Source organism: Lygodium microphyllum, chromosome 15 (assembly GCF_053477565.2).
Source record: "Lygodium microphyllum isolate KBCC chromosome 15, Lygodium_microphyllum_v1.1.10, whole genome shotgun sequence".
NCBI lineage: Eukaryota > Viridiplantae > Streptophyta > Polypodiopsida > Schizaeales > Lygodiaceae > Lygodium > Lygodium microphyllum.
The window spans coordinates 150,288,427-150,360,515 of NC_141149.1; the positions used below are offsets into that span (position 1 = coordinate 150,288,427).

General features: G+C 39.6%; 1 protein-coding gene across 1 annotated transcript; it reads right to left on the minus strand.

The window, feature by feature from the left end:
• Positions 1-32,829: 32,829 nt before the first annotated feature.
• Positions 32,830-36,220, minus strand: LOC148025217 (uncharacterized). Its single transcript, XM_087693664.1, has 8 exons — positions 35,996-36,220; positions 35,832-35,891; positions 35,538-35,713; positions 35,353-35,434; positions 35,141-35,248; positions 34,357-35,088; positions 34,214-34,268; positions 32,830-34,065 (listed from the first exon to the last, which is right to left on the minus strand). Exons 1-8 carry the CDS (start codon positions 36,052-36,054, stop codon positions 33,877-33,879), a joined length of 1,461 nt encoding a protein of 486 aa, XP_087549790.1. The 5' UTR covers positions 36,055-36,220; the 3' UTR covers positions 32,830-33,876.
• Between the last annotated feature and the right edge of the window lie 35,869 nt (positions 36,221-72,089).

Sequence of the window (72,089 nt, forward strand, 5' to 3'; positions counted from 1 at the left end):
CCTCTGAGCTGAAATATTCCACTTATGACAAAGAACTATTAGCAGTTGTACAAGCATTAAAACAGTGGAAGCACTATTTAATGGGTTCGGAATTCATGATAAAGACCGACCAGCAAAGCATTAGACATCTACTTAGCCAACCCCAAATTTCTGATCGTCATATCAAATGGGCTTCCTTCATTCAAAGTTTTCATCTTATCATTCAATACCAACCTGGAAAAGAAAATGTAGTTGCTGATGCATTGAGTAGAAGACCTGCAATTCATAATATTTCTGTCATATCTTTTGATTCTTTGATTGCTATGAAAAATACATATCACCAGGATATTACTTTTCATTCTGATTGGCAAAAATTAGTTCAAAATAATTTCATTCATGTTGATTCATTGTCATATAATGATGGATTTATGTTTTTTGAAAAGAGACTGTGTGTTACTATTCCATTCCGATCTTTTGTTTTGAATGAAATTCATTGTCCCCCATATCAAGGTCATAGAGGTATCATATCTACATTACGCATGTTAACTGAAGATTTTTATTGGCCGCATATGGATGCAGATGTATCTAATTTCATTTCTGAATGTTTGATTTGTCAAAGAATAAAAAGACATCATGGTAAACAGTATGGATTACTAATGCCTTTGTCTATTCCATCTAAACCTTGGGAACATATTTCTATGGATTTCATTACTGGTTTACCAAATACTAAATCTAATCATGACATGATTTGGACAATTGTAGATAGATTTAGTAAGCAAGCATATTTCATTCCATGTAAGAAAACTTTAACAGCATCACAAGAAGCACAGTTATTTTTGAAAACTGTTTTTACTAACCATGGATTGCCAAAAGTGATTATTTCAGATCGTGATTCTAGATTCTATAACAATTTTTGGATTACACTGTTTGCAAATCTAGGCACAAAGATTGATTTCTCATCTGTATTTCATCCAGAAACAAATGGACAAACAGAAGCCACAAATAGCACCATTCTAGATCTTTTACATGCATATACTATCTCTAAACCTCAGACATGGGACACTCATTTGCATTTATTACAGTTTACATATAACAATACCCCGCACACATCTACAAAGAAAGCACCTTTTGAAGTCATTTATGGATATAGATTATCTACCCCTGTTGCATCTTTGTCTAATAGAATTCAGAGTGCTGATGATATTGCTAGTATGCATAACAATATTTTTTATGAGGTTAAGGATATGATTGCTAAAGCCCAACAATCATATACCAAACAAGCCAACAAGAAAAGACAAGCTATGAATTTCAAAGTTGATGATTATGTTTGGCTTAGAATAGAAAAGCGTAGACTGCAAAGTGTAGATAGACATCCAGTTATCAAATTAGCTCCTAGATTCTATGGACCATTTAGAATCATTCATAAGATTAATGATAATGCATTCAAATTAGAATTACCATCTCATTGGAAAATTGACAATACATTTCACATTAGTTTATTGAGACCATTTAGAGGCCAATTACCTATCCACCCTGTTTATGAAAATCCACCTTTATTAGAGGAAGAGACTGAAATACTTGAACCAGAAGCCATCATAGACACTGACTACATGACCACTAGAACTGGCCGAAGGTATTCTAGATATCTAGTAAAATTTAAGAACCATCCTGTAGAGGAAGCACAATGGATGCATGCTAGAGACTTAAATGCTTTCCCCACTCTGTTAGTATAGCAATTGAGGTCAATTGCTATCCCACCCCGGGGGTATGATGCCAGGAGGCATATTCCACGGTGGATTCCGTGCCACGGTGGATTCCGTGAGGTTTTATGGTGGATTCCGTAAACTTAGATGACCGGGGCTCATACACAAAGAGGATTCTTTGTGCGAGAAGTTGATGGGGACGCCTGTCCTTTTCGGGCGTTTCATTAATTTAGTGTGTACGTGGGTGATTCCATAGCGGGTGATTCCGTAAAATGCATATTAAATTAATAAACGTTTATGAGTTTAGAGTGCGCACTCGTAATAAATTAAGGTTAGGATTTATTTCTAACCAGTTGATTTATTTATGTAGCTGAAGACTGCTAGGTATTCACTTTTGTCGTTTAATTGTATTATTTTACTAACGATTGTGAATGCTTCAGTTGATGTGTAGAGATAGCAGCAGTGGCGGAGGAAAGCATTGGAGTCTAGCGAGTATTCGACCTTTGGATTATATTTTGATAGGCGCCACACCTATATTTTGTTATGACTATTGAGACATCGATTATTGATTATTATTTTGTATGCGCCTATGCGCACGGATATGTTATTTCTATTTTGGACATTGAGATTGGGCGTGCCAGACTCTATGGGCACCGTCCATTAGCTTTATTTTCCTATTTTTGTAGAAAGCAAACTCAAAAGCTAAAAGCTTGTCATATTTTTGTAAATTGGGCTATTATTGAGCATGAAGATGGAAATATACATAAAATACATGCTTTGTGAAGCGCTCACACAAGGCATGGGGGGAGATTGAACCCAATTGGTCTCTTGCTTCTTGTCGTTCATACTTTTACATTGTTTTTTGTGCAAAAAGGTAGAGTTCATTGTTCTTGGGGACCTTCCGAGATTCACTACGTGAGCATTCTGTGTCCGATCTGTGCACCAGTTTAAGTAGGATAGACACTCAGTAAAGTAACTCAATGTGTTTCCATTCAATCTCAATAAATGTTTTGGATTTTTTGAATAATTTGGTTGCTCTTCTCCTTTGTTGGTCACCAAAAATTGAACATGCATGTCGTGACAAAACACTAGCACAATTTTAAAAAATAAAGTGAGAAAATTTATTAATTAAGTGCCTAGATAAGCTAATTTTTCTCTAAATTGAGAAAGAAAATGCAAAAAATAAAAAGACGCTAAGAGACTTAAGTACCCCAAATTCACTATGGTACATGTACTACTAGGACAATAAACATATAGTGGCGATAAGATGTCTGGGGCCTCCTAGGCCTTTCTTTTTTAACATTTTTCTTATTTGAAAGTAAAGCTAGCTCATCTAAGTACTCAAACAATAAAATTTTTCACTTCATTTTTAAAATGTATCTTCTTCATTGTTGCCATTAATATCATTACTATGCTTAATGTGTAACTTTGGTTTATAAAAAACATTAATGTTATGCTTATCTAGACATTAGAAAATACAAACATTTGATTTTTGGGCAACACTAGAAAATGTATTTCATCTTTAGCCACTTTATTCTTTCATAAGCATATTTGCATCACTTTTTGGCCTCAGCCATCCTAGCACTCTACTCCATGCCCCCCTTTGCTAATTCCTATGGATCTTTTGACATGGCAAATTGCACCCTCGAATATGTGCTTTACCAGCACTTACTTCACAACTATTATCTCATGCACATTCAAAGTGATGGTGGAAGCAATATCACCTTTGAAAGGGCCTTCAAAATGGAGAGTTGGATCCGTGCATCCAAAACGAAGGAGGAATGTGTGATGCCAATATCTCTAGTTGGGATCCAACCAATATAGTGTGCTATTGAGGCATCCTTCCTAAATGCTCCTAGGTCTCTTTAGATAATTAGTTTAACCCAAAAGTGTACTCTGAGTCTCAACTCAATGAAGGTTCGTTACTCCCTATTGTGGCATTGGCCTCACTTGTTATCTTTGCAATAATGTATGCTACTTTAGTTTGTATAAGGTAGAGTGAGTTTGAGGCATAAATGGTTTCCATATCCATAAGAGCCACAATTGTGCCCTGGATGTCTACAAGCTATGGATTGCTATACTCAACGACCAAGTCCTCTAATACTAGGGGGAATTCACAGGTAGTTGCTAATATTGATAATGCCCTATCCTTCCTCACTTCAAAAGACTTCTCCATATCATGGAGAAAAACAAATTCATTATTATCAATGAAGACCTCACTGATGCTATCAATACAATAGTCTATATTGATCATGGTTGGATTGTCCTCTTATTTACTCAAGCTACTCCCCATGTGTAAGAAGTTGGGAATAGTTAGGATGTTAATAATATGCCATGTCATACAGACATTGGTATATAAGGAGAGAAGTTGTAATTTTTCACATCTTTTGACAAATCAATACATTTACAATCTTTCTCTCCCTTCTTGCTCTAAGCTTCCATGGCTTCTTCATCTTTCCTGTCTTTCTCTCTCCAATTCTAGTCTTTCTCTCTCCTCGTCACTCTTATTCTCTCTCTCTGTAGTCTTTCTCTCTCCTCTACAATCTTTCTCTCTCCTCTTTCTCTCTCCCTGGTTCTCTCTCTAACAAGTGGTATCAGAGCTTCAGTCTTTGATCCATTATTTTCTTCCATTTTCACTCCTATTTTCCTATTTCAAAACCAATTTCAGACAAAAATGGTACAAGACAGTGACTAGTGGAGTGCTGCAGGACAACTACAGTTAGCAAATGACTACATCTGGAGATATCCAAGGTCAGATATGGCGGGTAAAGGCTTAAATGGCTGGACATCATCAAATTTCATGCAAAAATGGAGGTAACTAGGGTAAAGGATGGTTAACCGGGCTTAGTTAGAGACTAAACTACATTTACTTTTCAAAAGAGGTCTTCCTTTCCTCTTTCTTCAAGCTTTGCCCAAGCTTTCATGGAGTTTACTGGCTGAGATCTCTTCTTTTCTCACTGATCTTTGCTCTCCATCAACAATGGCCTGCATAATGGCACTCTAGACATCAAATGCAACAAGTAGAGCACCATTTCATGCCCTGTTGAAGCTGCCACGTGGCCTGGACAACAGCCCAAAATTTGCCCTGATTTTTTCAGCCTTGTTCTCCTTCAGTTCTCAGCCAATCTTCAGCTATGGTGCTTCTAATTCATCATTGGCAGTGATTCCTTCAAGGTTCTGGTGTGTTTACTCCAAAATAGAGCTATATTTTTCAGCTTTTCACTCTCTTGAAACCCTACATGAACAGTCCATGGGCAGCCATGAAAGCTTCAGCCCAAGCTTCCATTTCTTGACAATTTCTTGAAGATTATTCATCCTTTTGGCCCGTGGAATCATTTCAGCAAGGATTCTTCAACAAATTGCAAGGATTAAGCACGGGATGGCTAAAGATTGAGGATCAAGAGCTTCTATGGAGCAAAAATTTGGGGGAAACGGGTTTAATGCTTCAATTTCAAGCATTTGAAGCTTCAAGATTGGTCTCAACCATCAGATAAGCAAGCCTTATGGATTATTTTACTAACATTGGACAACCGGGAGCCCTATCAAGCATTTGGCAAGTCATTTTCAGCCATATCAATGTATTTCTCTTCAATTTTTAATCTCTCTCTTTAATACAATTGCTGAGCTTAAGCCATTTGACTGAGAGATTAAAGAATTGAACATTTTCATCAAATTCTCAGTCACCTGTTGGAAGATTTCAGTCTCAATTTGGAGGTTCTGTACTTGGAAATCCTGATCAGCCAGTTTTGGGACAGCAACCCTTTCATGATAGAGAATTCAAGGACAAAATTGTTTTATCCAAATTCAATGGCCAGTCATCTTCACCATCAGAATTAGAGGAATGGACCTCTAAGATGGAGTCCTAATTTGAGATATTTCCTAAAACTGATGATATGAAGATACACTTTGCCTCCTTGCACTTAGAAGGATTTGCCCACACTTGGTGGAGGTATATAAAAAAAGAGAATGTACTTCTTGAGAATTGGGAAGCTTTCAATGCACTTATGGCTGAAGTCTTTGTTTCGCCTCTTGAAAAAGAGAAGCTAGCACGAAGATGGTATGGTTTGGAACAAAGGGGCCTAAGTGTAAGAGAATATACAAACCAATTCCTCAACTTGACCATGTATGTGGAAAGCATCAGTGATGAGGCCAAGTTACATAAGTTTATGTATGGTTTAGAACCATCCTTGTCAGCTGATGTTATGGCACAGAATCCTACTTCACTTTTCAAGGCTATTGAGCTTGCAGAGCGCTATGGAAGAAAGTATAGGAAAGAGTCTTCATTTCAGCCAAGTTATGGATAGCCAAGGACTGTTTTAAAGCAAGGGCAAGTTGGTAACATTTATGGCAGCAATCATATGCCTAGTGGGAGCTTACGAGTACCAACTTATCCTCCATTTAATGCTTCTAGGCTTCAAAGCAATTTCAGGATAGCAAACAGTCCAAAGGTTGAATTTAAGCAGGGTGACAACAAGCCTAAGTCCACTTCAGCCAATATAAACTCCAAAAATATTCCCATGGATCTTTACAAGGAAAGAAAGGACAAAGGCTTATGCTTCAAGTGTGGAGAAAAGTATACTCCTGACCATGCTTCAAAGTGTGTATATAAAAATGCCAAGCCAAAGTTTCAGAGTATACTAGTTCTTGAGGACTTTGAAAATGACATAGATGAAGCTAATGCAGTCACAATCAATGCTGAAAATGAAGATTTCGAGGATGAGGCAGTGATATTCCATTTGATCCTGGTGGATTTTGTAATGAGTTGCCTGTTGCCACTAATTGTTCTATCTCTATGGATGCTTGGATGGGATCTAAGAGCCCTAATACACTTCGTATGAAGGGAAGCATATGTGGAAAGCCAGTCTTCATCTTGATAGATAGTGGCAGTACTCACAGTTTTGTCAATAAATCTATTATGTACAAGTTGAATTGTGTTCCCATCGACTTACAGCAGCCCATTCGAGTACAAGTGGCTAATGGTGAAGAGGAAACAAGCACACAGATTTGCCCACGGGTTTCTTTGCAGATGGCTGAAAATTTTGAAGTCAAAGTAAACCTGATCACTTTGGAAATGGGGCCCATAGATATTGTACTTGGATGTGATTGGTTGATGACCTTAGGCAGGATTACTATGGATTTATCACAGTTATATATGGAGTTTTTCTCCAACGGACAGCTCATCCGTTTACAGGGAATCCCTAGTAGATCTGATTTTCAGCTTATCACCATTCAACAACTCAAGAAAGAGTACAAAAAGTGCTCACAGATATTTGTATTGCATTTGAACAAAGAAACACAAGATCAGCCCAATAATTCAGCAAACCATCCAGCCTTGACAGCTCTTCTTGAGGAGTATAGAGATTTATTTGAAGTACCTACTTCATTGCCTCCTAAGAGAGCGGTGGATCACCCCATTGATTTGGAACCCAACTCAAAGACAATCAATAAGCCACCTTACAGACTATCAAAATGTGAACGAGAGGAAGTAGCCAAGCAAATCAAAGAGCTTCTTGAAATGGGATTCATTGAACCAAGTTCTTCACCTTATGCATCCCCAGTCCTGTTAGTCAAAAAGAAAGATGGATCTTTCAGAATGTGCATTGACTACATGGATCTCAATAAGATAACAGTGAAGAACAGGTATCCTATACCCAGGATAGATGATTTGCTTGATGAGCTTAAGGGGGCTCCATTCTTCACGAAGATTGATTTGAGATCAGGATATCATCAGATTCGCATGAGAGAGGGTGATGAAGTCAAGACTGCTTTTAGGACTGATCGTGGGCTCTACCATTTCTTGGTGATGCCATTCGGCCTTACAAACGCTCCAGCTACCTTTCAAAGCCTGATGAATAAGATTCTGCAACCTTTCCTCTTTCAGTTTGTCCTGGTGTTCTTTGACGACATTTTGATCTATAGCAAGACTTTACAGGATCATTTGTCGCATATGAGGAAGGTTTTTGATGTGTTGAGACATCATAGCCTTTTTGTAAGGAGAAGAAGTGTTCTTTCATGCAGACTGAAGTGGAATACTTGGGACATATAGTCACTGAAAAAGGAATACAGGCTGATCCCAAGAAGGTGCAATGCATAAAAGATTGGCCAACGCCTACTACTACTACCTCTCTTAGAGGATTTCTTAGTCTATCTTCATTCTATCGCAGATTTATTAAGCATTATGCGGCAATTGCAGCCCCTTTAACTGACAGGTTGAAGAAAGAGGCTTTCTTTTGGGATGCTCTTGCAGATAGCAGCTTCAACTAGTTAAAGGAATTACTTACTTCTGCTCCTATTCTTGTATGCCCGGATTTCTCTAAAGAGTTTACTATACAGTGTGATGCTAGTGGCCGTGGCATTGGGGCTGTTTTGCTTCAGGAGCATGGAGTAATTGCATTTGAAAGCCGTAAGCTTACAGATAAGGAGATGGCCATGAATGTTTATGATCAGGAAATGTTGGCTATCCTGCATGCAATCAAGAAATGGCACCATTACTTATATGGCAGCCGATTCAGAGTACATAGTGATCATCGGGTACTCAAGTATTTCCTTACTCAGTCAAATCTCACTCCAAAGCAACGACGATGGGTAGCAACATTACAAAATTATGACTTTGACATCACTCATACAAGGGGCAAAGATAACATAGTGGCTGATTCTCTTTCTCGTATGTGGGCCTGCAAAGTGTCAGCCATGACAGAATTACATAGTGATTGGATTGAAGAGCTACAAGAGGCATATCTCTTAGATGAGGAATTCAGCCAAATCTTTCAGAAATTACAGCAAAGTCTTATGGAAGAAAACTCGCATTACCAGCTTAAAAATGGTCTTATTTGGTGGAAGGGCAAGATTGTTATTCCCTCTACTTCTTCTTTCAAGCGGAAAATTGTGGAGGAGTTACATTCTTCCCCTTTAGCTGGACATTTGGGAGTTTTCAAGACTTATGACAGGATCAGCAAGAGCTTTTATTGGAAAGGACTGTGGAAAGATGTCAAGGACTTCGTTATGAAGTGTATACCTTGTCAGCAAAATAAGGATAGCACCCATAAGCTAGGAGGTTTGTTGCAGCCATTGCCTATTCCTACGGGTAAATGGACTCATATTACTATGGACTTTATCACTGGCTTACCTACTACCAAGAAGAGGTGGAATAGTATTTATGTGGTGGTTGACAGACTCACGAAAGCGGCTCATTTTATCCCAACAAAAATTCAGTTTACTGCTTCTCAAGTGGCCAACCAGTTTATGGAGCATATTTTCAGATTACATGGATTACCGCAGGTGATTGTCCATGATAGGGACTCAAAGTTTATGAGTAACTTTTGGCAAGCGGTATTTACATCTATGGATACTAAGTTGGCTCCATCTACGGCTTATCATCCCCAAACTGATGGACAGACAGAGAGAGTTAATAAATGGTTGGAGACTTATCTTCGCCATTTTTGCTATGATGTCCAAACCTCATGGGATTCTTGGTTACACCTGGCTGAGTTTGCTTATAACAATTCCACTCATGCGAGCATAGGAGTTTCACCCTTTGAGGCTTTGTATGGTTACAAGGTGCCCTTACCCACAGTCATTTTTAATGAAAAGATCAACCCTCATGGGAAGGAAGAGTTGGAAAGAATGCAGACCCTTCTTCAGCAATGCAAGGTGAATCTAAGGAAGGCTCAAGATCAGATGAAGATGTATGCTGATGAGAAGAGGAGGCCTTTAGAGTTCCAGAAAGGAGAGCTGGTTTTGTTGAAGGTGCCCAAATCTAAGTACTCTACATTGAAAGATGGATCCAGTAATAAGCTTGCCCACAGATTTTATGGCCCTTACAGGATCCTTAAGCGGATTGGAGATTTGGCATACAGACTAGAGCTTCCCTCTTCTACAAAGATTCATAACGTCTTCCATGTTAGTTAGCTCAAGCCCTATTATGGTGATCCAGTGGATATAGTTGATGAGCTGCCACCTATTGATGAAGATGGTCTTGTTCAGTACATCCCAGAGGCTGTTATAGATCAGTGTGAAAAGAAGCTTCGATCACGTTCTATTGTGGAATATTTGATTAAATGGAGAGGTTTACCCTCTGTAGAGTCTTCTTAGAGACCTGATTCAATATTGGATGAGTATCCATACTTGAGGGACACATTGGTGGCTGAAGCCTATTGCTTATGGAGCTAGTATTGATGCAGACTGGGTCAGGACAGCACGCTGTTTTAGAACAGTTTTTATCGTACTTCATTTTCAGAATTAAGCTATCTACATGAGCTTAAAGTACTCTTCAAGAGCTTTGTTTTGATATGTGGTACATCTCATTTGGACACTTCTATCAAAAGTTATGGCAGATTTGGTCCAGCAGGGACTTTATTCAGCAAGCTGTCTGCTTTCTTCTGGAATTATTTGTTGAAGATTCTATGGCTCCATTTACTTCTGAAGTTCTTCAAATCATGTATATAGTTGGGTCCTCTTTCCGTTCTTCAAATTTAGCCCTTGTAATGATAATTCTTCATTCATTTCCCATTTGTAAAGCTGTAAAACAGAGTAGTACTCTATTCTATCCATCTCTTCTTTAGCTCTTTCTAGGATTGTTTTTTAGGACAAAATTTTTTGGGAAGGGATGGATTGTAAGAAGTTGGGAATAGTTAGGATGTTAATAATATGCCATGTCATACAAACATTGGTATATAAGGAGAGAAGTTGTAATTTTTCACATCTTTTGACAAATCAATACATTTACAATCTTTCTCTCCCTTCTTGCTCTAAGCTTCCATGGCTTCTTCATCTTTCATGTCTTTCTCTCTCCAATTCTAGTCTTTCTCTCTCCTCGTCGCTCTTATTCTCTCTCTCTGCAGTCTTTCTCTCTCCTCTACAATCTTTCTCTCTCCTCTTTCTCTCTCCCTGGTTCTCTCTCTGACAAGTGGTATCAAAGCTTCAAACTTTGATCCATTATTTTCTTCCATTTTCACTCCTATTTTCCTATTTCAAAACCAATTTCAGACAAAAATGGTACAAGACAGTGACTAGTGGAGTGCTGCAGGACAACTACAGTTAGCAAATGACTACATCTGGAGATATCCAAGGTCAGATATGGCGGGTAAAGGCTTAAATGGCTGGACGTCATCAAATTTCATGCAAAAATGGAGGTAACTAGGGTAAAGGATGGTTAACCGGGTTTAGTTAGAGACTAAACTACATTTACTTTTCAAAAGAGGTCTTCCTTTCCTCTTTCTTCAAGCTTTGCCCAAGCTTTCATGGAGTTTGCTGGCTGAGATCTCTTCTTTTCTCACTGATCTTTGCTCTCCATCAACAATGGCCTGCATAATGGCACTCTAACATCAAATGCAACAAGTAGAGCACCATTTCATGCCCTGTTGAAGCTGCCACGTGGCCTGGACAGCAGCCTGAAATTTGCGCTGATTTTTCCAGCCTTGTTCTCCTTCAGTTCTCAGCCAATCTTCAGCTATGGTGCTTCTAATTTATCATTGGCAGTGATTCCTTCAAGGTTCTGGTGTGTTTACTCCAAAATAGAGCTATATTTTTCAGCTTTTCACTCTCTTGAAACCCTACATGAACAGTCCATGGGCAGCCATGAAAGCTTCAGCCCAAGCTTCCATTTCTTGACAATTTCTTGAAGATTCTTCATCCTTTTGGCCCGTGGAATCATTTCAGCAAGGATTCTTCAACAAATTGCAAGGATTAAGCACGGGATGGCTAAAGATTGAGGATCAAGAGCTTCTATGGAGCAAAAATTTGGGGGAAACGGGTTTAATGCTTCAATTTCAAGCATTTGAAGCTTCAAGATTGGTCTCAACCATCAGATAAGCAAGCCTTATGGATTATTTTACTAACATTGGACAACCGGGAGCCCTATCAAGCATTTGGCAAGTCATTTTCAGCCATGTCAAGGTATTTCTCTTCAATTTTTAATCTCTCTCTTTAATACAATTGCTGAGCTTAAGCCATTTGACTGAGAGATTAAAGAATTGAACATTTTCATCAAATTCTCAGCCACCTGTTGGAAGATTTCAGTCTCAATTTGGAGGTTCTGTACTTGGAAATCCTGATCAGCCAGTTTTGGGACAGCAACACTTTCATGATAGAGAATTCAAGGACAAAATTGTTTTATCCAAATTCAATGGCCAGTCATCTTCACCATCAGAATTAGAGGAATGGACATCTAAGATGGAGTCCTATTTTGACATATTTCCTAAAACTAATGATATGAAGATACACTTTGCCTCCTTGCACTTAGAAGGATTTGCCCACACTTGGTGGAGTTATATAAAAAAAGAGAATGTACTTATTGAGAATTGGGAAGCTTTCAATGCACTTATGGCTGAAGTCTTTGTTTCGCCTCTTGAAAAAGAGAACCTAGCACGAAGATGGTATGGTTTGGAACAAAGGGGCCTAAGTGTAAGAGAATATACAAACCAATTCCTCAACTTGACCATGTATGTGGAAAGCATCAGTGATGAGGCCAAGTTACACAAGTTTATGTATGGTTTAGAACCATCCTTGTCAGCTGATGTTATGGCACAGAATCCTACTTCACTTTTCAAGGCTATTGAGCTTGCAGAGCGCTATGGAAGAAAGTATAGGAAAGAGTCTTCATTTCAGCCAAGTTATGGATAGCCAAGGACTGTTTTAAAGCAAGGGCAAGTTGGTAACATTTATGGCAGCAATCATATGCCTAGTGGGAGCTTACGAGCACCAACTTATCCTCCATTTAATGCTTCTAGGCTTCAAAGCAATTTCAGGACAGCAAATAGTCCAAAGGTTGAATTTAAGCAGGGTGACAACAAGCCTAAGTCCACTTCAGCCAATACAAATTCCAAAAATATTCCCATGGATCTTTACAAGGAAAGAAAGGACAAAGGCTTATGCTTCAAGTGTGGAGAAAAGTATACTCCTGACCATGCTTCAAAGTGTGTATATAAAAATGCCAAGCCAAAGTTTCAGAGTATGCTAGTTCTTGAGGACTTTGAAAATGACATAGATGAAGGTAATGCAGTCACAATCAATGTTGAAAATGAAGATTTTGAGGATGATGGTGGACAGGAGTACTTTTATGATCCATCTGACTCTTTTCCTTTTGATCCAGGCGGTGATATTCCATTTGATCCTGGTGGATTTTGTAATGAGTTGCCTGTTGCCACTAATTGTTCTATCTCTATGGATGCTTGGACGGGATCTAAGAGCCCTAATACACTTCGTATGAAGGGAAGCATATGTGGAAAGCCAGTCTTCATCTTGATAGATAGTGGCAGTACTCACAGTTTTGTCAATAAATCTATTATGTACAAGTTGAATTGTGTTCCCACCGACTTACAGCAGCCCATTCGAGTACAAGTGGCTAATGGTGAAGAGGAAACAAGCACACAGATTTGCCCACAGGTTTCTTTGCAGATGGCTGAAAATTTTGAAGTCAAAGTAAACCTGATCACTTTGGAAATGGGGCCCATAGATATTGTACTTGGTTGTGATTGGTTGATGACCTTAGGCAGGATTACTATGGATTTCTCACAGTTATATATGGAGTTTTTCTCCAACGGACAGCTCATCCGTTTACAGGGAATCCCTAGTAGATCTGATTTTCAGCTTATCACCATTCAACAACTCAAGAAAGAGTACAAAAAGCACTCACAGATATTTGTATTGCATTTGGACAAAGAAATACAAGATCAGCCCAATAATTCAGCAAACCATCCAGCCTTGACAGCTCTTCTTGAGGAGTATAGAGATTTATTTGAAGTACCTACTTCATTGCCTCCTAAGAGAGCGGTGGATCACCCCATTGATTTGGAACCCAACTCAAAGACAATCAATAAGCCACCTTACAGACTATCAAAATGTGAACGAGAGGAAGTAGCCAAGCAAATCAAAGAGCTTCTTGAAATGGAATTCATTGAACCAAGTTCTTCACCTTATGCATCCCTAGTCCTGTTAGTCAAAAAGAAAGATGGATCTTTCAGAATGTGCATTGACTACAGGGATCTCAATAAGATAACATTGAAGAACAGGTATCCTATACCCAGGATAGATGATTTGCTTGATGAGCTTAAGGGGGCTCCATTCTTCACGAAGATTGATTTGAGATCAGGATATCATCAGATTCGCATGAGAGAGGGTGATGAAGTCAAGACTGCTTTTAGGACTGATCGTGGGCTCTACCATTTCTTGGTGATGCCATTCGGCCTTACAAACGCTCCAGCTACCTTTCAAAGCCTGATGAATAAGATTCTGCAACCTTTCCTCTTTCAGTTTGTCCTGGTGTTCTTTGACGACATTTTGATCTATAGCAAGACTTTACAGGATCATTTGTCGCATATGAGGAAGGTTTTTGATGTGTTGAGACATCATAGCCTTTTTGTAAGGAGAAGAAGTGTTCTTTCATGCAGACTGAAGTGGAATACTTGGGACATATAGTCACTGAAAAAGGAATACAGGCTGATCCCAAGAAGGTGCAATGCATAAAAGATTGGCCAACGCCTACTACTACTACCTCTCTTAGAGGATTTCTTAGTCTATCTTCATTCTATCGCAGATTTATTAAGCATTATGCGGCAATTGCAGCCCCTTTAACTGACAGGTTGAAGAAAGAGGCTTTCTTTTGGGATGCTCTTGCAGATAGCAGCTTCAACTAGTTAAAGGAATTACTTACTTCTGCTCCTATTCTTGTATGCCCGGATTTCTCTAAAGAGTTTACTATACAGTGTGATGCTAGTGGCCGTGGCATTGGGGCTGTTTTGCTTCAGGAGCATGGAGTAATTGCATTTGAAAGCCGTAAGCTTACAGATAAGGAGATGGCCATGAATGTTTATGATCAGGAAATGTTGGCTATCCTGCATGCAATCAAGAAATGGCACCATTACTTATATGGCAGCCGATTCAGAGTACATAGTGATCATCGGGTACTCAAGTATTTCCTTACTCAGTCAAATCTCACTCCAAAGCAACGACGATGGGTAGCAACATTACAAAATTATGACTTTGACATCACTCATACAAGGGGCAAAGATAACATAGTGGCTGATTCTCTTTCTCGTATGTGGGCCTGCAAAGTGTCAGCCATGACAGAATTACATAGTGATTGGATTGAAGAGCTACAAGAGGCATATCTCTTAGATGAGGAATTCAGCCAAATCTTTCAGAAATTACAGCAAAGTCTTATGGAAGAAAACTCGCATTACCAGCTTAAAAATGGTCTTATTTGGTGGAAGGGCAAGATTGTTATTCCCTCTACTTCTTCTTTCAAGCGGAAAATTGTGGAGGAGTTACATTCTTCCCCTTTAGCTGGACATTTGGGAGTTTTCAAGACTTATGACAGGATCAGCAAGAGCTTTTATTGGAAAGGACTGTGGAAAGATGTCAAGGACTTCGTTATGAAGTGTATACCTTGTCAGCAAAATAAGGATAGCACCCATAAGCTAGGAGGTTTGTTGCAGCCATTGCCTATTCCTACGGGTAAATGGACTCATATTACTATGGACTTTATCACTGGCTTACCTACTACCAAGAAGAGGTGGAATAGTATTTATGTGGTGGTTGACAGACTCACGAAAGCGGCTCATTTTATCCCAACAAAAATTCAGTTTACTGCTTCTCAAGTGGCCAACCAGTTTATGGAGCATATTTTCAGATTACATGGATTACCGCAGGTGATTGTCCATGATAGGGACTCAAAGTTTATGAGTAACTTTTGGCAAGCGGTATTTACATCTATGGATACTAAGTTGGCTCCATCTACGGCTTATCATCCCCAAACTGATGGACAGACAGAGAGAGTTAATAAATGGTTGGAGACTTATCTTCGCCATTTTTGCTATGATGTCCAAACCTCATGGGATTCTTGGTTACACCTGGCTGAGTTTGCTTATAACAATTCCACTCATGCGAGCATAGGAGTTTCACCCTTTGAGGCTTTGTATGGTTACAAGGTGCCCTTACCCACAGTCATTTTTAATGAAAAGATCAACCCTCATGGGAAGGAAGAGTTGGAAAGAATGCAGACCCTTCTTCAGCAATGCAAGGTGAATCTAAGGAATGAAAATGTATGCTAATGAGAAGAGGAGGCCTTTAGAGTTCCAGAAAGGAGAGCTGGTTTTGTTGAAGGTGCCCAAATCTAAGTACTCTACATTGAAAGATGGATCCAGTAATAAGCTTGCCCACAGATTTTATGGCCCTTACAGGATCCTTAAGCGGATTGGAGATTTGGCATACAGACTAGAGCTTCCCTCTTCTACAAAGATTCATAACGTCTTCCATGTTAGTCAGCTCAAGCCCTATTATGGTGATCCAGTGGATATAGTTGATGAGCTGCCACCTATTGATGAAGATGGTCTTGTTCAGTACATCCCAGAGGCTGTTATAGGTCAGCGTGAAAAGAAGCTTCGATCACTTTCTATTGTGGAATATTTGATTAAATGGAGATGTTTACCCTCTGAAGAGGCTTCTTGGAGACCTGATTCAATATTGGATGAGTATCCATACTTGAGGGACACATTGGTGGCTGAAGCCTATTGCTTATGGAGCTAGTATTGATGCAAACTGGGTCAGGACAACACGCTGTTTTAGAACAGTTTTTATCGTACTTCATTTTCAGAATTAAGCTATCTACATGAGCTTAAAGTACTCTTCAAGAGCTTTGTTTTGATATGTGGTACATCTCATTTGGACACTTCTATCAAAAGTTATGGCAAATTTGGTCCAGCAGGGACTTTATTCAGCAAGAGCTCTACTTTCTTACGGAATTATTTGTTGAAGATTCTATGGCTCCATTTACTTCTAAAGTTCTTCAAATCATGTATATAGTTGAGTCCTCTCTCCGTACTTCAAATTTAGCCCTTGTAATGATAATTCTTCATTCATTTCCCATTTGTAAAGCTGTAAAACAGAGTAGTACTCTGTTCTATCCATCTCTTCTTTAGCTCTTTCTAGGATTGTTTTTGAGGACAAAAACTTTTGGGAAGGGATGGATTGTAAGAAGTTGGGAATAGTTAGGATGTTAATAATATGCCATGTCATACAGACATTGGTATATAAGGAGAGAAGTTGTAATTTTTCACATCTTTTGACAAATCAATACATTTACAATCTTTCTCTCCCTTCTTGCTCTAAGCTTCCATGGCTTCTTCATCTTTCTTGTCTTTCTCTCTCCAATTCTAGTCTTTCTCTCTCCTCGTCGCTCTTATTCTCTCTCTCTGCAGTCTTTCTCTCTCCTCTACAATCTTTCTCTCTCCTCTTTCTCTCTCCCTGGTTCTCTCTCTGACACCATGCTAGTGTCCACTACCACTATAGTTCTATTGACCATCATGTCTAGAGCTTTTTTTTCTTCTGTAGCGTCAACTTCTTCTTTTGTCTTAATCCAATAGTAAAGGCTTTAGGTTAGGGGCATCTTTCATAAAAACTCCCACATGATCTTCAATACTCATAGTAACTAGATGGGAGTCTTCACCTTCATTGATCAACAAGATAAAGGTGGCTATCTAAGAGAGAAATTAGTGCCATGCTAATCATATCTCTATTCCCTAACCTCCCAAGGGACAGGCCTCTTGAAAAGGGTAGGTACAAGATTTACAAAAACAACTGAGTTGTTTGCAAAAATCTCAGTTAATGTTGGTGTACTTAAGGACATCACAAGAGCATAATTGAGATCCTAAAAGATCACATCAAACTCTTAAAGATGGTCATTCATGTAAATGTGAGGGTATTTCGTGCTTGGAGATGCCATGATCATTAATGTTGGGAGAAAAGACTTGTTGGTAGTACTACAGATCTGATCTCCCTTCTTCAAACTCTATGGTATTGAAAAATTGCATGAATTAGCAAAAGCACAATCCATTGAGAGAGGAGGTACACGAGGCAAGTGCAAGGAGTGTTGTAGAGAGGAGTGGTTGGAGAGTCAAAAAGTGAAAATGAAGACTAGTTATTGATTTATATAGCCATTGTATGTAATTAAAATGTTCAAAGTTTTATAATTAAAAAATTATAAAGTATATAAATCAAATTATAAAGTAAAATAAATTATACAATGTTAGAAAATAAAAATTACATATTTAAAGTATAAAAACAAAAATACACAATCTATTCATCATAATTTTTTTAATACATTGCCTATCTTCACATAAATTTTGACTTGTTACAAAGTACTTGATACCATTTAAATCTTCTCCATTCTTTTGACCATCTAAAAAAGAAAAAGTATTTAATAAGTTGCAAAATATAATTGTCTATGAAAGATACTCTCCCAATTTTAGAAGACTCCAACAATTATTGACTCTACTGACTTAAGTGTTTCACCCGATATATGAATTTGAATATCAAAATTTTGTCATATGTCTTTAGTGGACTCCAAGGAAATCCATTAGCCTACCTTCTTCATCCATCATGGGTAATAGAAGTTCATGTATAATGATGAACATGCAATCAAGTAATGAAAGGTAACACTAGAGCCCACTATTCTACACACAAAAAATGCCGCCTTTGTGTACCCCATCTATCTCATCCCATCCTTATTCAAAGTTGAAATTAAAGGAATCCTCAATTATATCCTTATGAATGAATATGGAGGGACAATGATGCATATTGGTGGTTTTGAAGGTATAAACAAAAATATTAATCAACACAAACTATGAAAGGCCAATTAGTCTTGTAGCTTTTCCAATTTTCAACAAACTATAAATGTCATGGCACGATCTTCAACTTCAATGTCTAAAGTGACCACTCATATGGAATGGACCATTCTAAAGAATTGATACATAGACAAGGAAGTAATTCAACAAATTAATTGAAATAGGCACTATATAGTAGAATTTATAGAAGAAAATCTTCTAATCTAAAAGATATTGTGATGGCTTTTCAATCATCATTATCTCACCCACATGAACACGTAGAGCTTTGTATATATCCTAGTCAAGCTTCATAAAGGTTGATTCTTAATAAGATTCAAAGGGAAAATATTGATAGGAGAGAAAAATTAAAACTCTCAAAATAATAGTTAAGAACATAAAAGAGCGACCTATAATTTGACATGAAGACTTATTGAGTAGTCCTAGGAGATAGTTTCAAGTCCTTTACACCATATATATATTAAAATGATATAGCAATACCATCATCAAATGATAGTTTCAAGTCCTTTACACCATATATATATTAAAATGATATAGCAATACCATCATCTTGAGCCTCAAGCACTCTATCCTTCCAATGATTTTGTAGTGTACCACAATGACAAGCTTAATTAGACCCAATTGTTGAAGGCTACATATAAACCCATGAATCATTCTCAAACTTTGTTCCTTTCCATCTACCGTGTTTATCCTTCATATTGTGAATACAAATAATAGAGATGGAATCATGAGGTCGCCCTTCCTAATATTTCGATGTCATTTAAATGGATTGCTACTTGAAGGAGAGAAATGCAAGTGAAAATACTTTTAAATAGTGGTAGAAATGAATATGCAAGAAAGGGAGAAATTGGGGACTATGTAAATATGGGTGATTGTATGGCTATGGCTATGTGAACATAAAAGGAGGGAGGATTAGGTAAGAACATTTGTGGAGCGGAGGTAAGACAATGGCCAAACTAGAAGTATTTCTTATAGAAAGACACCAAATAATGATTTTCTTGATTATATGTAACATAAAAAGAGATTCTACTAAGAGAAAAGCCATCTCTAGAGATGGAGAAATTTTCAACTTTTGGACACTCTTTTTTCGATGCCTGATAGAATCCACTTAGCATGGGGGTGATAAAAGGGAAGAGGGGGGGAGGGGATAAAGGGGAATAGTGGAACAAGCCTATAAGTGATAAACCCAAGGGAAAAAAGGTAGTGGATAAATTATGCACACTAGCATCTCTCCTATTGGTCCACCTCAATAACTTGCAATAAGGAAAGTCGTTAACTCCTAAGTTAAAAGGCTCTTTTTGAGTCCATATTTTTCTTAATGCTCTTTGCACCCTCCCTCTCTCTATCTCTCTCCTCTCTCTAATCTATTTTTCATTTTCTCTCCCTACTCTCTACTCTAGCGTCCCTCTCTTTCTTTTATCTACTCTTTCTTATTCTAAATTGTAAAATACTCTCAAATACAACATAATAATCTAAAACTCTAAATTTTCCATGAGTTTATCTTAGAGTGTGAGAAAGTCTCTAGCATAATAAAATGAACTCTTAATTAATAGGTGCAAATAGGTTAACATTTACCAAATAGCATGTCCATAGTAGTGCTAAGTTGCATAAATTTGGTATGTCTCACTAGACCTAAAGATGATATAGAATATAATATTTTCTATCATATTATATATCATTGGAAAGCTCCTAAATCTTGATATATAATCTCCAATAAATTATGAGGTGAGTTTCAAAATTGTACCTTCTACCTACTTTTTATTTTTGCTAATAAGCATAAGAAGAGATAAAATTTATTGTGCTTTCAACATATTACAATCATTCTAGAATGTGAAATTTCTCTAGTAGAATGAAATGATCAAATATCAAATTTATTTATGTATGCTTACTTTTATATATCAATTTTTATCTAAAAACTCTAAACTAGTTTAATTAATTGAATCATATATGCAAATAATTTAATTATTAAATTAATTTATCTAATTATTCTAACTAATTGTATTATTAAAATAACTTACCTAAATATTTTAATTAATTTAACTAATTTAATTATGTTACCTAATTTAACTCTTTAACTTTTATCCTAAAGTGTTGTATAACCTCTCACACAATCCAAAAAATACTAAATGTCCATTTTGAGTTTTTCGATTTCAATGAATCTTGCAAGCTTCATGCTCATTCAAACTAGATACTCAAAGAAGCTTGTAAAACTATGAGATTTCTTGCATATATAAACATAGTTTTTCAATAGAAAGATTTTCAATCAAAGTAATTTCAATCGAAAAACTTTTTTATCAAAACTTTGTTCAATCAAATTGTAAGCATTATTGGGCTGATCTTTGAAACATTAATGTGTCACCAAATAATACGCACAAATTTCAATGGCTAATATAAAATTCAACAATTATATTCATGCAAAAAGTGCTTAGTATGGCCCATGAGGGTGCTTAGAGAAGGAGAAGGAAAGATAAAGCAATAGAAGTGTGCAATAAAGAATGAACTAAAGAAAAAGCTATATTTATATGAAACTTAATATAAATAATAAAAGGGAGATTTGCATGTGGCTTTACATACGTATCTATTTTGACCCTTCCCTTCACCTTATCATACACTATGCTACATATGCATTCATTGCATATGTATTGTGCCACCTTTCTTTATTACGTGCTTAAATTTCTTACTTGAAAGATTTAGCTAATGTGTTCAACTACCATGTTTGGACCATGGTAGAATTTTAGAAACATTGTGCTCCTTCACATGTATTATTGTAGTGCAAAAGAATAAAAACAACCACTAATTGTTAGGCTTAAAAAGAGCACGAGAATTAGCTTTAAAATGGTGGAAAAGGGAGCCTTGGTAGAGGGTTTGGCGGGGAGTGGCATCTCACTTGATGTACTTAGCATATATAAGAGGCATCTTATGAATTAAAACATACACACTTTTTTTATCTCTATCATTGTACTACTCTCTCTTTCACATCATCTTGTTGCCTCTCTTAATTCTTGGTAAGCACATACTAGCACAATGAGCATATATATATTCCATCCATCTTGAGTGCTAGTATCTTTTTTTACCTCCAATGATTGTAGTTCTAATATCAAGCCACTTGTAAATAGCGTTAATGAAACAAGTTGTGGAGAGTATCCACCAAAGCAAGAGTGATATTTGAAAGAGTAACCAACATTAAAAAGATAACTTTTAGATATATTAAGACCTATTACCATCAAAGATTATCAGATCCAACTAATGACAAGAGCCTTCAATTAGCTAATGGACCCAAAAATGATACTTGACAAATAGCTTGTGTGGGGGCCACTGTAATAAGGAGGAACGATCCAAGGATCTCTTAAAGGCTTATAATAGAGTAAGATTGGAAAATTGACAATCAAATAGAAGTATAAATCATTTTCATAATCGTTTACTTAGAGCCTGAATTGGACATATTCATTGAGCATAGTAAGACAAGGTTGGCCATCCAATAGAAGAAATCACTAACATGTTGATCATATCCATATTTCCTAGCCTCTCGAGGGGTGAGCCTCTTGAAGAAGGTAGGTGTGAGATTTTCACAAAAACAACTTAGTTGTTTGGGAAAGGCCCAAGTATTATTGATGTACTTAAGGAGGTCACACAAGTCTCATTGAAATCCAAAAAGACCACATCAAACTCTCCAAGGTGATCATTCATGTGCTTGAGAGAGTATTCCATGCTTAGAGCATACCATGAGATGGTATCATAACAATTGATGTTGAGAGAAAAATCCTAGTGCATATCTAATCTCCCTATGGACTCTTATGGTTTGGAAATCACATGAAATCAGCAAAAACACAATCCATCGAGAGAGGGGGAACAAGAGGTAAGTGCAAGGAATGTTATAGAGAGGAGTTGTTAGAGAGTTAGAAAGTAAAAATGAGGGCTGGTTATTAATTTATACAAGCAATAGATTTAATTAAAAAGTTTTAAAATATTATAATATAAAAATAGATTTTTGTAAAGTAAACAAGCTAAATTACAAAACAATCCAAAATTTATATTGTTATCACAACAAATATATATCAAGAAAATTTAAGGGAATCCATTGGCCCACCTTCTTCATCCATCATCAATAATAAAAGCACTTATATAATGATGGATGTGTAATCAAGTAACAAAATGTAATACTAGACACCACTACTCTGCATTAAAATATGTCTCGTTTATGCATCCCACCATTTCATCCCATCCTTCTTTAAAGTTGGAATTAAAAAAGTCCTCCCATATATTCTTACAAATGAATATGGAGAGACAATTGGTGGTTTTGAATATATTAGCAAAAACATTAATTGGCACAAATCATAAAAGACCCATTGATGTTGAAGCTTTTCCAAATTTCAATGAACTATGAATGTCATGTATGATCTTCAACTTCAATATCTAAAACGACCACTCATCTAAAATGGGCCATTCCAAAGAATTAAGTGATAGACAATGAAGTAATTCAAGATAACCATACAAGCTAACCAAGGCAGACACTATATACATGAAATTTTAGAAAAAATTGTTGTAATTTAAAAGATATTGCAATGACTTTTTTATCATCATTATCTCACCTACATCTATATGTACATCTTTGTATAGCCTAGGCAAGCTACACAAAGGATGATCCTCAATAAGATTCAAAGAGATAATATTTGGTAGGATTTTTTTAAAAAAACTGAACAACAAACTAAAAATTAAGAATATGAGAGCAATGACTCATAATTTGAGGGGAAGACTTATTTAGTTCCAAGAGATAGTTTTAAGTCCTATAAATCATATATATGTTAAACTACCATATTAAGACGAACATATCAAGCCCATGAGTTTATAGTACACCACAACAATGAACTTGATGAGATCCCATTGTTGAAGGATGCATGTGAATCCATGAATCTTTCTCGAACTTTGATCATTCCCATTTTCCATACTTATCCTTTGTATTGTGAACGTAGATAGTAGAGATGGAATCATGAGGTCACCTTTGCTAATATCTAGATGCCATTGAAATGGATTTAAGAATAACGCTACTTAGAAGAAAAGGAATACAAGTAAGAATACTTCAAAATAGTAGTAGAAATGGAGATGGCAAAAAGAAAAAAGTTGGGAACTATGTAGAAGATGTAGGTAGTTATGTGGTTATGGCTATGTGAGCATAAAAGGGAGGATAAGATGAGAAGATTTATGGAATAGGGGTAAGAGAATGAACAAACTAGAAGCATTATGATAAAAGATTTCAAAAATGTCATGAAGAGGACAGGAAAGAGAGATTAGGAAGAGAGAGAGAGAGTGCAAAAGAGAGAGAAAGACTACACGAAGAGAGAGAAAGAGAGTGATGAGGAGAGAGAAATACTAGAAAAGGATAGAGAAAGACAGGAAGAGAGAGGAAGAAGCCATGAAAGCTTGGAGAGAGAGGTGAAGATGAAAAAAGACTTGTATTATAATCTGATGGTCAAAAATTAAGTCCCTAACACCTTATATACCAACCAGTGTAGCTAGTATTTCCCCATTATTAAATCCCCCTTCTCTTACATTCCATCCTTACCCGAAGGTTTTTACCCTAAAAAACAATTTGGGCACTTATGATAACTTGGCAAGAGCAAATCAAAGTACTACTCTACTACATTATTACAAGGGTATACAAATGAATGAAGAGGTATTATTGCATAGGATGGGTCATTGGGGTATGTACGATACATGGGCCTTATTGGGGAACTATAAAAATGAGTTTTGACCCAAGTATCTTGAGTAAATGTGAGCTGCAGAGAATGGATAGCAAACTATTTACTACAGGACCTTGATGTAGTAAATCTGTCATAACTTTTTGTAGGAGACTCCGATCGAGGTGTGCCATATATCAAAACAGAGCTCTCGAGGAGTACTTTCAGCCCATGTATCATGTCCATTGTTGTCCATAATACAGAATAAAATCTACTTTGAAACATAGAGCTGTCTGCATGCAACAGTCTGAAAGAAAACATGGCCATAGTTAGCTAGATTTCAGTCAAATATGCTTCTAATAGGTATGAAAACTCTTCCAAAACTGAAGCTAGCCTCCAAGAAGCCTCTTCAAGTGGTCAACCTCACCAATTAATCAAGTATTCCATGATGGAGCAAGAGTGAAGCTTCGTTTCCCTTTGTTCTATGACTTGCCCAGGTATGCATTGAATGATGTCTTCTTCATTTATCGGTGGTAGCTCCTCAACATAATCCACTGATGATCCAATGAAGGGCTTCAATTGACTCACATGGAAGACATTATGAATCTTCGTGGATGGGGGCAGTGCCAACCAATATGCCAAGTCTCCCACTCTTTTGACAATCTGGTATGGCCCATAAAACCTGTGAGCTAACTTATTGTTGGACCCATTGTTAAGGGTAGCATATTTGAACTTGGGCACCTTCAAAAGCACCAAATCCCCTTCTTGGAACTCAATGTCCCTTCTTTTGTCATCAGCATAAAGCTTCATTTGATCTTGAACTTTCTTCAAGTTGACTTTACACTGCTGAAGGAAGGCCTACATTCTACCCAACTCCTCCTTACTTTGTGGGTTTATTTTATCATTGAAGATAACCGTGGAAAGGGGCACCTTATAGCCATACAATGCCTCAAAAGGTGAAACTCCAATGCTAGAGTGTGTAGAGTTATTATAGGCAAACTCAGCCAAATGCAACCATGAGTCCCAAGCATGCTGCACATCATAACAGAAATGCCTCAAGTAAGTTTCCAGCCACTTGTTAACCCTCTTTGTCTGGCCATCAGTCTATGGATGGTAAGCAGTGGAAGGGGCTAACTGAGTGCCCATAGAGCTGAAAACTGCCTACCAAAAGTTACTCATGAACTTAGTATCCCAATCATGCACAATGACCTGTGGTAGGCCATGTAATCTGAAAACATGTTCCATGAATTGGCTAGCTACTTGAGAAGCATTATATTGAGTCTTTGTAGAAATGAAATGGGCTGGCTTGGTGAGTCTATCCACAACTACATAGATATTGTTCCATCCCTTTTTGGTTATCGATAGACCAGTAATGAAATCCATAGTAATGTGTGTCCATTTTCCTTCAGGCATAAGCAATGCTACAGTAAACCAACTGGTTTTAAGGTATTGTCCTTGTTTTGCTGACATGGCACCTAGCTCAAGACAAAATCTTTTACATCCTTCCATAGGCCCTTCCAATGAAAGCTTTTAGCAATCTTGTCATAGGTTTTAAATATGCCCAAATGATCAGCTATAGGTGAGGAATGCATCTCTTCCATGATCTTTTGCTTGAATGGAGAAGTGTATGGGATGGCAATCCTACCCTGAAACCATAAGAGACTGTTCTTAAGCTGATATGGAGAGTTTTCTTCCATATGCCCTTGCTGTAATTTCTGAAAAATGTGGCTGAAATCAACATCTAACAAATAGGCCTCGTGAAGCTCTTCTATCCAATCATTGTGAAGTTCCATGATGGCCGAAACTTTACAAGCCCACATTCTAGATAAAGAATCAGCCACTACATTGTCTTTTCCCCACGTATGTGTAATGTCAAAGTCATAGTTCTGCAATGTAGCTACCCATCTCGTTGTTTGGGGGTAAAATTAGACTGAGAGAGGAAATACTTGAGGACCCTATGGTCACTCTTGACCCTAAATCTGGTGCCATACAAGTAGTGGTGCCATTTCTTAATGGCATGAAGGATGGCCAGCATCTCTTGGTCATATACATTCATGGTCATCTCATTTTCAGCAAGTTTGCGACTCTCAAATGTTATAACCCCATGCTCCTATAACAATACATCCCCTATGCCTCTGCCACTGGCATCACACTGAATGGTAAATTCTTTCAAAAAATCTAGGCAAACTAAGATGGGAGGCGAGGTAAGCTATGCCTTGAGCTGATTAAAGCTCTTATCAGCTATGGCATCCCAAAAAAAGGCTTCTTTCTTAAGCCTATCTATCAAGGGAGCTACAATAGTGGCATAATGCCTAATGAATCTGCGATAGAATGATGAGAGACCAAGAAATCCTCTAAGTGAAGTGGTATTTACAGGTGTGGGCCAGTATTTTATACACTGCACTTTCTTAGGATCAGTCTTAATTCCCTCTTCACTAACAGTGTACCCCAAGTATTCCACTTCTGTCTGCATGAAAGAACATTTTGTCTCCTTGGCAAAGAGTCTATGCTACCTCAATACATCAAACACATGTCTCATATGCCAAAGGTAATCCTTCAATAATCTATTATAGATGAGGATGTCATCAAAGAAAACCAATACAAATCTGAAAAGAAAGGGTTGAAGTATTTTGTTCATTAAGCTCTGAAAGGTGGCCGATGCATTAGTTAACCCGAAAGGCATAACCAAGAAATGATAAAGCCCTCGATCAGTTTGAAATATTGTTTTGACCTCATCCCTTGCCCTCATGCAGATGTGGTGATAGCCTAACCTCAAACCTATCTTTGTAAAGTACTTAGCCCCCTTGAGCTCATCTAGCAAGTCATCTATGCGTGGAATGACATACATATTCTTCACGGTGATCTTATTAAGATCCCTGTAGTCTATCCACATCCTGAAAGATCTATCCTTCTTTTTGACCAATAACATAGGGGAAGCATATGGTGAAGAACTAGGCTCAATAAATCCCATGTCCACTAATTCTTTGACCTATTTGGCAACTTCTTCTCTTTCACACCTAGATAATCTGTAAGGTAGCTTGTTCACAAACTTGACTGAGGCTCCAGATCTATGGGATGATCAACCACCCTATTAGAAGGTAGTGTTTTAGGTACTTGGAAGAGGTCCTTGTAGTCTTCTAAAAGAGCTCTCAATGTTGAATTCTTTACTGTTTCAGTGGACTGATTTGAATTTTCTTTATTTAACTGCATTACAAAGATTTGGGACCGTTTCTTGAACTCTTTCTTGAGTTGTTTGCTGGTAATGAGTTGAAATTCACTGTTATTTTGAATTCCCTGCAAGTGGATGAGTTGTCCCGTACTGATGAACTCCATATACAGCAAGGAAAAATCCATGGTTATAGTGCCCAAAGTTTTCAGCCAATCACAACCCAAGACAACATCTATAGGCCCCATTTCCAATGCAATTAAATCCATTTACTATCCAAAATATTCAGCAAGCTGAATACGAATAGCAAGACATACTTGCATGCTAATTTCTTCATCCCCATTGGCAACGTGCACCTTCAATGGCTGCTGTAAATCAGTGGGAAAACACTTCAACCTGTCCATAACTTCTCTATTAATGAAACTATGAGTGCTACCACTGTCTACAAGTATAAACACATCCTTCCCATGAATTTTGCCCTTAATACGCAATGTATTAGGCCTTCTGGATCCTGTCCAAGCATCCATAGATATGGTATAGACAGTGGTAGTATGTATTTCAACATGTGGTTTATTCTTTCCATCCATATCCCATTATGCATGACCACCGGGGTCAAAAGAAACAGAGTTAGCAGGGTCAAAGAACTCTTTTTGACCAAACTATTCATCAACATCATCCATTTCAACAGTCATCATAAAAGCATGTGCATCCTCAAGATCCTCCTCTGAGTCCTCAAATACCAACATGCTGTGAACCCGTGCCTTAGCATTTCTAAAAGCACATTTTGAGGCATGGTCAGTTGTATACTTCTCGCCACACTTGAAACAAAGCCTTTTTTCCTTTCTTTCTTTATACAAATCCATGGGAATGGACTTTGGACTGCCAAAGGATGAAGCATTTTTATTTTTGTTGTCCCCTTGTCTATTATCCATTCTCGGGTTGTTTGTTGTCCTTAAATTACTTTGTGGTAAACTGTCCCGGCCTTACAGCACATCTTTGCTACCCAAGATATGACTGCACAGATCCTCTTTGTTGCCCAAACACTGGCTAAGATGCCCCTCTTTGCTGTCCATGTCGAAATGAAGCATCCCGACAATACTTACAAGAGTACCTCTCAACCAATTCAATAGCTTTGAACAAATCCGATGAATTTTGAGCTGAAACATCAGCTTAGAGTTGGGGATCCAACCCATACACATACTTGTGTAACTTGGCATCATCACTAATCGACTCAACATACATGGTAAGGTTGAGGAACTGATTTGTGTATTCTCTAACAACAAAACCACATTGTTCAAGGCCATGCCATTGGCGAGCAAGCTTTTCTTTTTCCACCTGCAAGACAAATACTTGCACCATGAGTGCCTGGAACGCTTCCCACGAGTTTACTTGTTGATTTTCTCTTTTAATGTACCTCCACCATGTATGAGCAAATCCTTCCAAGTGGATTGTTGAAAAATGGATCTTTTGGTCATCACTACGGGGCAAGATGTCAAAATAATCATCAAGCTTAGAGAGCCACTCTTTGAGTTCAACTAGAGATGACAATTGACCATTGAATTTTGAGAAAATAATCTTGTCTCTCAGCTCTTGTTCATGATTAGGTGGTTGTCCCATATATCCAAACTGAGGCTGATCCATGTGGCTACCCAAAAATAAACCATTGCTATAATTTCTGCTAAAAGATGGCTGAACTCGCATAGATGGTATGGGCCCTTGTGATGGCTGGAAATTACCCCTCATTGCATTGTTCATGGGCTCCTCTTGCCTATGTGAGAGCTCTCCCTGTTCAAAAGTGCTTTAGAGATGCCCACTCTCCCCAAAATTCCTTGGGAGTTCATGTTTGCTACATTCATTGATGGGCCAATCACTCTTTCAACGTGCATACCCAATCTATCTTCATGTTCCTTCCCTTTCATTTGGAATTCCATCCACTTAGTGAGCTGGTAGCAAGGGTGTCCATAGTGGTCTTCATTTGGCCAATGCCTTCCATCAATCCTCTATGCCTCTTAGCATGCCTTGTCTCATGCGAACTAAGGGTGTTAGTAAGCGCGCTGAAGCTCCCCACGTCATGAGAGTAGTCTCCATCTTCCACCTCATGGTTATTTTCATCCCTTGAGGCACATGCATCCATTATTTGTTGCTAGAGGTCATCATTTGCCTTAGTTTTTCCCTTATTCCATACCATGGTTAGGTGCAATCCTGTTAGACCACCTGTCATCACTATTTTGCATGTAGCTTGAGCTAAGAAGCTACGATTGACCTACTTTTTTAATCAACTCGAAGCCAAGGCTACCCTCTTCGAACTGAGCATAAGCACGCTGCTACAGGTTTAGTATAGAAAATTCTGTAACAGCAAAACTATAGCTGTTTTAAGCATTCCTGCACCTTGTTTGAGAGCAGTAGGGGGCAATTCTGGCCTGTAAGGGATGAGTAGTGCCCAACTAAAGTGTCAAACTAATAGGGATGTTACTGAGGTCTGCAAACACTCTTTGGGGCTTGCTCTTCAGTGCTGGTACTCACTCTTTACATCTGTAAACTAACTGAAAATGTTTATGACACCTTGTAGGAATAAGATAGCTAAAATATGGTCCTCCGTCTATTGTATGTCTGCAACCGCTTTTCCCATGGCACCATACATTGATTCGGCATACATATACATGGTCTAGGCCATAACATCACTGCTGTGCATAAAAATAAGCATTCCCATGACCTTGTCACTCACATATGAGCATCATACATACACTGTTTATTGCATTCATTGTCATAACTGCATACATGACTACATATGTATCTAAATATACATTTCAGCATTGATTCTCAATCATACATCATTGCAAGTACATCAATATGTCATAGACATCAATTGGTATCATCATGACATGACAATTCTCACTATCCCCAAAATATCCTTGCACCTGCAAACAAGTTCGGGCTTCGGATCACCAGGAGGTGAGCAAAGTGCCCCCCTGGACTGGGTTGTGCATCCCTTCAAGGTCTTTGATGGCAAGGGAGGGTCACCTCTCTTTTATCTTGCCAGCTCACATGGCATCGGGCTTTTTTCTCACCCAGAGTATACATGACAAACATTTATTAATTAAACAATCAGTATGCTATGCATGGGAGCTTGGAAGTAATTCTTTTCATGGAGTGCATGGAATTGAATTGAAAATAGAGAGAGCTTACTGAGCAATGACTCACTACTATCTCACCTCATTTACAATGGATTTTAGAGATAAGTTTATGCTCAAACAATCATCACAAGTCAAGAGATTAGGGTGAGGCAATCAGTAAACAATAATGAGAAATTACAACATAGAATGAACCATTTTCAATGCAAGGAAGCCTAAGAGAGGACTGAAATTAAACAGACAGCATATAAGTATTTGAACCTTCAATAAAATGCATGATTGACTACTTGAATCTCTCTCAACAATAGGATTTTTAACTCAGCAATAGGATGAAACTAAAAGAGAGTTCAAGAGTCAATTACCTCTTTGATAATGAAGAAGGGTTGAGAATCAATGGCCAATGTCCCAAGGTTGCTCCCCAATGCTCCAATTAGCTTCATGGTGACAAAGCTTCAACAACCAAGAATTGAGTCTTCAAGATTTCTTCAATGGGAGGAGGGGTTAAACTTCAGTAGCTCCACGCATGCTTGAAGGCCATAGAAAAATAATCCCCCAATACTTAGCCACATAATTTCTTTCCATGCTCCAAACCTCTTCCAAATTGGTAGGCAAGCTCCATTGACGGCAAAGACTCCAATCTCTAAGCCTCGGGTCCCCATTTTGAAGGGAACTTAAAGAAATTCCCAGTTCTTGGTCTATGGCTATGGCTGCCCCAAATATCAAGCCTCCATTCTTGCTTCCATCTTTAAATACATGCTCTTTGATGCTTGCTTCTTCAAAGATCCTTGTAGGCACAAGCTCCTGGGTTCAAAAGAGGCAAAAGCCCTCAAGATTTAGTGGGCTTTGAGCAAAATTTAGTAGCTATCCATGGCCTGCATCTGTTAGGGATTTAGGAATCAAGACAGCTCAAGAAGGCGAGGAGGCTTTATCCATGTCAAGAACACCTGCTGGAAGCTGTAGAAGAAAGTCAAGATGGAGAAGAAGCTACAAATGACCCTAGTTTGCTCAGGTTGCAGCCCCTAAATATATGTCGAAATTTACGAATTACTGCCTGGGAAGAAAGAGAGAGTCCAACCATTCACTAGGCAGCTTGAAATGAGGGTTAGAATCCCTGTGAAGCTCTAGAAGAGTAGTGAAGATCATTAGGATTGGGGTAGAGAGGATCTATGGTGTTTCTCCTCCATGGAAGCTTGGCAAGAGCTTGAGAATGAGGAGAGAGAAGACTCCATGTGAAAAGTAACTAGGATTAAACTCTTTCTGACTCCTATGACCATTGTTTTGAGAGATTTACCTTCAGATTTGGCCCAAAATGACCCACTAGCTATCAAATTCGATCTTCTAGCCTCCAAACTTGGTTCAAGAACTCCATTAATGCTCCTGACTGTTGTCCTCTTAGTCCTTGACCTCTGGATCCTTCAGTGCTCCTCCATTTTAATGCTTGTGCTTGTGTACATGAAGCTTCTTGGATTTTTAATTGAAAATGATGATAACTGAGCATGTAAGGTAACTAAATGGATCAAAACTAGAGCTCCGATACCACTTGTCATGAAGAGAACAAGAGAGAGAAAAAAAGTGTGTGTGTGCAGAAGATAAAAAAGGACTGCAAGAAGAGAGAGAAAGAGTGACAAGAGAGAAATACTAGAAAAGGAGAAAGAAAGACGAGAGAGGAAGAAGCCTTGGAGAGAGATGAAGATGAAAGGAGACTTGGTACAATTTGATGGTAAAAAATCAAGTCCTTAACACCTTATATACCAACCAATGTAGCTAATATTTTTCCATTATTAAATCTCCCTTCTCTTACAAAAAAATACATTTTTCAACTATATATGATATAAAAAGAGGCTTTTGGGAGAGAAATACCATTTTTAAAAGAATAGGAAAATTTTCAAATTTTAGGCTTTTTTTGGATGCTCAATAAGACCCACCTGACATGGGGATAATAAAAATTAAGGGGAGAAGGAAGAAAATAAAGAAAATATAGGAAGGCAAGCTAATAAGTGATAAACAAAACAAAAAAAAGTGTATAAAATGTACACCCCTCTCTCTCATATTGGTCTAGATAATGCAAGTTTGATTAGTCTTTACAATAAGCTAAGAGATTGCATAAAAAGGGAGACTACATGTTGGATCGTTTATCTCATGTTAACCTTTGTTGTTATTTTCTTATTTCCCATTAACACGCTATATATTTGAAAAAATAAGATACTTTCATCGTGCACAAACATTAAGAAGTTTATACATCTCAAATAATAAGTTTCACTCAATGTATCAAGGTTTATAACAATGAAAGGTCATCTTATGTTTTGCCCCACGTGCATTTGCACACACCCATTGCAGTTGAACCATAGCTTTCTACCTTGCTATTTCAATAGGACCTTGTGAAAAGCACTTAATCTTCCACAACCAAGCTATTGCCTCTTAGTTCTTTTCAACTCGTGACGCATGAAGCACCCTTGGAGCCACCTCCATCCTTTGTTGTAGTAACGTCATCTCTTGGAAGGGATAGCCAATGTATGCCATACTCTCTTCCTTCATCTAGAAAGGTAGGGCCTATCATTCCAACAAGAGCTATCAATCCTCAAAGAATGTTATCTTCTCCTCCATCTTCAACCATGGTAGTACCAATTGAGCAATCAATTGATCCAAAAAGGAAAAGATTAAACATTCAATCTCCTTTACAAATTGTTATTCTCTTGGATGTGCATGAAGACATGTGGATATGTCTAAATAGGGGAAACTTCAAGGCCAAGCACTCAACTAACATTGCACATGGTTTGAATTACAAGTATAGGGCTAGAGTTCTTTGTTAACAACTGATGCAAGTACAAACAAGAAAACATGAAGAAATCATTCATAGAGAGAAAAAAAAAGAGAATCTTGATTTGTTGTGAGGCCATCTAGATGGAAGCGCCTTTCCAAGATGTTAGACTTGCTTAGGAGAACATCCAAGGTTAGTGGGCTTAACCGATGGGTTCACATGGGAGGATTTTGTGGCTCCAAAAGTGATCTCTGTGGTTGTTGCTTTTCCTCAAGTGGAGAGTGCAAATGACGAGGTTGATACATCAATTGTCCACCTCCACTCCATCAAAGACTACAAAGATCAATAATGAAGATGGAGTATCAAGCCTTGCAATTGGACATGTCATACAAGGCTAGAAGACAAAGAAATGGAACACAAAATTAGCATTGGAGGGACTGGGAAGAGAGAAAATACTAGTCTTACTTATGAACGAGTTAGACCATAATTTGTGTAAAATCCAATGCTAAGATGTAATATTTTGTGAAAAGTTAGTTGGGCGTCCGACAAGGATAAACTTTTGCCTCTTAAAATTGGTAGCTGTTTGTAAGGGATCCGGCGCCTTTGACTCAAGAAAACACGAGGCGAGGGCAGCGCCTAATTAGCTTTGCCATGATGCAATACGACGCTAAGGCTAAAACGTTAAGCTCAAACCCCAGTAAACTTCACAGTGCTGGGTAAACCAGAGAAAGAACCAAGCAAGTTCTGGCGAGGCAGGCATCCATTTACGACCACAAGGAACAGAAATTCGAAAACTGTAATGAAATGGAATTCTCATCCTAGGTACTAATCTGTCATTCTCACCCTCTTTAAAATGAGATACTACCGTCGTCTTTAGCTTTCTTATGGGACCTCTTCCAAGTGAGGAGATTTCCAAGTCTTTTGTAGAAGGGATCCGCTTCTCCCTTTAGTTGGTGTGGTGTTTTTTGTGAGTCATGGTCGCCCCTGGTGTGCTCTGTTGTGCTTTGCTCGAGCTGAGACGTGCCAATGATGCTATCCTGAGGTGAAGTCAGGGTCAGCTCAAGCTTAATCGAGTTTTGTACCTCAGTATTCTTGTATAAGTATACAATATGCAAAGCCTGACACAAATAACTAGGCAGTAACTAGCCTAGGACACGTCAAAATGAAGAAAACACGAATCAGCACCTGAACTCCTTCATTCTGGCGTCTTTTCACACCTGCATGCTCCATAGACAACCTGCTGCACCAAATTAGGAACTGCAACATCAGCTAGAATTCCCATCAACTAGATAATAAGGCCTACGCATGTGAGGAGACTGTGATTTTACTTGTAGTGCCAACTGAATGCAACCCTAGGAGAATCCGCAATGCCTTTGCAATGCACTCGGCAGCTATAGCACAAAAAAGAGGGCGTTTCTTTTAGAATTATTCCCCCCCTTGGCCACTTTATGGTGGAGACTTCAGATTCTTCATCCAGGCACCAGTACGATAGGGAATGAACGGCGATCTTGCAATGTTCATGGTTAACAAGACCAAAAATGATATGCCAGAAGCTCTGTTCGATGCCATTGACATGGTCAGCGGTTAGTCTAGCTTTCATGGTCACCTCTATATTGGCCGTCTGGCCAGGTTGCTCATCTGAACAATCTCGGCTGCCTTGTTTATAGTTCTTTGTTACCTGCCTGTTGAAATGCGTGGACTTATCCATTTCCAGCTTCCCACGCTTGAACTCAGAGTTGGAGTCTATCTCTGATGCATAATCCAAAACTGCATCCTCCTCATCATCGTCATTTTGAACCAGGCTGCCTTCATCATTCACTGCACGCTGCATCAGGATGCTGTTACTTCCTGCGCAATGCAGTTTTCCCCTCTCGTGAACTAATGGCCTCATCGTGCTTGAGTTGGAGCTCCTCAGGTTAGTAAGGACTTGAAGCCCCTTGCCACCTATACGCTCTGTCTTATGCAGAACCTGGTGGATTCTTGCAGTTAATGAGAGAGTGATTTCTACCTCGATAAGCAAGCAAGACTGTCTGTACCGCTTGCAGAACAGGAAACAAAAGAAAATTAGGTTTGTTCACTGCCTGAGATCAACTGACCTGGTCATTGACTTGCCTTGCAAACAAGTCAATACAGTGCTGTAGACTTTTATCCAATGCTTGGAAATTAACGGCTTTGATTCTGTTCACCCAGTTTTCGAGTGAACCCTGCTGAGAGGATCCCCTGAAGTGCGTTTGTACAAACTAAAAGCCTTTCAGATCATTTTATAAGGAAAGGATTGATTTGCCAGGCATTCAGACACGGACATAGTGAAACGGAGGCTTCACCATGAGTTTTCCAGATATTTCATTATCACTGCGTCGATCTCGTGCTCGAAATCTGCTAACGAGAAGCAAATGTTTTGGAATGCTCCAATGTCTAACAAGTTTTCTTCTGCAACTGCGGAGTAGCATGCAGCAGAAATTAGTTTACAAGAGGAAAAACGGAGCACCTTGGGAGTTGAAAGGGAGGCCTTGCAACTTCTTGCAGAGAGAACGCCGGATCCTTATGAGATGCTCGGCATCGGCGTCCATGACTCTGGCTGCATTTTCAGCCGTTTTTTTGTTGATGGAGGAGCGGCTGCTGGAGCTAGGACCGTTTCCACAGCGGCCGTAGAAAACTTCAAGACGCCTAAAGTCTGATACGATCCTGCAGATAGTCTTGATAAGACTATGAGACGGCATCTCTCTCTCTCTCTCTCACAGATGAGAAAGCTCGGAGTGTGCTCCTATCCACCAGAAGAACTCTGGTCTGAGAATTTACTTACTTGTCTGTACAGCCAGGGAATGGATTCCTCCGGGGAGGTAACCAAACGAGCTCCTGTGCACTGCATTTCAAAGTTTCGGCAGGCGCGAGCTCAAATGACAGCCCTGGTTATCTCGTTTACAATTAGCAATGCTAGACTGTGGAAGAAAATAAAGTAGAGCTTACAAGGAGAACTCCCGCGCAATCATGGCGTTAACCTTGTCCTGTGCAGCGGCGATAGTCATGACGTTGGCGATGTTCGCGCGTGGCAAGCGAAACCCGTGCACTGTGAAGGAAGCGTTTTGAAAGAAATGAGGTGGAGGCTTGGAGCCGTCACCCACTACGCAGCACGCATATGATGATATGAATTCCCCTGAAATTCCAAATTTGCTTTTTGGTTAATGTTTTCGGGCCTGCCTTATGCCCATAGTCATCTCTCACACACTCTCTCTCTTTTTTTTTCAAGTAATTCTCAATTCTCTCTCTCTCTCTCTCTCTCTCTCTCTCTCTCTCTATATATAGCTTGTTCTTTCCCGACTTGACCACCCACCCTCCCCCTTGCCCTCTCTCTCTCTCGGGGTAATAGGTCAGAGGACTTAAGCATTTACTAAGTGCCCTATTTGCCTTTGATCACATCCTAGTCTGGTTCCTTTTGTGCGATGCTACTAATTTGATAAGTGGGACCTAAGTACTCATTTGTTAAGGCATGTTGTTGATAAGTTCAAATGATGCTTTTCAACTATGTTGCAACAACTATGTTGATAGAGTTCTTGTAGACACCCATCTATACTATTGGATTATTATTTGTGTAATCTATGGTCAAGCTCAGTCTTGGTGGTTATGCTCTTCTAGCTTTGCATCTGACATACAAGCAAGTGCTTAATCATAAAGGGCAAAAGCCATAATGTCCAAATATATTGCATACATTACAGAAATTGCATGTACGGAGCAATAAAGCAAACTCGTTTGATTGTGTGCATCCAAGCACAAATCTTCTTTTCCAATAGCAATTTGTATTATAGTACTTGAATCTTGACATAAGTGAAGATTCATTTCAACCACTCAAAATGAGTAAGATTGCACATCTTTAGTTATTTTGTAATAGATATTTTCTTGGCTAGAGTTTGCACTACCCTAATGTTTTGATATTTATGGATGTTGTTTCGGTAAGCATAAAAGACATGTAGGTTTTTTGAATTGATTGGCATTATCAAAATGCAAGGAGTTGCAAAGAAAGGTTTCAATATCTTGCTTGGAGGACAATGTGCTTTCTCCATTATGGCATTTCTCCGCTTTGTAAGAAGTCTTTTACTACAGTTTCATGAACCTTGATAGCATGATTAAATGTGAAGTAAAGTTCTTTTGCACATCTCCACTGGATCTTGCCAAGGATCAAATATGGGTGTGCTTGATACTAGGCTTTTCTCATAGTCTTTTGGTTTCTTGTTTTTTATGTTTGGGCCTCAACAACAAGAACTTCACATGAACACTTAAAGTGTATTGTACTGCTTTTGTCTGCCCTCTGTCTGCCCTTCATATGTTTCTACTATTAATGCCTAAAAGAGTAGTCAATGGGCATGAAAACTATGAAATTCTCAATCAATTTGGTAGAAAGTAGATCCTAAAGCATTGTAGACATGGTTTAATGTGGGCATGGTTTTAAATAGTATGGGATTTGATGGCCATGTCCTTGTTTGTCAGCATACACAAAGTAAGGATCCATAATCAAGACTATTTAAAGGTAGTATAAAGAAGTAGCAAATACTTTTTCAATGCAATATATTGTGTGGGAGGTTGAAGTGACACCACTAAATAGTTGTTAAATTTTGAAGAGGATGAAATAGAAGAACATATCAATAGCTATCAACACCTTTATGAGAATTCAAAAGTCTTACTACTAGAATAGTTGTTATTCGAGGATGTCAATAGCTTCTAGCACCATTATGAGCATGCAAACAAGGTGTAAACATTAAACCAAATCACTATCTCAACATGTGCCATGCAAACTTGTTTTATAACTCGGTTACATCATTAAATTGAAGGGGACAATATTTGACGTGATGAAAAGAAAACTCTACTTGAGACAAACATCATATCCAAGGAGTGTTTGGGAGCCTTACTCATTGGTAAGCTATTGTGCCATATTTAAAAGGCATGATACACCCCCGTTGAACTTGTTTGCATTCACACTTTCATGTTAGACGTTTATTTCCAGATGCTTTGGGCACATTTATGCTTTCATAGCTTTATGATTGATATTCAAACAATATTTCGGAAATAGATTTGTCTATTTGATGGGATCTCCATGGTACTTGGATTATTCTTATATTTTATTGACTTGATTTTGAGCATTGTGGATGATCTAGCTGGTAAAGTTATCCCACATTTTCATTATCAACACGTAATTAACCCCTCTTTTCTCTTAGGTCTTTACACTAAACATCATACATGTTGTAGATGCAATTGTTATATATGTGTTGCCTAATGTTTTTGATACACCTTTTGTGGTACTAGCAATTAATACCCCTTGCATAATAATTTAAATAAATCATTTGTTTAGCAAATTGTGCATACATATGTGCTCCTACTTTGAGTTAACATGCGGTTTTTTTTTGTTCTAATAGTGAAGTTTTTTCAATGTTTCATGAAAATCTTGTAGAAGCATACAAAGATTGGGATGGGTAAGTAGAAGCCTACAAAGATTGGGATATGTATGTACCCATGCTCAAGTATAAAGTCTTTATAGTTTCTTTGAAAGGACATAATGCTATCCTTGGGTCCATAAGGCTTTATATAAGGAGATTTCAACTATTGTCTTCATCTAAAATACACATTACAAGACCACCCACAACACTCCCATGATGAAATAATGGGATAGGTTGGATAGATGGAATTGGTTGAATGCTCATTAGTATGGTTTGTTCACATGTCCAATTTGGATTGCTAGAGATAAATTCATCTATAATCATGCCAGGTTATACCTTTACTTATAATTTTGCATGCAAGTGGATGGTGTGCCATTACTAAATTAGTTAGTTTTGTAAATAAAAAAGATATAATCATAGCATCAATGGCATGCACATATCGATATAGATTTGGAATTTGCATGGTATTAGTTTCCTTGAATGCTAGTGCTCATATAAGGCTACAATAAACAATTCATGGGTTATAGAACGATTGTAGAAGGGAGCAAGTGTAGATAACAAGAGAAAGCCTTGTGTATTTGCAATAGTTTGGGCAATAACAAATCTTTTATATGTCAAGCTAAGCATGTAACACAACAAAAAGCCACAAAATGGAAGTTAAAACCTATTTCTACACAGTTTTCAAAAACTTATATTTATGATCAAAGGCAACAATCCACTTTGGAATTAGTCCATAAATTGCTAAATTGACTTAGAAGAGAGTGTAACTACTTACATCTATATGCATGCCACACTTAAGCATTTCATTTTATGTGCTTGAGGTTCACTTGCTTTTCTATTGAAGCACAAAAAGAGTCTTATATATAGGTATGTACATTGGCACATGCATATCATGCATGTGAGAGTTGACCTTTTTGTTGTGTTTTAAACATATAGGATGAAACATGAATCTACATCATGATTATCTCGCTGTGGTTTCTCCTTTTTATCTAACTAAGGAGTAAGCTTTAGGAGTAATGCAAGTTGAGGGACATGCAATGGAAAATGCAAAAGCAACACCAACACCTACTCAGTACTAGCCAAGATTCTTGTGTATCAATTTTCAAACATTAATAAGCACTCCACATATCAAGGCTTGCTATGCCATTACAATGGAGCACCAAGGGAAAAAGTACAAATAGCTTATCATGGAAGAGAAGAAACGACGCTACTCAAATGATTAGCATGTCTACTGAATGTATGTCTCTACATGTGTGTGTGCGTGTGCGTGTGCGTGTGCGTGTGCGTGTGCGTGTGCGTGTGCGTGTGCGTGTGCGTGTGTGTGTGCGCGCGTGTGTGTGTGTGTGTGTGTGTGTGTGTGTGTGTGTGTGTGTGTGTGTGTGTGTGTGTGTGTGTGAACACATATGTGCTTTTGAATACCAATCATACATTGAAAATTCACGTGATCACTAAAATTGAGATTAGAGTGAACATTTTATTGATAATGTGGAGTTCTTAATAATGTTCAAAAATTGATAGAGAGACATTACCAACACCTAATCAGTGAACAAAGATTCTTGTGCCAACAAAGAGAGAGAGAGAGAGAGAGAGAGAGAGAGAGAGAGAGAGAGAGAGAGAGAGAGAGAGAGAGAGAGAGAGAGAGAGAGAGAGAGAGAGAGAGAGAGATGGTTACCCTTTATACGATCTCTTTTTTTAATTCTTTATTTTTATTCTCTCTAAAATTAATATCATTGGTAGGTGCACTTAAAATAAGCTTTGTCCATATGACTAGATACTGCATGCATATTATGTCACATAGTGTGGCTCAAAGGTGACCTTGAAAAGTGAGAGAAATTGTTTCATCCATTATGTTAGAAGGCCAATGGTTAAACTAGTGGTAGTAAGAGAATTGTGGTAGTGCATGATAAAGATCATGCACATGCTCTAATAATTTACATAATAGAATTTTTTTTTTATAGAATGCAATTCAAATAATAGTTGAAATTCTTGAGATTTGAAACATTCAAGAAATTCTTGAATGTGTAAGCTATGTGATCAATATTGAGATGGTATATAAGCGGCTATTGCGATATGTAGGTTTTATGAAAATACATGTAGGGGTAGTTGTTTTTTTTAAAATGAAAACTAAACTCTTTTTATTACTAGCAACATTTGGTTGCATCATTAAAAGAATAAGACAATATTTATTATGTGCCATTTTAGCCTAAGCTACATTACGTTGAAGCCTATAGCATCTTACTAAGACAGACGTGTTCGAATACGTATGTAAACATGATAAGTAATTACTTTACCACTTTATTATAAACATACCTAAAATTTAAGCTACCAAACCTAATATCTTACTTTTGGTAGGCCCTTGTGATTACATCACCTTGTTAAATGTTGTACAAGACAACGTCATTAGATTTTCAATGTTGAACTAAATCAAAGGTTAGCCCCAATGTATCAATGAGAGAAGATGGTACATTATCCCTACCAAACTAGGCTGCAAGGTGCAAATTCTACATGTGTAGCATAAGATCACTTTTTAACATATTTTTTATCATATCATGGAGGCATGAAGAGTTTTACTTGATCAAAATCTGTGGACCCAACAATGCAAGAGTGAGAAGCATAATATGGCAAGAACTTTTTGGAATTGAGTGTAGTGGAGTGTTGAATCCTTTTTTGTAATGCAGCGAGGCCTTGGCCTTACAAGACAACTTTTTGTGAAAAACCTTGACCATCCAATCTTGTGGCTTGACTCCTTGATTGTTAGACTGTTGAAACTTGATAGGAGGTGATTTTAATATAGTACTAAGTGCTCTATACCTAGATTCTCTCGATCCTTTATACCAGGGTTCAAAAGCACTACAAGATACGGGCCTCATACTGACATTTAAAGCAACGAAAATATTCACTAAAGAAATTGCTCTGTCGTCTAAACATGTCAGTATTAGAATCTCCATAGAATCGTCACTATTGGCATCGCTATTAGCGTTGCTAATTGCGTCGTCAATAACAACGCAAATAGTGACGATTTCGGATGCAAATTGCAATACTAATAGCAACGCGCGTAGTAAATTTATGATGCTAATAGTGACGGTTACAAACAAAAAGAATTTGTGGTGTGCTATATTTACATTCTACAAATGGGTTACATGTAAATTGTACAATGGTCATTAAAATGAAGGCTAAGTGTACTTGAATCCACAAGACTGATATATATATACAAGATCGCTTAATGAAAACACTCATGGAATCATGGCAAGATACAAAGGATGATACTAACATAGTGCATAGGAAATGCCTATATAAATCATAGTACCAAAAAAGAAGAGAATGTACGCTCCACAAATCCAAGCGCAAGCTATAGATCCTCGCCATCCAAAACCTCGTCCTGATGCAAAGGAGACCATCGGCTCTCTTGCTCGAACTTTGCCATGACACGACAATCCGTTGTGGAGTGCATTTTGTCGATACTCTCCATGTGAAAATATCGTTCGTGCAACCATGTCACATTGTATATTTTGTACTGTACATTGAAAAGGTTAATTAGTTAACACATATAAAATCTAGATATGATAGCTTATAAAACATGTAGTCACCTTTGGACTACATCCCCTCGAGAATTCCCACTCCTCAGTAGAGACCTCCACCCCTTCGCGAGAGGCTGCGATCAAAGCTCCATGTAACCATCACATAGGCATAAACCGCGACATCTCCTCCATGCCCTCGAGATATCAAATCATTTGATGGCACGTACTACGTCAAAACTCAGATCACGATTCTTATTGATCTTTCCTGGCTTGCTCGTACCTAGCGAGCCACATCTCCATGGAGGAGGGATGGTGCAACATACAAAAATGATTCACTTTCTCCTCCATTGCAGCATCCATACTTTTTCTACCCCATTTTCAACCACCACATCTTCAGTCAATCTATCATCGTCCTTCAGCGACTATAGCATACTGTTGTCTGAATCCACCATTGGTAGCTACTGTGAAATATGCACTAATGCCTCAGACACCAACCAACCTTCAACCATACTACTTTCTGGCCGAGGTCGCTATTGCACAAAGCCTTTTAGGGTTTTCATGAAGCGTTCCAAGAAGAACATCCATCGCATATGGACAAGTCCTGCAATCTCCACTTCCTCTATAAGATGCACTAGGAGGTGGGTTTGTATCGTGAGCATGCTGGTGGGTAGGTACTTCTCAAAGAGACAAACTGTCTCCACTGCTCCCCACCTTGCGGATTCAATAGAGGATATCTTGATCTCCTTCTGTGAGATCCATTGCACTAAATTTAACAACTTGTAAATCGCCCCGCATATTTCTAGAGTGAGGCATCTTGCGATCATGATCGGTAGTATAAATTGCCACAAATGAAGAAGCATTACGAACACTAACTAGACTCCAAATAGCAAAATATGCAAGCCACTTACAATCCATTCGAAGTACAAACCTAACATATCTTATGCCAATCATGGGATTTTAGCCCTGATAGTTGGTCATCTTTAGAAAAAGTGGATTTGAGAGAACGCATCATACCCATTGGAGTGTGGATAGACATGATAATTTGCTTCAAAATGTGCTCTTCTTTAGTGGAAAAAACCCAACGAGCGTGAGGTAGTTGCAAGCGACCATCAGCACCCAACTGTGGCCAAAGCGCCTCCATCTTGCCTACCTTCTTCAAATCCATTCGTGCCCCTGCAGTGTCTCTCTTTCCTCTGATGTGGTCCCATAGTAAGCTGCCCACATTCTTGAAAATATGCATGGGATCCAACAAGTGATTGATCTATAAGTGGGTCCAATACGGTAACTCGTAGAAAACTAAGAAGTATCGTATTTCATTTAGATGCAACTTTGTGTGGACCATTTTCAACTCATACAAGCTTTGGGCGTTCATTCATGTTGGAGAGGTTGTCCAAAAAAACCTTCCCTTAGTTCATGACTCTTCGGCAAGAAAGCGACGTGTCCTTGATATACCATCTTCTTCATGGTTCATGACCTTCGGGAGCCTAACTGTGGCCCATAGAATGGACATGCATGATAACCTCAAGTAACCAGACTTGTCCCAACACCTCTATCCTTTGAATACAAACTTGCACGAGCTATGATAGATATGACCAATGGGAATGAAAGCCTACTTACCTGAGCACTCCCCGAATTCCGAAAAGTCATGAATGGTCCATATGAGAATGGCTCATATATTTGCGGACCGTCGACCATTGTGCTTGCTCATATCTTTCACGACAACCCCCTCCTCCCACAAAATCTTAAGCTCATCAACTAATGGATGGAGATAGACATCCATACTCTTGACTTTGTAGCGGCTAGGAATGAGCAAGCTAAAGATCAAGTGTCCTTTCTTCGTAGAAAGCTATGGTGGGATGTTGTAGTTAACAAGAACTACATGCCACAAAGTGTAAGAAGTTGAGTGGAGACCGAATGGGTTCATGCCATCCATAGCAAGATCGAGCCAAAGATTCCTTGGCTCTCATGCAAAGCTTGGAAAGGTAGAGTCAATGTGGCTCCATGCATGTGAATTTGCTGATATTTGTTGGACTCCATCTGTGGATCTATTCTGCGCATGCCACGTTGTCAAGCTTGCCAAGCTCGACGTACGAAACATGCGATGTATACGAGGGGTAAGTGAAAAGTCTCAAAGAACTTTTTGAGGGATGGTTTGCCCTTGCAAGTCCTCTTGATACCTGTGATCACTACACTTTAGATATGTCTCCACAGTCTTGTACTCTCCTCGAAACAGCACGCAATCGTTGACACATGCATGGATACTGTTGTAGTTCATGCTAAGCTTTCGTAAAACATATCTCACATCATCATGAGACTCGTGTATGGTATTTTCAAATGGTAATATATGATAATTTAGCAACTTGAAAAGAAATCATAAGACACCTTGAAAAAGCACAATTGTTTTTTATAATGGTGCTGAAAAGAAATCAATGACGTGTACGTAGAAGATATATGAACAACTCAGTCACACTCACATCGTTCCAACCGTATTTTGCTAGTACACTTAGGAGTGCAAGCAGGTCTTTAGGCGAGATACTCGGCACCCATCATATAATGGTATGGATGCTTCCTCTCTAAGTGAATCAAATATCTCGGCATCCATGGCATCAATGCATGAATCATTGTCTCCATCTCAGGCTCCAAGATTGTAGAAAAGTCTGAAAGGCTGCCTGTCTCCTCTAGTATTGATAGTATAGACTGGGTAGTGCCTTGCAAGTGGTGGATTGGCTCAGGCACTCCATCCATTGCATGCCCACAAACTCTTCCAACTGGCCGCAATAGGTACACTCCTCCTTGGGATAAGACGTCACCTCCCTATATAAATTTTATGACCACATCCAATGTTTTTGTATATGATATTCAATTAGTTTGCAAATATAATGCATGATTGATACACAATTTTCTTACCGTTTACTCAAAGTCTGAGATCGCTTGATCAATTCTCCGATTGAAACTTGTTGAAGCGTCGTACATGTTCTATAGACAATCGATGATTTCGTCTGATTACCAACTTGCATTGAGAACAAGGACACGTGACATGCTGATTAAGATAAGCCTTGCGATCTTAAACATCACGACCTTCATCGTTTTCCATTTTATCTATGTTATGATGATAAATTTTTAATTTTTGTTCTCATTCTCTTTTTCTTTCTTAATTTGTTTGAGAAGGGATTTCTTCTCTTGTAACTCAACAAAATTAACGTAAACTAAAGTCTTGGTTTTCTCCCCCTTTCTTTGCACCTTTCTTTGCGCTCTTCGTTTTATGTTCTGTCCCCTTTCTTTTTCTTTCTTTATTGCCCCTCTCTTTGTTTCTCTCTACCCCCTTATGTTTTCTCGCTCATTCTCCTCTCTCTCTCTCTCTCCCTCCCTCCCTCCCTCTCTCTCTCTCTCCATTTCTTTGTCATCTTTTATGCTTACTCTCTCTCTCTCTCTCTCTCTCTCTCTCTCTCTCTCTCTCGTTTTCTCTTCCTTTTCCTTTCTTCTTCTCCCTCTCTCACTTCCTATCTTTCTTTCTCTCTCTCTCTTTCTTTGTTGCCCCTCTCTTTGTTTCTCTCCACCCCCTTATGTTTTCTCACTCATTCTCCTCTCTCCGTCCCTCCCCTCTTTCTCTCTCTCTCTCTCTCTCTCTCTCCTCATTTCTTTGCTATCTTTCATGTTTATTCTCTCTCTGTCTCTCGTTCTCTTTTTCCTTTCCTTTATTCTTCTCCCTCTGTTATTTCCTATTTTTCTTTAACTCTCTCTCTTTCTTTGTTGCCCCTCTCTTTGTTTCTCTCCATCCCCTTATGTTTTCTCACTCATTCTCCTCTCTCCTTCCCTCTCTCTCTCTCTCTCCATTTCTTTGTTATCTTTTATGTTTATTCTCTCTCTCTCTCTCTCATTCTCTCTTCCTTTTCCTTTCTTCTTTTTCTCTCTCTCATTTTCTATCTTTCTCTCTCAATGCACCTCATTCTCAAGAAAAACCCTCTCTTTGTTTCTCTTTACCCCCTCGTGTTTTCTCACTCATTCTCCTCTCTCCCTCCCTCCCTCCCTCCCTCTCTTTCTTTGTTATGTTTCGTGTTTATTCTCTCTCTCTCTCTCTCTCTCTCTCTCTCTCTCTCTCTCTCTCTCTCTCTCTCTTTCCCTTTTCCTTACTTATTCTCCCTCTCTCATTTCCTCTCTTTCTCCCTCAATGCACATCATTCTTAAAAAAAAAAAAAAGAACAAGAACAAACTCTCTCTTTGTTTCTCTCTACCCCATCGTGTTTTCTCATTCATTCTCCTCTTTCTCTCTCTCTCTCTCTCTCTCTATTATGTTTCATGCTTATTCCCTTTCTCTCTCGTTCTTTCTTCCTTTTCCTTTCTTCTTCTCCCTCTCTCATTTTCTCTCTTTCTCCCTCAATGCACCTCATTCTCAACAAAAACAAACAAAAGAAAAGAAGAAAGAATAAGAACAAACCAAGAGGGAGCAATATACTCACTGCAAAGGCCTGATGATGGATTCTTCGTCTCCTCTTCACAATTGTCCCTCTTCACCCTTCATGCACTTCCTCCTCTTCTTCACAAACACCGATGGCGGCGGCGGCGATGAGAAGCTCTCCTTCTCTCTCTTTCTCTTTCTCTCTCTCCCTCTTCCTCACAAACGCACGATCTCTTTTACTCTTCGCAGCAAAATGCTACGTGTTTTGGCCGTTTTTTAAAACTCTAAGTACTGTCACTATTTGCGTCGCAATTGTAACACAAACAATGATGCAAATAGTGGCGCCGCCAATTTATGTTGCAACTGGCCATCGTTATTCCCCTATATTCTTGTAGTGAAGCACATTTCATGTGGCTCTACACTTGGATTCTCCCAATGATATTTAATAATAAATAGTGCCCTTGGGTACATAGGCATTTCATAATAAAGCACAAGGACTATTAAAGAAATCATGTGTGTATTGTTGTGCTTTTGACACTTAGATTTTACCTAAGATATACATATTAAAACTTACGTATTATTATAAAATACAACATTCACTTATTCATTAACACATTAATTATAAGTATTTATGTCATAATTTATTAAGAAATTTAATAAAGATTGTAAAAATATTACTTGATGGTTAATATTTAATCATGTAATAATAAATTATTATAAAATTAATTTATAATTAATAAAAATTATAAAAATATTTTTAAGGTTAATATTCAATAACACATTAAGTAAATTATTATAAAAGTCAATTTATAATAAATTTTATTATAAATAACTATCTATAATAATATTAATTATTCATATTTATTTATCATATAAAAAGAAAGGTTGAATTGAATGTTAACATAATTATTAAAATTAACTTTACGTTTGTGATAAAGTTAATGTTAATAACATTTATTACAATAAAACATTAACTATAGTAATGTTTATTATAGTAATAATAGTTATAATAAAGCATTATTTATTTTAAGTGTTAATAAAATATTTATAATTTCAAAAAAATTGTTATAATAAATACCCATTTGTAATACTAAAATATTTATTATTTTAATATAGTAAAACATTGGATAGAATATTATAGTAATAGTAGTTATAATAAAGCACTATATACTTTAAATATTATTAGACCATTTATTATAATAATTTTTCTATATTGTAATAATAATAACTTTATCACCAACATTGAGTAAATATTATTATTATTAAATTAATAATTAAAACTTTTTATATTAAAAATTTTAGTTTTTAGTTTATATAAAGTCAATCCATCTTGGGGGTAGATATGGGCTCTCTCTCTTTCGCTACACACGAGCTATCATACTCTACTCCCATTCTCTCTCCTCTTCTCTCAATGGCATAGTTTATATAAAGTCAATCCCTCTTGGGGTACACATGCTCTCTCTCTCTCTCTCTCTCTCTCTCTCTCTCTCTCTCTCTCTCTCTCCCCACACACACACACTTGTCACAATCCAATACTATTCTCTCTCTTCTTCTTTCAATGGCATGATGCATTCATGCTCTCTCTCACTATGCATTGTCTCTCTTTTTCTTGACACTCGTTCATTCACTCTCTCTCTTGATGTTGCTACCATGTGGTTGAGTATGTTATGTCTCTACAATGATTTCATTATATCACACTTGTATAATGTGTGTTTGTGTGTGTGTTTGATACTACACATTTATTAACACTTATTCCAACTTCCATCTATTTATTCTTCCAATCATATACTCTTATTCTCTCACTCCCCCTTCTATGTGTGAAGAATTGGGAGAATGGCCAATGCTTTTCATTGGTTTTAATAACAATTAGGGCACTTCACATCCTAAGGCATGCTTGGCAAACTTCTCTGTGTGTGTGTGTGTGTGTGTGTGAAAATTTTCATAATTTCTATTCAAACATTGTAAGAGTAATGGGTGCTATGGGCACAAAGAAACCAATCTTGAGAAGCCCCAAAGGTTTGTTCTAATTATTTCTAATTTGATTCCCTACATATAGAGTACCAAGTTGTAGCTTTGAAGCCCTATACATGAAATATCAAGTTACAATACTAATTTAAGGAGGGGTTGGGATTTTTGGAAGGGCTACATTGATGCTTGGAGAATGTTATGGCGATGCATCGAAGTGTTATTGGATCGATTTGAGCTGAAATAGTTAGGTGGTTTTGCAAGGTTTCTTACTGTTATATAGTTTATACAATAAGCATTTAACTTTGAAGGTTATGCCTATTAAGGTTTGATGCCATTCGGGTAAACTACTTGGATGTATTAATATTGGGCATTGATGCTTGGATCCGGATATGATTATGGAATGTTTTGGTACTTATCTTTGAGCCACATTTGATGTCTTGGAGCTTTGGCTATATGCTTCAGTCATTATCACTTCCAGTTTGAAGACCTATTGGGTTTTATGCTCCCGGATAAATTGATTGATGTCTTTGGGCACCCGAATGTTATGTACTTGATGTATTGAGCCTTGCATTGCTCTTTTACACTTTGGATATGCTTCAATGGATGAACTTTTGAGCTATTTGCTTTTAGTTGGACACTTTGCATTAAAGCTTTGGATTTTCTATGTAGTTGAGCTTGGTCTATTGAGGTAATTGGACTCCTTCCTTATATACATGCTCTCTTGGATACTATTGGATGTAGTTACACCTACTAGTGGGCGGATTTGATCTTATATGCTTTGGACATTAGCACTTACCTCTATCAATGGGATGTTAGTGATGCATATATGTTTCTTGGCTATGTATTAAGCTTTATTACTCTATGCTCAGTTAGTTGTGTATTTGACAAATCTCTATATTTGATCTTGAGATCTCTTACATACACGATGTCTATGCCTATGGGATGTATTGGTTATTGACACTTCAAGTTTATGACAAACATTAGAGTCGATTTTTTGCCTATTCACTGTGCTAGTTACTTTTACATATCTCGGTTGTTACCTAGATATTCCTAGCAATGGGAGCTTAGTTTTGTTGATTATTTGCCCACAATGGTCTTGGTCATACTATTGCGTTTAATATAGTAGTGCTTTAATTATAGTTTTTCAACATTTTCTTGGAGTGCAAACATTTACTTTGGTAATCTATTGTTTGCAATTGGTGGATAGCTCTATACTTTGGTATTCCCTCATGTTTTGCCCTTGATTTGGTTGTATTTGGGGGTTGATTTGCAGTCATTTATAGCAACCTATTCTCTTGGATTTTGTAGTGGTATATTGTCATTATGGCTGGTTTCTCAAATGATAGTGCTATCTTCAATATTGACAAACTTGATGGCACAAATTTTGCCTATTGGAAGATGCAAATATGGCAAGCATTGGTGCAAAAGCATTAGATCAATACATCAAAAACCAAGAGTGTTAAGTCTAAAGGCATAGATCAAGATGATTGGGATGAGTTGGATGAGCTATGTAAATCCACTGAGCCAATTTTGACCTATAATGATAATTTTGTAAGCTAGCCCTGTCATATAGGATGAAATCCATATGGTTAACGATGCGACAATGCATCTGGAGCCAAAAGTTAAGGGCTAGGTGATTACGATGAGAAAAGATAGACTTTTTAAACTTATAGCTCTTATGGCAGACGTGTCAATGTAAATATCTATAATATCAATACACTATTTGGAAAGGGATGATTTTTTGATTTCATGTATGTATGCTAAGGAAGATGTGAAATAAACCCTATGATACTGGTTATTAAAGATGTTGTTTTTGAGTATCAAACAATGTATGTTGTTTGATGGTTTTCTTAGGGTCCCTGATCAGAATATGACCAAGTGCCATTTTAGGGGAAAGGAGATGTGAATTTTTCCTACAAGAAAAGGGGTTAAATCCACCCCCCCAATCTCTCACTCACCATGAACCAAGTGCAACAGTTGGTCCACCCTCGGTCTCAATTGATTACAAAGTTATCATTGTGGCTGTGAGTGCTAGAATTCCATTAGCAACTGTTAAGTTTGTAGGACCTTGCAAGTTGATCCTCATGGGTTGAGGTCAAGTGCTTCTCAGCGAGGTAGACTCAAGGCTAGATCAAAGTCTACTGATTATTCCTATGAAGTACAAAAGGTGGCAACTCAGAAAGTCCTTAGGAGACTACCATACATTATCTTATGTATCTAATGGTAGGCACGTTACACTTTGTATCAAAGAAAATTAATATATTTTTTTCAATGGTAAAGTGTTTGAAAACATATAGAGAATTAGTTCGGCAACAAAACCCAAAGTAGGGGACCTTTGGTATACATAGGTATTTGACCAAGGTAAATATGGACTACCAATAAATTGATGTTCCCCATATTAGATCTAGGAAAAATCTAAGAATGCAGTATTGCATGAGCAATTATCGAACTACAAGCACTATCTAAGAGAAGGATTCAGGGAAGTAACAGATCAAGGCTAAATAATTAGTGAATTGTGAAGATGGAAAGAAAATTAAATATATTAACCATCAACTTTTGGTGAGAAATAAAACAAGGGTTTCTTAGAAAGGATTTAAAAAAAAAAACTCGCTATACTAAAGCTATGTGCAAGAAAAACTACACCATTTTTTGACCTAATTCCTACACTTTACCAAGAAGGAGCTCAATGTAATTTCACTTTGAGGGAGAAGATTTTTAGTATAATAGAGCATATATTTATTCCTCAATTACTAGTTTGATCCAAATCATTGGACCTTATATCAAGGTTGGGGCTAGAGGCCTACTTATTTCTTCATCTATGCTAACCGAGAACAAGTGGCCTTGAGTTTAGTTATGGAGGTTACGTTAGGAAAAAAGACTTTGACTACTATGACTTTTATGTTTCACAGAAGCCATAAAAATCCTATGGTATACAAAGAAGGTGAGAAGAGGACCTCAAACTAATGGAATTATCACTGCGTTACCAAGTTTTTCGAGCCAAAGTGTGTGGTCATGGCTAGATAATCCTCGTAATTGCTACACTTTACCTCTACCCCAAATCCATGGTCGAGGTTACGTACTACTCAAGAACCTGCCAATTTATTGAAAGCTTGGAATGTTGTACACACTCGTATATATAAAACTTTCGGCCTTGCATGAAAGGCCTTATGGAAAAGTTTTTGTATAGCCTATGTCTCATCAATAATATAATGATACACCTCTCTTTTTCTTGGTAAAGATTTTGTCAAGATGATGAGTATGATGTCATTTTTGGGCCTAATGTGTTGTCGAGAGCAAGCTTAAAATAGTCTTAATTAAATCCCAAAATGATATAGAAATTCCCTAAGTGTACAATCTTGTTAGAATAATAATACAATTTTCTTTTCTAAAATCGATAACTTGGCAAATCAAGTTGAGAAATTTGAAGGGTTTCCAAGTATGGAAAACTACAAGAATTGTATTGGCGTAATTAAAAGATTTGAACGTCTTTCATGTCCCCTCGATTGGTGTACCTTCAACTCTTGTTATTATTGACCCAACTGAAGAAAATGAGAGGGATGCACATGTATGGAAGGAATTGGATGAGTTGGATGCTCTACTATTATGTTGGTACTCTCAAAGTTCGTGTGTTTTAATGTGAAAGACAAAAAATATGCATATGGTGTATGGAAATAGCTTGGTGGCCTATATGAAAAAGAAAGTGTAGCCTTGTAGGTTTCTATATTTCAAAAAGTGCAGTCTCTACTTCATCCCATACTAATGTTGATATCTCTTTAGAAGAAGAACCAAAGAATGCAACTAAAAATTTAGCACAACCATCTCTTAGAAGGTCTAGAAGAGTTACTCATCCCTTGGAGTGGCTTACCTACAATGCCAATCTTGCTACTACACATGTAGCATTCATGTCAAAAGTCTATCCCCTCATTGAACCTTAGTCATACAATGAAGCATGCATAAAGGAAGAATGGAATTTATCCATGGAAGAAGAGTACAAAGCTCTTATGGACAACAATACATGAGAACTCGCTAACCTATCAGAGGGTAAGAAGGCCATTGGATGTAAGTGGGTGTACAAAGTCAAGTTGAATGCTGATGGTACAATGAATAAATACAAAGCCAAATTATGTGCTAAAGGAATTGTTCAAATGTATGAGAAGATTATGATGAAACTTTTTCTCTAGGTGTAAAAATGATAAGTGTTGGACTTATGATCACTCTTGCTACTCATTATGGATGGCCTATACACTTGTGGGAGCCCTCGCTCAACCGCTAAGACCCACGGACTGCTTATTGTTTCAAGTGTTCCAAGCCGGGCACTAATGACTACCTCTTACATAGCCGACGTGCCATCCATCTCTACAGGTGTAGTGAGCTTACCTCCATGCTGATTGAGTTACCTTCTCTCTCGAGCACTCTAGTAGCTCCACGATCCAAGTGCAAGCTTCAAGCGAGTTCCATCCTCAAGCTCCACGCTCCAAGCTCCATTGCCGCGAGCAAGAGAAGAGAAGAGAAGAGAAGAGAAAAGAAGAGAAGAGAAGATGGAGAGCTTTTCCTCCATGGTCCCTCACCCTCACACACTCACTCCCTCACACTCTCACACTCCCTCTCTCAAGCACAATCTCAAGCAAGCAAGAAGAAGAAGAAGAAAAAAAAGAGGAGAGCCACTTTTGGCCATACACAAGAATGAGCTTCTCATTCACTTTTCAACTTTATATACAAAACCCTAAATCCCTTTTGGGTGTCATCCCCTTATCCCCTTTTTTACATGGCCGGCCATGGCCTAGGCCCTTTTTCCCATTATTGTCCTATCTTCCTAGCTTCCTTTTCACCACCCGTCTACATTTATAAATTGCACGGGTGAGAGCCCGGCACTCTTAAAATAAATCATGGTATGCCTTGCGCTTTTTTACAATAGTATAGACTCGTGCTTTTTCTCATGCGCCTTTCTCCTTGATTTAGGACTTTTCTGCACTTCTTGTGTTTCCAGATTCTTCTTGGTACACCTTCGTCTTCTGCTTAACTTTTGTCTTGGCCTTGTCTTCTGCTTTAGATTTTCCAGCTTTTCCACCTTGTTCATTTGAGGGTTAACATTACCCCCTCCCAGACGAGTGCCAGTCCCATGGCACTCATCGTCGTAGGTAGCAGGCTTTGGTATGCACCAAAGATGTGGGACATCTGTGGTTGCCGTGGAGGTGTGTTGGTGGTGGTGCGGAGGAAGGTCATTGGGGGCAGGTTGTTGGCCTAGGTGGCTGGTGGTAGGGTTGTTGGAGTTGGTGATAGGGCTGTTCTTTGTTGGGGATTGCACGATGGTTGGCACAGGTATTGGTTTTTGGGAATTCTGCACATGACGATTCTTGGCGGGCTTGCAGAATGATAAAGGATAAGAATTCAGAGTTGAGTGTCGATGAAGAGCGAACGACACTTTTGTTGGAGTCTTCAATAACTGCAATTGAAAACCTCTCATATGTGGTCTCTCCCTCAAGGTAGTGCTAGTCTTTTTATCATGCACAAGACGTAGTTCGATTAGTTTGGGAGATAGGTCGAACTCTAAGCAAGCTGAGAGTATTATCTTGCACTTGAGGACCCAAACTGTGTATATATTTTGGTGTAGATATTATGTGAGTGCTCGTACATACTTAGATATTACGTAGTTAGAAGACCACGGGTCTAGTTCCTTGTAACAATGTGTGGATGAAGCAAAGTTGTCCATCTTGAGGAGAAGTACACATGAAGGTGTATGAGACATCCTTTGCATTGTGATAGCACGATGTAGCATAATTGAACACGTTGATTTGAACTTTCGGTAGCTGGTAGCTACTGGGCTTGCTCAATAAGTATGGTGTACTTATCATGGCCATTCGTGCAGTGGTTACCACGATTGATTGCAATGGTATTAAGGCGGAGTGCAAAAAGGAATCATGCAAATGGGTCGGGGTGATAGGTCTAACTATAGGCGAGACAAGCTCCCTAGGTATCTCCTACCCTTGATGTGCCCTGAACAATTGTGGGAGATGTGTAGAGGGCTAGGAAACTAGGGACGGAGCTAGGTGACCAAGGTCATTGGGCGTACCTAATTTGAGGACCCCTAGGTGTCGTGCTGTGATTGTGAGTGCTTTTTTTTTCTCTTTTATTTTTATTTTTATTTTTCTTTACTGGGAATTGTCGAGATTCAAAGGCTGTGAAAATGGATATTACACCGATGATTGTGTCCTAGCCTCGTTTCTAGAGGAACAATTGTTGAGATGGGGAGATACACTGGAGATTTTGCAAGACCTCTTTGTAACATGCGATGTCAGTATAATTGAGGTAACAGCTGCTGTGAGTGCCAGGTGTAGAGTTTGACCTAGAAAGAGAGAGGCGCCACTGATCATGCTTTGGGCCATGTGATGTGGGCGATTGATAGGGGTGATTTTCGCTTTCGGCGGTGAGGCTTCCATCATGGCTCTTTGTGAGGTTGGTGGTCTTGCAGTGACTTGGGCATTGAACACTTTCGTACAAAGACTTGTGTTATCCTGCATCCACTTGACACTTCGTGAGAGTATATGCAAGTCACATGCGTCAATTATAATGAACAAATGCAATGCAAGAAGATATTACTTTATCTAAATCCTATGGTACATATCATCGGTCTTGTTAGAGGCATGATATGCATTAGTGTCGGCAAGGGAGGTTTGTATAGTTGGGGAGCCTACCCCTTTAACCACTTAAGGAAAAAAAGTTATTACAAAATGGCATTTGGAAAGCATCTCATACAACATAGGGCCTATTTTATTTGCATGAGGCGGGGTGAATTTGGGTGGTCGGGCGACTGGGGCTATGCCAGTGAGGGACTCCCATCAGGCCGGGCAGGGAAGATATCGCCCCGGGACCCATATGGTGTAGTCCCTGGCCGCAACTGTTTCAAGAATGCTTTTAAATAATTCATCAAATTCACTCTTGTTTCTAGCTACCTTCTCCTCTTTCGAACACCTGGTGCCCAAGTGTCTGGTGAGGGCGTGCACGGCCGGGGTTGCCACCCCACGGGCATTCCCTTGAGCCTTTGTTTTCCTGGCCTAGGAAGTTTTTGGCATGCGTCTCGGGCAATGTTTCTTAGGGCCTCTTTTTGGTGCATACCTCTTAAGGGTAGGCACATATCGCTCTGGTGGAGGCGCTTGTGCCTTATGCTCCCTTCCATGGAGGAGAGCTTCCTTGCATGCCAGTTGCATTGTGTGCTCCATGACGGCTATTGTGGGGAAATCTGCAAAATGTGAACCAAGGTTAGGCTTTGAGGCAAGATAGAATTATTTACATGAAAGGGATTAAACAGTGGATTATCAAGTGCATATGAGGAGGGGTGAGGTGAGGCATGTAGTGTTTGTTGTAGAGGGATGTCCCCCGTGATGATATTCATCCTGCTTCGACTACGGGGCATATTCCAGCTATTAGCAGATCTTGGCTTATGCTAAGTTGCGTGGACTGGTTGTCATGGAGTGGAGCAGGGCTTATCCCCAGAAGGATTGACTGAAAAGGAGAAAGGTGTATAGAAGGGGACAGCACCTCGTCTATGCCGTCAGAGATGTTGGTCAGGGCTTCCTATGGCAGTAATGAGGGTTGCATGGCCTCCACCTGGAGGCAGGAATGGTCACACGACTTCTAGACGTGTGGTGAGAGGAGGACTTGAGGAGCTTAGCCTGTCAAACCCAACTCTTCTCTGCGCTTGACTATCATTGCTTGTGTGTGTTGATATTATCTATATAGGGTCACAAAACTCATTGTTTATTTATGTACATATTTACGAATCCATGTCACTTCGTGAGGATAAAAACCAATTGTAGAACTCAGGATTGTACTGGGGTGTGGAACATGTATCCAATTTTCATGGAAGCTTACTCAATAACAATAGATATTTTGCAATATCAAGTAGCATGGTACCTTGTCCGAGTCTACTGGCAACATGTAACTCCTCCTCAGTGAGAACCTTATCAGTTAGAGAGTTCTCTTGGCTAGTTCTAGCTAAGTCCGTACCCCGAATGGCAGTCAACACTCGAAGGGAAGTTGGTGCCACATAGGTTGGGTCTCTTTGAGACCGCCATTTGGCCAATCGCTCCTCTGAGACTGTCATAATCTGGGCTCCTTGTTCGGCCATTGTAACGTAGTTTTCAAACCAACGTTCTTCAAATTGACTTCGACTCTCTGATTGTCGCTTTAGTTGCTCTATCTCTAAGAGATTTGGTTTGCAGAGCACCTCATTGAATGTCACAGTTAAGCATAGTTCGTCAGCTTCCTCGTCAGATATGAGTCACATGCATTCATGCAGGAGCCTGTCATAGTGCTCATCAAGATGTTCTTGCTCTTTCCAGGATAGGAGAAATGGCAAGTATTCTTTTAGTTGCCCCCTAGGGAATGCACCCATGTCTACAAGGACGTAGACACGTGCGAATACTTTGAGTTTAGCATCCAACTCAGTTAAGCATTCTGCGACATTTCTATGTTCAATGAGGGTTTGCTCAGTTGCTATCTCATGCAAGGATCTAGGAGTTTCCCTAGGCTTTAGCATAGCTGGGGGCTCAAGTCTAGATGAGCAAGATTGGTCAACGCTAGGATTGCTTATGCTCTCGGGGTTTCCATGGTTCTCCTAAGGCTTTGTTAATGCGTCATGGTTCTCCTTGGATGTGATTGGTATAGATTTGTCACCCTGTTGTGACAGTGTTGTATCCACTCTTGATTGGTCAATGCAAGTTCTATTATCGGTGGATTGAGTGGTGCGAGCAACCGTTGATGGTGATGGTCGCTTTGACTTAGCAGAACACATGGATGTTTCTGAGGTTTCACCACTGTTAGGGGAGATGACAATGGGTTCCTTAGTGGGTGGACTCGACGCTTTATTCCCAAGTTCTTCTGTGCTCTTGGTCAATGTTCTTGGTGTCCACAACCACTTGTAATTGCCATTGTGTTCGTTGTGTTCTCCTCTTCTTCGTGGGCAATGAAGGTGTCTTTCTTAAAGACTTAGGACCTTGAACTAGGTCATCTGTTGATGTGCTTGGTTGGTCCTTAGCGCTCTCTTTCTCTGGTGTGCTCTCATGGGACTTAACTGCAACGTGCTGAACAGCCTTGCTAGTTGATTGGTTAGATGTGCCATCTCCTTGGCCACACCTTTGAGAGGTTTCTCCTCAAGCCTAAGCTTTAGGTGCTTTGGCAGTGCTGGAGATATCAAGGATGTTGGTTGCGACACCTCTTCCATCAGTGAATGGGTAAGGACATGTTCCACAAGGGACATCGTCACGGCCAAAGGCTGTGATTGCTGTGATTCCTGATTGGAAGTAGTAACAGCTAGTTCAGTGGACTGACTACTGTTAGTAGATTGCGGTGTTAGGTCCTCAGGCAGATTGGAAGTGGGCGTGTCTTTTTTTGCCCTTTGAGCATTCACTTGTGCAGATCAAGCCTCAGGATCTAGTCACATTAGATTGCATATGCATATGCTTGGGCCGAGAGCTACAGGTGGTGTCATGTCCCACCTCTTGGACATTTGGAAGCTTAGATGGAGATAGATATTGGGATTGAGCAGCTGCACTTGATGACAATTATTGTGCTTCTTGTGTCCATTTTTTGGGAAAGAGGGTGTAGGAGACTTGGGACTCCTAAGTGGCTTTGACACTGGCTGGAAGATTTGCTCGTGGCTATTAGATGATTTTGCAATTTGCTTTGTTGAGCATTTAACCTTGCCATGAGCAGTGTTGTGCTTTGATTCCTGTTATCCTCTTGGGAAATCAAAGGCTCCTTAGGAACTAGTGGCTTTTTCTTATCCTCAACGATTACATCTAATATCTGATCATCAAGCACGTTAGGTTGAGGATCTACCCTTTGAATAGACTCATTTGGTTTCTTGATTTCGATTGTGAGGGGCTCGGTCACTCCAATGTTTTTGACCTGAGACTTGGTTTTTCGTTTAGATTTCCTCTTGCACTTCTTTGCTCTTGATACGGTCTGGCTTTTAGCTGATAGAGGAGGTTTAGCAGGGGGTTTTGATATCCAAATCCATTGGTTACCTGCATAATACCCTTGAGCACGTAGCAACGCTTTGGATATCCATCTTGGCATTGTGTTGGCTCTCCATCGATACCTTTGTCTATAAGGCTTGGGCTTCTTTTGGGGTCTTCTATGATATTTGTAAGTCCACAGCCCATCCTTGGCATTGTCTCCTGACCTTCTTGTTTCAAGCATGGCCTTACTTATTACTGGTTCTCATTGTTCAACCTGTGCTTGTAGAAACTCTTTCAACAAGTCCTTGCTCTCGTTAGTAGGCTTGACTATTATTTCAGCACCTTCCTTGCCTTTCCCTCGAGGTTCGATGAGGTCACCCTTACTAAAGGTTGTGATTATCCTTACACTCCGTAGTGTCAAGAGTATCCTTTGTGCTACATAATCGGCCTCACACTTGGTCGCCCTTTTGAAAGGTCGTCCAAGGAGGGTTTCCTTCTCATAATTAGCACTATTTAGAGGAACATGGAATAGGATAGGCAAACCTTCTACTTCAATGGTTACAAGGATTTTGCACTTCCCCATAAGTGCTTGGGAGTGCCCCCCGTAAGGACTAAGAGTTGAATTAGTTGGTGTGAGCTTTGGTTAGCCTATTAGAGTCCATGCTTCATAGGTCAAGATATTAAAATCAACTCCTTTGTCGATGAGAGCGTCGACACAATGCTCCCTTTTTGCGGTGAGTTTGACCCTAAGATAAGAAGGTGGTACTATGTCTTCATCTTTAGGGTCTTGGCTTGTAAATTCAAGCCTTCTGATACATGCCCTTGAGTCCCCAATTACATGACCAGATGTGGATTCTCCACTGATTTCTAGGGTCGTCTATGCAGTGTCATTCAAGATGCATCTATCTTCAAGACTATCATGTCTAGTCATCCTCGCAGTTGTAGCTTGAGGTTGTTGCATTCTGCTTTGACTAGATGCAGTGTGACGCAATCTAGACATGTTTTTGTGGTATGACCTTTTTGCCCTTGTAGGCTAGATTGGCCCATTGAGGTTCTAGGGTCTTTATTTGTCTTTGTTTGGGTATGGGCTTTTGGTTGCTCTTTTGCAAGTGATAATCCATGCTTGTGTAGAGCCATTACTACAATAGGATCTAATTTGGAGGACATGTCATAGCGTACGTTTTCTCTCCAACCCCCTCGGACCCCCGCGGAGCCCCGCTTGGAGGGCCGTTACGGTAAATGCCATGTGCAATTTGAAGGACCGTTTATAGCCAAGTTTTGAACTACTTGCTCTAGATTTCAGCCTAATGATAGACCTATGATGTGGTTTCGGCTGTATATGGTCTCTCGGTCAGTTTTAGGATCTATAGGTTAAAATTTGAAAAAATCCAAATTTGGCCCAATAGGTTCGAATTGCAGGGACTGAATAAGTGATTCGGCCCTTCCTAGGGCCGAGGGCCGAATGAGAAAGGGAGAATGTAATTGGTCCAAATGTCAAATTTGGCCAGTCGGAGTGTGGGCGTTCGAGGGCCAAGTGGCCAAGTCGGTCGAGGGCAGGCTGAGTGGCAACTTGTCCGAGTGGGGTTGGGCTGAGTCGACAGGACCGAGGGCCGAATATAAGTTAGTCCGAATGCCTGATTCGGACGGGCCGAGCGGAGGGCGTCCGAGTAAGATGGGCCGAATGGTTGATTTGGCCACTAGAGGGCCGATTTTGGGACTCGGCCCAGAATCACTGTCACTCGGACGGTGGGCCGAACGTGGCGCAATTTTGGCCGGTGCAACAATAAGTCACTCGAATCACACAATTTAGGTCACGGTCTATCGCCCGCACCTCCAAATCAAAGCTATGGGTGGAGGGGAAGAGTTGTATATACCTGGAATAGCAAAAAAACTCCAAAATGCAAATCAGCAAAGCAAATCAAACCCTCTTGCCCTGTTATGATAGCAGAAACCCCAATGCTTGTTTTTCTTATTTTTCTTTGTATTTTTCCTACCCTAATGCATCCAAATCACAAAGAGAATACCTATCCTACTCCAACATACTTTTCCAAATCCAAAACACCAAAAACCTACTTGCTAAGGAGATTGAATACCTCTTCAAACTCCCTCGCTTCCTACCTATCTACCTCAAGCACCGGTTTGGGGAAAACCCTACTTAAATGCTCGATTCGAAGCGTGCAAGCGCTCAAGGCTTGAATCCGTTGGTCCCAACAATGGAACCAAAATGTGGGAGTGAGGCTAACCATAACAAGGCCTGATCTTGCTATTATTGTAAGTTTTATCAATCACTTTATGCATAAACCTTGACAAAGTCATTGGATTACAACCAAGAGGATTCTTACATATGTCAAAGGTACTTCAAACTTTAGATTTCTTTATGAGTCCACTTCAACCTTGAAGTTATTTGGATACATTGATGGTGATTGGGCTAGGAATATTGAGGATAGAAGGTCTACTTTAGGATATTGTTGCTCATTGGAAAGTGGTATAATTAGTTGGTCAAGTAAGAAGCAACCCATAATGGCATTGTTCTCTACTGAAGCTGAATACAGAGAAGAAGCTAATCTCACTTGTGAGATTGTATGGTTGATAAGAATGCTTGCAAATATTGGTGTACTGAGTTTTGTGTGTGTTCTAGCCAAAATAGGAAGTTTTTCAATTTGTTCTATTGATGGGAAAACTCTTGAAGAAATTAAAATGCTAACCTAATAGATCAAATGCAACCACATGAAGGGCCTAAACCAAAAAGTTCAAGTATAAAGGTGATCAATCAAATCAAAACATCACAAAGAAGTAGACACATGCTTAACATTAATGCCTTAGAAGGATGTAGACCAATTCCAACCATTTGTGCTAGACTCAAATCCTATGGTAGATTCAATCACTTCATAGATAGTCTCGTTGATATAGGTTCAAGTCTCCCTATAGCTCCTCTAGAGCTATTTCCTTTAGAAGCCAGAGAATATAGAAGCCCCATCATAGTGGAGTTCTCTAATAATAAGAGAATTACACTCTGTCTCAGTACAAAGGCTTATCTCTACATTAGTGAGCTCAAACTCCCATAAAGCTTTTTTCAAAACCAATGCATTTAAGAAAATTAATGAAGAGTATCAAGTATAATCTTCTCATCGGTACACAACTTACAACACCTTTTTCCTTACTTTTTGGTCCAAGTAAATAACTTTTAGCTATAAAGGGCCACAAACATGTGTTCCCTAATTGACAAAGTTGAAAGGACTATCTATACAATCTCGCAACCCACTAAAAAGGATAAAACTACACACACAAAAAAACGGCTCCAACAAGAGATGGAAAAATGTTAAAAGGAGATTTCCCCAATCAAAGAAGATCCCAAACAATTCATGTTCGAAGATCCTTTACAATTTCAAGAGACAAGATAAAAATTTGTCATCTCGATTCTGCTTAAGGAAGATGCAAAACTCACAAAAACTATTCATATAGGAATGTGAGAAGAAGATCTAGAGCTATGCAAATAGGAAATCCAACTTCTACAAAAAGACCCAATTGAAATTTTTCTTTTCCTTTAGATTTAAATCCTATTGAGATGTGATGAGCATTTATAGTATTCATAATAGAAGAATCATCTAATTCTTCTTCATCCCTATCTCTTGCAAGCCATTAATCTTTAGAAAAGGCAATGTGGAATGAGGATATAGAACTTGAGTTGGATATTAAACTCTCATCATTGTCATCATCTGATAAATTTGCTTCATATTCAAAGTCACAAGTGTCATGAGAATACACTGAGAAAATGTCATCTAAAATATGAGAAATCAAATCAATAGAGGAAGATAGACTAGCACCATTGGATTCTAAGTCTAAATTTGAATCTAAGTTTGAATAGGAATATTCAAACCAAGTATAGTTATTAGACCATTGCAAATCTTCTACACTCCATTCAAAATTATATTCTTTAGAGGGATGATAATGTTAAACATACTCCTCATACATGGATTAATCATAATATTCAAGGTCATCAGTAGAAATGATGACTCATCACATGATAAATAATGATGGATATTGATATTTTGTTTTGATTATTGTTGTCGCTATTCATTTGAAGCTCCCTTGTTGGGACACTTATTTGCAAGGCTCTTGGAACTATCATAGATATAGCATTTAAGCTTGTTTCATTTTCTTGAGAATCTTCTAAACTTTGTCTTGTTGAGCTTGGTGTGATTAAAGTGTCTCTAACTCCTTAAGTGTTGATGAAATCTAACTCTTCTAAGAGGCCTAAGAAATCTTATATGAGAGGTTGAATATCTTGCTTTGGTTGAATTCCATGTAGACTTAGCGATATTCCATGGCAAACAATTGCATTCTTTGTCATCACAAACAAAATCGTTGTAGTATTTCAAAGTATGCTTTCATACCTCTCTAGGAAATTTTTTATTGGAGAAAATGGAGCTTTTGCTAGTTACAAAAATCTTTGACAATTTGATCAATCATTCGAATGATCTAGCTAACAATATCAAAGAAATCCCTTCCTTCATTTTGCATCTTTAATTTGCAAATTTATGATATATGTTTAGGGAAATAATACACAAGATGTTCTTTCATACTATTGTCATGGACACCCATTCCTTCATACAAAAGGTCTCTTATATATTTTTCGGGATTGTAAAGACTAGCTTTTAAAAGTATCTCTTTTGCTTCAACTACTTCATCAACCTTATTTCCAACAAGCCCACCCAATAATAACAGAATAATGTGATTAGATCCAATTGAAAGGTTTTCATTGCCTTAATCTAGGGATGTATGGAAGTCTACCATTAATGTAATTGATCAAAAAATCAAACAAGCTTGATCAAATAGTGGAAGAAAGAGAAGCATTTTTTCTAATTTGGGCTTTGTAATCCTAGAAAATATAAACAATATCTCATTTACATGAGGGACATTCTCAAAATTCGAACCTAGACCCACTTAGAAAGATTTGTCCTTATCTTATCCTCACATCATAACACACTTTGTAAAGCAAACTACTTACCAACTTAGACCATGTGTGTGTGTGCGCACGCGCGTGTGCACATGTGTGTAGTCTCTCTCAAACTCTTGGATATGATGGCTACTCATTTACTGTACCTTTGGATATATTGTTGTTCATAACACTTTGTTAAAGTTAAATCTTTAAAAGAATAAATTAATAATGTGTATGTATATTAATAAAAATGATGAAGAAGGTTTAGGTGCACAAAATTTAGCTAACGACATGTATTTACAATTATGGTTGACTGATATGGACTAACTTATTATAAAGTGACATTTGAATATCAGACAACATGGCCCAACTCTTTTGGAGGAGACGTAGGGTGATAGCGTAAGAGAAGACACATGGTGATTGGTTTGTGTAACCAAGAATTTGAAACCACAAAGCATTAAGAGCATTACAAACCGGTTCTTCTTCTCCTACATTTTCTTTCTCATGCACTTTTTATGCTCATGGTTTGGCATCACAAAGGTCTGCAAGGGAAATCATCTAAAATTCTAAATTTGAAATAGAAAGGGTAATGGTAGCTATGCATGTTGGTTGCTAAGCAAGAGAGGCTACTTGAAGGTGGGGAGAGACCTCTCACTCAATGTTGACCCTGATGAGGATTTTTTCCAAGTGAGATACTTGAGGGTGGGGAGAGGCCTCCTCTCTCTTGGTGGTGAGCCTCTTGTAGGGTAACCCCTGGTGAGGGTCACTACTAAGCAATAAGGGCCTCTTTGAGATGGGGATAGGCCTCTTATCACTTGGTGGTAACCTTCCTGTAAGATAAGCCTTAACAAGGGTCAATGGCAAGTGAGAGGGGCTTCTTAGAGATGGGGAGAGGCCTTTTATTACTCGGTGGTGATCCTTATGCTTTGCTAGGTGGGCTTGGAGGACTTCACATTGTGATGTTTGAAAGTCACAATTCTCTTGTAGGAACATTAAAAAGCTGAGGGTTCTACTAGAGCTAGAGGATGATCAAGTGGGATGGATACTCGATGAGTAACTTTTTATGTTTCTTTATCATGCTGATGCTCATGACACATTTTCCACTCAAAGGGTTCTTCACTCCTGCAAGATTGTTTTGGTTGAGATCCTGGAGGAGTATTCAAGGACTATCTCTATTAGCATAGTCACCATTCATGGCAAGCAATATGTTCATGCAAATGACTTTGCACTCAACAAATTTGCAAATAGAAAGCTATCTTGCTCACTTGAAACATTACCCAAGAATGTCATCAAAGAACAACTACCCACTACACACATAGGTGTCATATATTTAACTCTCATTTGCATTTTTATGTTATTTACATCTTACAGACTCAAAGGTAACATAGGCTATGCATGTTGAGTATAATGGCCATCTCATCATTTTGGTAGGAGATAGAAGAGATAGAAGAGAGAGTGGAGGTTGCTTTGCAAAGTTTCGATTCAACCTTGGCTAGTGTCCCCAATGACATCGAGACTACACATGAGGTTGATGCATGTGGGGAAGAAAGCATACCCATCTCACCTACCTTCATAATATTAGATGAGGTAGACTATGTGCTACTACATGAGATAATGAACTTGCTAGACAACCATGATCACTATTGTCTTGCTACCTTGGCCCAATTTAGTAAGGCTAACTCGCAGTTGATGGTAGAGGATGAAGTAGATCTCCATCTCTTAGCCACTTCTATAGTCCAAGATACAAAGCGGGCAAGTGGTTAGAAAATCCTCAAATGGATGTGACTAGTTCAATTATGTGGTCCATCAGGTCATGGATAGGTGTATTTTCTATATCAAGAGAATGGTTAGGGCTAGGGTCTCAACTAGTTATGGGGGGTCAAGAGATCAGGCCTATCACTACACAGGTGCATGCATCCACATCTTGGTTGTAAACCCTAGGCTTTCTTCTTTGACATAGCTTCAATGTTTGTGTTGTTTGGCTTATCCTACTCACTTGGTTTTAATGATGTTTCAAATTACATAAAGCACAGCTTCTTGTTTGAATTTTATAAAAATTTTGGTGCATTGTGTGCAAATTAGATTTCAAAGACAATGTGCGATGGTATCATTAAAACACAACACCTACATTGTGTGTGCTCTTCTCTCTCGCATCTTCCTCTTCTCCTTCCCCACTGCCATTGCATCCCCTTCAACTGGTATTAGAGATTTGGATCAGAGCTTGATCGTGGAGCTTGGCCCGGTATTACTTCAGCCCGGATTGAAGACCTAGAGCTTGGAGCTTCAATGCTAGCCATGGCTTCTTTCCCCCGAGATAAGATTTCATCTCCCACCTCTCCCCGATCCTCAGAGGCTATTTGCAGGTGTTCCTTGGCTTCATTGGGCACCTTGTATGCCCCCAATTGTCCCCTTATCCTCAGCATAACTCGTAAGCTGTAGAGTAGTACCTCACATTTTTTTACACATGTTTCAAAATTTGGCTCAAAAATCCCATTTTTTCTCATATCTCGGGCATCAGGAACCTGATTTAGGCAAGGTAAGAGTCTAACTTGGGGTTTGGCACGCTCTAGATGCAACGATGATGCGAGACTTACCAAATTCTGATCACTAATTTTTTTGTAACATATCTGAGTTGATTTACAATAAGAAAATGTCATGCTCTTAGCTTATGTGATGCTCCCGAGGCTTGGTATTTGATGCCCAAATGCTTTGGGAATGTTTGCCCAATTTTTTGAGATGCTTTGGGACTTGGTTTGAGCTTCCATAGCTCGATTTATGTAGGAATTTACTACTGTACATTGTTTAGGCAGCAAGGTTTTATCAGGGACGGCTTATGCATAATGCTCTTTGTTGACATTCGGGTGTCCTGTTGGATGTATTGATGATTGGTCATCATGATTTATGCTCAGATATGCTATTTGAGAGCTATTGAGCCTTGACTTGGATGCAAACACTTTGTTGTTGGTTGGGATTTATGCTACCTTGGTTGACATGTTATTTTACCTCTAGTTTGCTTATGCCTATGGTCTAAGGGTGCTCTCGACTACTTGGGATGATATGCTGATGTATTTGGATGATGCCACTTTGATGTTTATACTCTCGGATGCTTCTTGAGCAAAGAGTAGAGCTCAATTCTTGGTTCACTGTCATTTTCTTTGCAGCTGGCATTTCATCTGACAAGGTTTTATGCCCCATGCTATCCATAATGGGACTGATGTTTGATGTGGATGCTTTTGGGTTCAGCTGCAGTATGGCAGATGTTTGGGCTTGAATTGACTTGCATTTGAGAATTTTGTGGAGCAGTTTGCATTTGGTTGGATTATTACTTATGCAACTTGGATGCTATTTGGCCCTTAATGCCCCGATTATGGATCCTGGATTTACTTGGATGCAGATACATGTTTTGAATAGTACTTGCTCCATTGTCTTGGAAATTGGTTATTGAGGTTTCATTTCTCATTGATGCTTGGCTCTTTGCGGGTTACTCCTTGATCACTAGACTTCTTGACAGTGCTTGGGTTTAGTAGTTATGGCTTTGTTGCTTTTGTGTTGTCTAGCTTCTATGCTAGTTGGGTTGCTTTTGCCCATACAGGCTAGAGAGCAGTTGCTCTTGATGCTTACTCGGCTATGCACTTTGTCTAGTGTTGTTAACCCCAAGTCAAGATGGCGAAAGATGGAGAAAAAGCAAAGGAAGATGAAAAAAGAGCGAAGACACGCAAGCGGCCCCTAAAGATGGACCGGGGCAAAAGCACAACCATAAAAGAAAAGGCATCTCAAAAAACTCAAAAAATCCTTGTAAAAGAGCGCTAGGCTCCCTCTGTGCCCATTGTAAAATATTAGACAGGTATAGGCTAGAGGCACGGGGATAAAAGAGGAAAAGGGAAAAAGGACCTTGCCACAATAGCCGATCATGTAAAAAAGGGATGGGTGCCTATGGGATTTTAGGGTTTGTATATATAAAGTTCAAAAAGTGAATAAGAGATCATTCTTTGGTGTGTGAAAAAAGGAGTCTTCTTCTTCTTCTCTCCTTCTCACCTTCTTTCTTGTGTGTGCTCTTGAGGGAGGGAGTGTGAGAGTGTGAGGGAGTGAGTGTGTGTGAGAGTGAGGGATCAAGAGGGTGAAGCTCTTCACCATCTCCTCTTCTACTTCCTCTCTTCCCTTCTCTCTTCTTGCGCGTGCAGCTATGGAGGATGGAGCTTGGAGGGGGAGGAGGCTTGAGGATGCTTGAGCTAGCATCTAGGATTGTGGAGCTACCAGTGTGTGGAAGAGAGGAGGCAACTCATATCGGCACTAAGGTAAGCTCACTACACCCGTAGGATCGATGACGCGTTGGCTAGGTGAGAGATAGCCATTAGAGCCCGCTTGGAACGCTTGAAACAATAAGTGGTCCGTGGGTCTTGGCAGTCGAGCAAAGGCTCCCACATTTTAGTTCCATTGCGGGGACCAATGGATTCAAGCTTAAGCACTTGCGTGCCTCATATCGAGCATCGAAGTAAGGGATTCATCCCCGAACCGGAGCTTGAGATAGGTAGGAAGTTGGGTGTTTTTGATCTTCAAAAAAAGTAAGTATTTTGGGTTATTTTGTTAGTTTAATGATTAGGAAACATGGAGAAATCAGTTCAGCATTTTGCTTTCGATCCGTGTTGCATTTAGAGTAGGATAGGATTAGGAAATCGCACCGGAGAAGGGTAGGGTTTACTGTTGCAAAATAGGGCAAACATGGCAAAAAATCGTGCAAGAATGGCAAAAAGCTCGCTTGCGATGCTTAAGGTTGGTAAGTGAGTGATTGGGGGCGTCAACTCTATACCCGGGAAGGGGTATAAGAGCCAAAAGGCCAAGGAAACACTCGTTTGCAACAGTTCAGTGTGAAAGAAAGAGAGAGAGAGAGAGAGAGAGAGAGAGAGAGAGAGAGAGAGAGAGAGAGAGAGAGAGAGAGAGAGAGAGAGAGAGAGAGAGAGAGAGAGAGAGAGAGAGAGAGAGAGAACCTTTTACGAAAAAGAGAGAGAGAGAGAGAGCTACCGGCCGATTCGATTCAATTGCACCAACGACGAGCCCGTCACTCCATCCAGGTATATGAATCCCTTCTCTTACTCCCTTAGGTAGGATCTGGAAGGTTATGCCGGGTATGATTGAGCGAAGCACGAGAAACGATCGAAATTGAGTTTGCGCTGTTTACGTGCACCGCGCTTGGATCCGAGTGGCCACTCTTGGGCCGATTCCCAAAATTGGCCCTCGACCACGTATCGAATTCGGCCCATCCAACCAAAACCCTAATCGGCCTGTCCGAGTCTATAATTCGGACCGTGGACAAACTCGGCCCTCGGTCCATTTGTCTCGGCTCCCGTCCGAACAACCTTGTCCGAGTCAACTGCTCGGCCCGTTCGAGTGACCCCGTCCAAGTGACCCCGTCCGAGTGACTCCGTCCGAGTGACTCCGTCCGAGTGACTCCGTCCGAGTCCATCCTGTCCAAGTCCCCGAATTCGGCCCTCGGCCCATGCGTCTCAGCCCGTCCGAGTAACCTACTTGGACCCTGCAATTCGAACCAGTTGGGCCGAGTGTAGATTTTTACCAGATTTTCAGAAAATTGACCTGACCTAGCTACAGCACTCAGCAGCTCAGACTGTCGAAAGCCCGTAGGGCACTAAGAACTTGATTTTGGCACGCAGAATAGGCAAAATCGTAGGGCGCCGCTGCTTAGCAGCTAGAAGTGGGCAATTGCGAGATCTAGAGGCTTAGACATGACCCGCTGAGCTGTAAGGCCTGATTGGACCAGAAACGAACAAGGCAACAACTTAGGGAAACCATAAACCCTGATAAGACGCCAGGAAGTTGACCAACAAGCCTATTCAGCCCAAAACAACGTGAGAGTGTGTAAGACGACTAGGAAGTGGTTGCTGCACTCACCCTAAATTTTCGCACTTGAAGTACACATAAGGAAACTGAAAGCCTGATTGAGCATGAGTGCACGAGGAAAGACACATTGAGTGGCCATAAACTAAGGATTGTATTAAAAAGCTGAAGGAACTCACCCAGATAAACCACTCAAGGAACCCACCAATAGGAGAGAACCCAATACATAGACAAACTGTCAACGCGCAGAGGCAGGACCAAGCAAGGGACGCTAACGAAGTGGATCTGACGAGCCTATTGAACCTGATCGATAGCTTGGTGAAGCACGACAACTCGACTATGGCTGAAGAAAGTCGAGACCGCAGATATAGCAAGGAATTCGACTTAAGATCCTTTCCAGATTCAGTTCAGCAGCTGGTCAGTAGTTATGATGCTCATGCTCGGTACAAGCACCGCGGTAGGACGGTGGACGCTATCATTGCAGATCTAGAGGACGAGAGAAAGCTGGCCCACAAGGCATTGCAAAGCATGGCTGAGTACAATAGGGATCAGCAGAGGCGAGGAACCAAAGGCAAGGCATGGATTTGCGAGAGGTGCAGGGGGTGCTGAACTTGGCTGGCAGGAATTGAACGGACCATGAGAGGGCACTAGAAGGAGACTTAACACTGAGTGAGCTTCTTATGAAGCAACTGTTTGATAATACGGCTCTAGAGAAGTGCCACGGCTCTAGCGACATCGCTGCTTGTAGGATTAGGAGGAAACCAAGGCTCAAAGAGCCAAGCTAAAATCCCTATTGTTGCCAAGCAACTCGATAAGTACCAGCCCCATGACGATCCCTACAACTTTGTGGGAGCAGTTCGAGCAAGTCTGCGAAGCCAACGGCCTCAATGACTTGACTCAACGCTCGCAAGCGTTCGGGCTTTGCTTGGGCGACAAGGGTAGGACGTGGTATACGAGCTTGGATAATGCGGAGCGAGCCAACTTCGATGGCCTCAAGGATTTCTTCATTAAGAGATTTGCCAAGCCCGGATACTCCGATAATCTACTAGTACGCTTGATGAACGTCAAGCAGAAAGAGAAGGAGGACATTCACAATTACGTGACCCATGTACGGAGTCTCTTTAAGAGAATCCCTACTGGAGAGCGACCGATTGAAAGAGCAGTGTCAACTGTATTCATCAGCGGGATTCAGAATGAGGAACTATACAAGGCTTTGGCAGGCAACTCGAGCTTGCAGCGGGACGCGCTAGCCAGGGTCTTTAAGGAGGCCATCCGAGTTGACGATCAGCTGAAGGAGTGGAGCTGTAGGAGCGTGAACCTAGAGGAGGCCAATTCGCGAAGCTCAGAGAGAGCATCAACCTCGAGTGAGCGATCAGCACCATCATCCCAAGATAAGGGGAAAACCACCGAAACGAATCAAGACTTGGCTGACGTTAGAATGGAACTAGCCAAGTTGCAAGATATGTTGAGACGACCAATGCGCCTACACATCCAATACGTGTACTGTGGCAGAAACCACTTGCCAGTCGAGTGTCAAGACCCTAGGTCACGACCTTGCGCTAACTCCGATAGGTTCGGTCATGACGTCGCGCATTGTAGACTGCCAAGGAGACTTCCATTCTCACAACCATACGGCCAGCCTTACCTAGTGAACAGGCCGCAGCCATTTTTCGGAAGGGGAGCCCCATTGGCCCTCCTCGCATCCAACGACATTAAGCCGGCCGTTCCTAGGATAGAAATAAATCCTACAGGCATTCCTAGGCCGCCTGGTCCTTACGTAACCCACCCACTGAGTGATGCTCCTGTCCACTATGTGGAAGAACCAAATGAGGAGAAAGCTTACATATGCCCTTACGTTTCGCATGACGACGAGGGCAACGTTGTCCTCATGGACTATCGCCCAGTCTTGGTGATGGCGTTGGGAAGAGAACGAGGTAAGGGCCTAGGAGGGCAGGCATAGGACCCAATCACCTGTTGGACTTGTGGCCACCCAGGTCATGTCTCATCGCGCTGCCCTGAGAGGGAGGAGCAAAACAGAGATAAGGTTGACCAAAGGTGCGCTGAGTGCGGAATCACCCATCTTTTCGTCGACTGCCCAAGGCGAAAACCGTCATCTAGCTCAGCCAACGAACCATCGGTCCCATTGGGGCTGTTCGGTGTCGAGAACCATGACGGGGAGGCCAGCCTATCCCCTTGCGGGTCATGACCCGTGCCCAAAAAAAGCAGGCTGGTATCTCTCTGCCAGGACCTAGCAATCTGGATGCAGCCTCGATAGGGAAGAAGAGCCGTAGATGGCGGAAGAGGAAGTCGGAACCTAAAATCGCGCTAAAGACGGAGAGTGTTACAACTCTGCCCACTGGAAAGAAGGTCTTCGATGCAGAAGCAGAGACGTCAGCCCCTAAGACAGCCGAAAAGGGAAGCGCTAAGGTAGGGGAATACCCGCAACCGAAGCGACAATTAGAGGCCATAGTGAAGGCGAGAGAATGGGTGAAGGAAGCCCAAGAACACCTAAAGGACGCTGAGCCCATCATAGAGGATGGGATCAATGACCTCTCCAGCATAAGTGCGCCGACCTCACTCCCACAACCAAAGTCAAGTGAAGCAACAGCACCACAAGCGGTACCGCTAAGGCCAAGCCTCGGTGCTGCTACAGGGCCACAGTTCAGTCAGGCCACTGGCCAGAACAATCCAGGTTAGGAGAGAGACGAACACCCAATGATCTCCTAACCACACTAGTGACTACCCCTGTAACACTCAGTTTGGGAGATCTGCTTAGGTAGCACCCCACCCTATGGCAGGATCTTAAGCAGTGGGTTGAAGGGTCACAAGAGCAGGTCACGACAGACCCTTATGACCATGAGGCAGAAACGCAAATACCGAGTTTGACGCTGCACTCTACGCCTAAGTCCTTGCACGTCAATGCCTTTTGGGAAGGCTCCGAGATGCATGCAATCCTACCGGTCTTAGCCCTAAGCGATACAACGAGGAAGGGAATCGTAGATACG

Coding starts and splice junctions, on each gene's coding strand:
- LOC148025217 (XM_087693664.1), bottom strand. CDS start 36,054: ATGACTATCGCCGCTGCACAGGACAAGGTTAACGCCATGATTGCGCGG. Junction 35,892..35,995: donor ATTGCGCGGGAGTTCTCCTT/GTAAGCTCTACT, acceptor TTTGAAATGCAG/TGCACAGGAGCTCGTTTGGT. Junction 35,714..35,831: donor TTCCCTGGCTGTACAGACAA/GTAAGTAAATTC, acceptor GACTATCTGCAG/GATCGTATCAGACTTTAGGC.